This window comes from Mastigoproctus giganteus, chromosome 12 (assembly GCF_048544385.1).
Source record: "Mastigoproctus giganteus isolate SK-2022 chromosome 12, ASM4854438v1, whole genome shotgun sequence".
Classification (NCBI taxonomy): Eukaryota; Metazoa; Arthropoda; class Arachnida; order Uropygi; family Thelyphonidae; genus Mastigoproctus; species Mastigoproctus giganteus.
In genome coordinates this window covers 140,971,650-141,043,738 of record NC_143586.1, presented here as the reverse complement: position 1 = coordinate 141,043,738, position 72,089 = coordinate 140,971,650, and the positions used below count along the sequence as shown (strand labels likewise).

General features: G+C 37.8%; 1 protein-coding gene across 2 annotated transcripts; it reads left to right on the top strand.

Annotated features, from left to right (window-relative positions):
* The first annotated feature begins 42,515 nt into the window (after window positions 1-42,515).
* LOC150077471 (uncharacterized) lies at window positions 42,516-71,755 on the top strand. Of its 2 annotated transcripts, none has more exons than XM_090386360.1 (3): window positions 42,516-42,817; window positions 63,229-63,393; window positions 71,497-71,755. In XM_090386360.1, exons 1-3 carry the CDS (start codon window positions 42,730-42,732, stop codon window positions 71,691-71,693), a joined length of 450 nt encoding a protein of 149 aa, XP_090242486.1. In that variant the 5' UTR covers window positions 42,516-42,729; the 3' UTR covers window positions 71,694-71,755. The 2 variants fall into 2 exon arrangements, with proteins under 2 accessions (XP_090242486.1, XP_090242485.1); XM_090386359.1 differs by having other exon boundaries at window positions 63,226-63,393.
* The last annotated feature ends 334 nt before the right edge of the window (window positions 71,756-72,089 follow it).

Sequence of the window (72,089 nt, the reverse complement as noted above, 5' to 3'; positions counted from 1 at the left end):
AGTATAAGTCCACACCCCGAGAAGGTGGGCCAGTTCCAGTAGGCAGGACGCTTAGGGTTCATGAGACAACAAAAAACACACTTCTGGGAGCCCACTCCAGCCCCGTATTATCAATAATATCAAACAGCAAAAGGAGGACCTACGAAGTATTTAGGTAGGTGGTCATAATTCAGTGATCACTCGGTGTATATAAAACAAATTCTGTTTATACTCTGAGACAAGGGTTTAAACAGAGTATAATTTTCTCTCCATGCCCTTGTATAATTTTAATATTATTTTCTTGTAAAATAATATAATTTTCTGCTTACACTCTGTGGTCAGAGGAGTTCACAAGTTATAGAGAATACGAGTACCACCTTTGTTTGAAGATAATAAAGCACAAGTTCTTGTGACCGAAGTGATGTTTCGTGAAGGTGATATTGCAAAGACATCTGTCATTGAAGAAGAGGTAAGAAAATACCACAAAACTTTGATTCCAATAAGTACGTATTACCAATTCGGAAATAAACATAATAATACTTAGACTTAAGTAGATTTTGGGTGCTTTATTATCGTATCCTAGGATTTCACAATATAAAGGTTGGGTAATAATCACTATATTCTGAATACAGTGAATATCCCCCATGCCCTTATTTAAAAATCGGAAAAGAGATGATAGGACAGTGCAAAAAAAGGAAGCAAATAATTTCCTGATTCATTCACTTCTGGTTTTTAAATAAGGGCGTGGGGGAAAATATATCTCCTCTCCCCAAGGTTGCCTGGAAACATATTCGCCATATTTGGAGGGCCTCGTGTACAGTAATTCAGTCATAACCGAAAACAATTCGCAAATGCGATTATCAAACGGATTTTATATAAGTTGAAAACTTCACACAATGTACTACGTTTGCTTTTTTTCGTACCTTCAACCTTTCTGTTTTCTTTGCGTAAAGAGGATGAATTTCCTCTCTATGATGAAGAAATCCAAGGACGCCCAGCAACTGCTGTAAAAGAGAGTGTTGCAAAAATTGAGGCATTAATCCTGGAAGATCGCGTTCTAGGGTAAAGAAGTAGCTGCAGAGCTCTACATTAGTGTTGGGTCTGTGGAGAACGTCATCCATCAACAGTTACATATGATAAACCGCCTGCTAGATGGGTTCCCTGACTCCTTACCAGAAGAAGGACAGGGCAAATGAAATGCTGTCGACGTAACAGGAAAAACTGAAATATTGCTGCATCCTGCTTATTCCCTCACCTTGAGCCCTCGGATTTCTTCCTCTTTCCTGCCCTGAAGTCCCTTCTTCGTGGAAAACACTTTGCTGATGATGATGATGTGATTTCTGCTAACAAGTCGTCGTTTGAAGTCAGAGGACTTCTACAAATCTGGCCGGAAATGTTTTGAGAGATGGCAAAAATGTGTTATTTGACTGGTGACTATGTTGAAAAAGTGTAATGCATGGTATTTGTTTCTGCCTTCTGTCACAACTACTTTTGAATGAACACAAATCTTTTTTTTTTTAATTCCCCGCCTCGTATACATGCCATTCTTCACTAGAATTATAGTAAGTTGCCGAAACTGTATTAACCTCATGCAAAAAGACTATCATCCCATCCTTGCTGTTGCACACTGGATTGTCATCCTTGTGCCAGAGGACTGCATAGGCTGAAATTTTAGAATTTTACCTGACTGGCCCTAAGACTGTTCCGCCCGACTCTTTCCCAAACCCAAAGGTTACTCTTGTTACTCGATCCGTACCCGGCCCTCGGCAGAAGCAAGAAGACCAGGCCCACGAGCCTATCCTCTTAACTTAGCTATCGAGTGGTGCATCTTTCCACACAAACCGCCAGTTTCGTTAAGATTTTTTCTACATCCGAGCTGCATCATGTGGATTAGCCAATTTATTTTATAACTCCCCTCATTTTTGTTCCAAGAAATCATAACACATGCGAGAGTAAGAGCAGGAAGCATGCTTTAAGGATCTAATGTATAAACGAAACAAATACTGACTCGTTCCACTTTTGTGCTAGATTTTAGCAGACACTAATTGCATGGCAGCACCGTCTTAGATCACAACTGCTATTTCCACTTTTGTATTAAATGTTATCAAACCATAATCGGGCTCGGTCCGACCCGAACCGATTATAATTTGTGCTACCAGGACCGAACTCGGCCCGAGAGCCAAGTCCGGGAACGGGCAGACCTCTACCTTGTACACCGTGCGGAAAAGGCTGAAGTTCGAATCCCATCAAAAAGACAATTTTTATGTGCTTTCTTCACACTGTGGTTGATTTACCCGATTTCGTACGAGATCCATACTTTAACGCACTGTTATTATAAATTACACTGATTATTTTAGAATAGCGAAAAAGGGTTCCGTTCATCACTTTTAGTAAAATAAAACGAACGGTTCACTTTCCAATATTCTGAAATAATACAGTGTAATTTCTATACATTCTCAATTTATAATTAAAGAATCTAGTCTCAGCCACTTCACCGTAGAATTTTGTTTCCCCTCCCCCACAACACAAGCATCTATACCACTTATCGATGCTGTCCTTTTCAAAATGTCTTCCAGATTGCCACCACCCCCAAGTACTTCCATCGTCCAGTCCCTTAACAGTACGTTGAAAACAGTACGTACTCTGACAACTGCTCCTGTACATTTCCTGATCTCTTCAGCGATTATTTCACATTCTTTCGTGGTTCGAGTGGACAACATTGCCGATTTCTCTGATTGCGTCAGGATTCTTTCGATTGTGTATCGGTGTAACCTAAAGCCACGAGGCGTTAGTACACCGCATCGTGTCTACAAAACTTTATTTGTCTATAGTCGGTTCAAGGGTTTTTCAAGAGGCAAAAACAGTTTCCGGAATGAAATAAAACCAAGAAATCCTCTGCCAAAATTAACTAATTGATCCACTGTATTAATAAAAACCACGAAAAGTTCCTCCAGCTTCGATGGGAAACAATTCTCAACTTCGGGCAGCAACGAGGATCGAATCCAGCCTTTTCGGTTCATTTTCCACATTGCATGCCCTCCACTTTCTCTTATGTGCGATATTTTATATAGAAGTCTTCGGCATGCTGAGAACAAAACTGCAAAATCCATCGTGTGCTATCCTGCTTTACGGCATATAGATCATACCTATGTAGGTATGGACCTATATGCATATATAGTAGGAAATTTCTCATGGATTCCACTACATGACAGGGGCTTACATCTGGTAAGTATGTGCCTGGCACACCCAGGGTCCTGAACTGGATATCATCTTTCTTCTCTTTCTTGGTGATTCCTTTCTACTTAGAACTGAGAAGCTTAACTGCAAAGTATCCCAGACATTCTCAACTGGATTCAGATCTGGAGAATAAGAAGGCCAGGGTAGATTTTAGATATCTTGGAAATATGCCGAAAACCATTCGGATACAATTTTCTGCACAGTGGATAGTTGCGTTGCCATTTTCAAAAAATCAATTGCAATCCTTATAAAAATGAAGCATTGCAGGGTGAAGTTAATCGGATACGGCAGAGAAATATTTAATGAAGATAACGCGATATTCTAACGACATGAGTGGACTCAGTTCATAGAAGCAGAACATTCCCCATACCATGGTATACCACCTCCATCCGCTTGAGTGGTGGACACGACAGTCTGGATGCATGAATCAAGAAGTTCACGACACAGTTTCACCCTACCATTCGTGCAAAACGGTGTAAATTGAGACTTTTCATACATGATCTTTTTCCACAGTCCAATCTTAGGATCAGTGGCACTACTTCAGTCGAAATTTTCGATTGTTTACAAAAGAGGTCGCTTTCGTAAGGCAAAAGAATACCAAATCCCAGATTCTTTAACTCACATCCCATAGTTCGGTTAACTCTCACCCCACAGGCCTTTCTTTGCCTAAATTGCATTTTTTAGTCATTTGCTGCACACCTATTCTGGTGCACAATTTCTGCGGTCTCGTTCTTGGAGTACTCTCTTTCTGCCGCATTTCTTCCTTTTGCAGTTGCATATTCCATTCGTCTTCCACTCATTTGTATAATTTTGAGACAGTTGCTTTCGACACAACAGTGATTTCCTTCGTTTCCTTAAATGTGACTTCTACTAAACGTTCTCCAGAAAAAAGAACACCTTTCCGAAAATCGGAAAGACTGATCGACTAAGAAGCTTCAGGAAAGCATACAGTATTTATTAGATTCAAACAAGTTATATCATAACTTGGTATGATCACAAGAAACTTGTGATCATACCACGTGACAATTTACATTGGCATGCCTATCGTTTTTAATTATCTGTTGATGCCAATTGCAAAAAGGTTTCTATTTTTTTATTTCATTTTTTTAGCCGCTGAATGTAATATCTTTCATATTTGGATGTTTCCCAACAAAAACAAAAAACTCAGACGAATTTTATAAAGAAGGAATTAAGAATCAATGACTACGATTGAAGTTGCAAAGCAGCAATTAAACAAGAGAAAACAATTAGTGATATCTTCTTGTTCAAACTCAATTGGGCGAAGTTTTGTCATGCAAAAATTTGAGCAACTTGAAAAAAAGTCTTTGAAGTTTGTAGTCAAATTCATCTGAATTCATGGCAAAGGAAGCAGCTTACTTTTCCTATATCCAGGTCTCAAGACGAGACCTGGGTATATGAAAAGTAAATCGTCTTGTGCTGGCTGCTTCAATGTGGAAAAAGAGATGCCGAAAAAGGTCCAGTGACAAAATCTGCCCAATGAAGTCTGTCATGATAGTCTGAGAGCTGGTAAGTTCTGTGAGTTTCCAGAGACCTAAAACTGAAACGATTGCACAGCTGCTGCAGATTGTGACTGATCGCCAGTATTTCAAAATTGAATTCTTGGGAGGTGGATAATCACCGTCCTCCCCACATCGGGTGGAAAAGACCTGAGTTCAAATTCTGTCAATGAATTTTTATGGGCCTTTTTCACAAACGTAGCTAAGTTAGTCAGTCTCAGGCGAGGGTAGAGTGGTTTTTCATCCAGAAAACAGCAAATTGACCACAGAACACACAATTTACAGACATATTATATACATAGAAATATGGCCTATGTTGCTGATGCGCCTAACACTTTACAACAACCAACCAATTTCAAACAAACTGTGGTGCAACAAACATGACCGGAAATCGATTTTTCCTTAAATATTAAAAATATATATACATATTTGTATCTTAATTTATTTATACATACATAAACACACTTTTCAAATACAGACATTTAAAAAGCACTTATCGCTTCTTTAAAATATAATGAACACGCAATGTAATTAAAAGCAGCGTATAATGAAAACTATTTGATAAAAATGTATTTAAATAATCAAACAGGCGTTTCTTCTGCACCATTATCCTTTTCCGAAAAGTAACAGACACGTACAGCATTACAGAATGACACTCCAAGTGGTACATGAAAATTACCAGTTATCCTTGATGTATTAAAATATGGCGATTCTTTGAATGTTTTGTTTTAATTTCATTTCACAACACGTTAAATTCAGCATGTATTCTCAAGGCACGGAAATGGCATGTCTCTGCAGGTAACAAATAAAGAATGCATGAGATATCAAGGACTCGTTTGGACCATATAATATCTACCAGTCATCGCTGGAAAACCCAGAGTTTCAAGGACCCACTAAGGTGGGTGTGTGTGCGTGTGCGCGCGATCGCGCTTAATATGGCCTTGCACTCATGTAACAGCTCTCTATATACTAAAAACTAGTTTCGTACTTACTATGGTACTCACATCTTGAAAGGGAAGGGTTTTAATAGAGCTGCTGGACCAGTATACATGAGCTAGTGCAGATTAGAAATGATAGACACTTGAGAGAAACAGATTAGATTTAGCCTTCATTGTACAGCAGAATGTCTAAATGAGTGGCTTTAAGGAAAACAATGACTTTGTCTATGTTTAAATTTATTTCTAGAAATCCCTACATAAAAGAGACGAGCATGTAATGATTGCACAGTTACCATGCTTTCGTATTACTAGTAATTTCAAGTAAAATGCAACAAATACCATTTTGAACGAAAATATTTCCAGGTCCCAGACGATTTCCCTTATTATTAGTGCTTTGTATGTCTCACTTGAACGAAATAATTCCCACGAAAATTGAGTACGATAAATTATTTTCGAAGTCCACCCTGAATAAAAAATACACTAGTTTGCAAATAAATAAAAACTATTGTATGTGAAAATTATGAATGGTTACTGCAGGAAGGAATAAACACGGTAGTATAGTTTAATCTCCCAAGTCTATCAATCATGGGACCTGATCCTTGGATTTTGGAATTTTTCAGATTTCGGGTGCTCATGTCATAGCCACAGAAAAAAAAGGCGAAAAATAATTCATTTCTATATTGAAACGCATTGTACAAGCATATGCAGCTCTATTTTTTAAAACTTTTAACTAGAGAACCCTATCTGGTGCATTTGCTTCATCGATTCCGTTCCACAATGTCCCCAACACGATTTACTACTGAGAAATTATTTACTGTTCCAGTTGAAAGACCAATAAATCTACGCAGTACACCTGATGCCTTCCACCGAGTTTCCTGGCATGTAAGCACATTCTTCTTCTACATTATCATCTTCTATTTCACCCTCTTATTATTTTGTATTTATCTGCGGGAGACGATTTCTGCATTTATTAAAACACAATCCACAAATTTCCATATCGTTATCAACATGAAACAACAACATAGAGTTATGAATTTAAATATTTACACCCTCCTCTATAAGAGAACTTACTGAAAATCCAGATAACGTGAAATAATTTGAAATTGTGTTTCCAGTAACAGCGTACCTTCCTTCCCTTGTTATTCTCTGCTTGATTCCAAGAGAATTCCGGACCTCTATGTCCTCGACACAATTCTGTGAGATTTACTTGCAGTTTTCTTAAAATTCTGAATAATTCTTTGGTCTAAGGGCTGAAGCTTTGATGTGATGTTTGGTGGCAGGAATTTATGAAGCAGAAAAAATGTTGGAATAATATTATGATCTCTGTAATTATCAATAAACAAAATGTTTCTTTTTTTATCCCCCATGACGCGATCTAATTTCATCAACCATTTAGAAAAAAATATATTCAGCTGTTTGTTGTTTGGTTTTTAGGAGCATTAGCAACTAAGGCCATATTGCTCCGGGATATGCGGTGGTCATTCCCTGACCTTTCCGCATCCTCCATATTTGGTGGCGACGGGCTCGAACCCCGGTCTAATCAAGAAGCGTGTGCTACGCACTGCTGCTCCTTCCCACCTGGCTACGGAGGCGCCTATATTCAGCTGTCATCGAAGCCTTGCGGTTTGCAACATATTGAGAGCTTTTACCTTGAAAATATCACGGCTTCAAAGATTTTTCAACTGTCAAAGAGAGGAAGTTCTTGGTTCCATTCATGTCGCTACCCAAAAGGAGAGTCACGACGCATACCGCCATGAAAAAGAATCGCCTTTCGAAGTCACTGTTTTATTAGAAAAACACTTCAAAACAAACCAGAAAGTCTCCATTACTAGCATTTGAACTTTTTCCACGTTTCAAAAAATGATAACATGTCTTTCTTGGAAATGTACCTGCATTCTGCAGCAAAAGAAAACTTCTTGTCACCTTTTCTACAGTTTCAAAGACTAATTTTATCAACTCAACAACTCATAGTCTTTCTTTCTCTTCGGTGCCATCCTTCACATTGCTGAAACTTTTACTCAAGTGGTCATATGTCAACTCTGAAAACGAAATGGAAACCAGCACATGATAAACAGAAATTAGGCCAACAGTGTTTATTGTGCCAATTATCATGATAAAATCATGTGACCTCCTATATCCGTGTGAAGTGTTCTAAATTTGTTCTTTACGTAACACTGGGAAACTTCCGAAACAAACAGAATTAAGTATGCATTTCATGTCAGACATGTTGCCAGAAGATCGATCATGTGATTCTGTCAAAGTGATTCAGCAAGAGCGAGCGAACGTCTCATAAAGTTATATAACGAACGTGCCAGTGACAAGCTCTTTGCCCACTTATGCTTGGATTTAGCCTGCTCAGCAACATTTTAATACTGACCTTGTTTTATGGAACAGATCACAAAAATGTCCGGTTATCAAGAACATCATTTCATGTATCGAATTAACAAAAATTTTAAACCACTTAAGGAGACTTTATCCCCTACTAGCTTCGCTCACCCACCCCCAGCTCTGCAAAAAAAAAAAAAAGTCAACGAGATGAATGTATTTTGAACCTTGATGAATGATTTCAGCGAATTTTGCATTCATCAGGGGAAAATCGAATAACAATTCCGAGATAAACTGAAGACGTAATCGTGTAAAGGGTGTCTATAAGTTATTCACGCGATTATGATAATTGATTAAAATTTTATTGTAACAGGCATCTTAAAATGGTTTGCTGCACTTATCAAAGCAACGTAATGAGTTTTTCTTATGCGGTTGGCAGCCTTAATCCCAGCAAGTATTGCAACAGAACAGCATTAAAATTTCGACAGTGCAGGAGAAAGAAATGTGCGCATTGTGCTGTGGGAGACCAAATCTCCAATGGCTGCAAAGAGAAGTTTTCAAAGGGAATTCTAGAAAGATCCACCAATCAATGAGGCGATGGTTTAAACAGTTTCAAGAAACTGGCAGTGTGCTGCACCAGAAAGGAGCAGGTGGGCTTAGTGTATCTGTAGATAAAGTTTCGGAAATTCAAGGTCTTTACCCGTAATTCTACGAAATCTATCCACTGGACAAGCCTGTAATGTTGCAAATACCGCGAGCAACATTGTACAGGGTAGTTCTCAAGAATTGAAACTTTACGCTTATTAAGTGCAAATCTTCCATGAAATTAAGCCTCAACAAAGCACAACGCGAGGAATTCGCTGTTCACATTCTCAATCGTATAAACGAAGATGAGCAATTTCTAGGAAATGCCGTTTTCAGTGATGAAGCGACATTCCATCTGTCTGGTAAAGTTAACAGGTACAATTGTAGCATATGAGGATCTGATAATCTCACCACACGAGCGTAATAGTCCTAAAATAAACGTGTAGTGCGCACTGTCCTTCAGCCAGATGACTGGGCATTTTTCTTCCACAGATTAACTAGATATGCTTGAATTATATGCTACATCTCAGCTGGAAGATATGCAGTCACATGTGTTCTATCTACAAGATGGAGCACCACATCATTGGAGCTTGCATGTGCGCGATTTCCTCAATAAAAAATTTACTAACCGTTGGATCCTCCAGGATCGTTCCATTCCATGGCCTACTCGTTGCCCAGATATCACACCTACAGATTTGTAAAGGGCAAAGTTTACGCAAAAAAAAAAAAGTTAACAACGCCACAGAGTTAAAAGATCGGATTGAACAGCAGTGACTTCCATTTCTCAAGAGATGCTAAAAAACACTTGGAATGAAATCGGCTACCGTCTTGCCATGCTGTGTGCTACCAAAGGTGCCCATGTGGAGGTTTAATGAAGTGCGGTTGTGCGATAAGAAATTCTTTGAGTTGCTTTATTAAGTGTAGCAAAACGTTTTACAATACCTATTACTTAGGAAAAGCATCCCAATGCTGATCAGTTATTTTATGCTCCACACCTCACTCATCCATCAGTGAATCAATTTCGCCAACCACTGGAAGCAAAACTTCTACAGTTATGTGTCAATGGATTATGAGCAATGAAATACAGTATTTCAGAAGTTATGAATCCATTTATTTCTTAGAAATTTTTGAATTTTTTTTAGAAATGGATTAAGTAAACTAAAATTCTGATGGCATCGTCACTCTTTCTTGAATAAAACGCATAAGGGGACATCAAATTAAATTGAAAAGGGATGGCTGCAGGACAGATGTGCGAAAATTTTCTTTTGGTCAGAGAGTAAAAGATTGTTGGAGCAAACTACCATCGGGTGTCATGGAAATGGGTAGTTTTAACTAAATTTAAGGAAGAATTGCGCAGATTTAAAGGGAATGAAGAGATGTGTGGTTTTTCTTGGCTGATTCTGTACAAGTTTACTTGTGTCCTTTCATCAATTGGAAATACTAATACTAAGAGCAGGAAATGTAGAAAGTTCAAGTACCCATAACAACATATTCTGATTTGCTAGTCCATTATTTGTCTCTATAGGTGTTCAGTTATACTCATCATAGTCAATCTACATCCCTCCCCCTTTATTGCTTTTGCTTTCCCAACATGGGAATATGGTTAATATGATATAACCTTTCTGGTATTCGTATTATTACCATTTGATGACCTAATCAATATTCTAAATTAAATGCTCTAAGAGGTATTCTTTTCAAAAGAAACTTCAATTGTGTAAGTACGTGTTTGGAATGCAGGCATCCGAAGGGATGACCTGATCTAGGTGTTTAAAGGATTGAGTAAACTAAACGCAGGGCATCTTTCACTTAGCCACTGAAATACACCAGGGGACATATATTTAAACTTTAGAGGGGATAATTGTACAAGAAATGTTCGTAATTTTCCTTTATTGAAAATTTAAACTTTAGAGGGGATAATTGTACAAGAAATGTTCGTAATTTTTCTTTATTGAAAGAGTGATGGTTGAAATAAACTCCCACTTATCCTTTATATTCCTAGATGGGAGTTTCTCACCTAAATCTACAAAGACGATGATGAGAAACTCACCAAATTTTAACAGATACTTGAAGAACTAAATAAATAACCCTAAAAAAATACTTAGGTGTTATGATTCAATCAGACATGAAACTTTCCTTGCAGAGTAAGGAAAATATCTAATTCCTAGGCCCTGCCTAGGAATTAGATATTATATCTAATTCCTAATTCCTGCTTTACGTTGCAGGTATTCTATCTATGATTTCTCGGCATTTTCTAGCAGGCAAAGGGACATTATAAACAGATATCAGTATTACGCACATGCGTACCCAGATATATTCAATCAACATTTTTATAATGTACTTTACTTATTTCTTCCTGGATTTTAGTAACAACTGAATTACATCATATTTCACGTTTATGATTTGATTAATATAATCAGAAAATAGTAATGATTTATATAATTAGTAAACTGATAACAAAAAAAGTGCTCCTCAAAAATGCAACGAGTTTTGTGCATATGAAACTCGGTGCTTGAAGTCAAAACATTTTTCGGCGCATGTGTCATATTGGACACTCATTCCTCCAATGATCACAACTAACATAAAGAAAGAAAATCCACTATAAAAAAAGAAAATTGTCCGATTTCTACGAAATTTTAAGATTTTTATGATTTTAATGAAATTCGAGACAAATTTTTTTCTAAAAGAGCTTAGACATCAGGCGCGTTACAAAGAAGTGAACGCGCCTAAAAAAGACAAGCGGAATAAAAATAGGTCAATAAACTGCTTAAAGTAAAATTAAAAAAAAAAAAAGACCGATTTCATTACTTCATTTGATTTTTTTATTTTATTTTATTACTTTCCAACCAATCTCATAAGATTTCTCTGTCTAATTTCGCTTGCATTCGGAAGACAGATAAAAATTTCTATAAAAAAATAACTTCTTCTGAAATCTTTAAAAATGCAGCAACTGCTTCCCATTTTTATTTTCTTTTTCCAATAAATACACCCTATATTTCTCCTCTGTGTTCCAGTTTTTAAATGAAAGGAAGATCCTCTCTGCCTTGGGGGATTCATTCTTCTGTCTGTCGATGTTCGTTTAGCGAGTCAGCAATCTTTCATTACTCTTGGAATGTGGACAACTTCTATAATAGCTTTCAGCATCAATAACCAAACGTTATCTTTACCTTCGGGGGCTACCGTATTCAAGGTCAGCTGCGATCCCCTTCATTCCTTGCATGCCACCGCGGCAGACTAATAGAAGGTAGAGTGAAAGAGCAGGGGGAAAGGGAGATGTTAGGTAAGGCGAGACCTTACCAAATATCCACCCTATAAGCTAACGTTCTTTCTCTTTCTGTTTAAACCTCAGCATCCGTGTTTTGACGCTCCCAGAGAAAGAGAAAAGAAATACCTCTCGTACATCATCACCCTTATTAGATAACCAACTGACTTTAAGAGGACTACTTTCTTATCTGGTATGCAGCAGAAAATACAGTCTTGAACACTTTGTAGAAGAGATGGAATTTTTATAAAAAAGAGTATTTTTAAACGTTAGAAAAAAAAAGGATAACAGAGCTAAGGAATAATAAAAAAGAGAGAAAGAGAAGGAGGGAGAAAGAGCAAAACGTTTTGGTGGATAAGAAAAGAACAAAGAGAAAAAATGAAATGTTCAAATTAATGAGCCGTCATTGATTTGAATAACCAATAAGAAAAATCAAAACAGAAATCCAAAGCCTGCTGACATTAAATTCTTCTGTTTCAAACTGTCAGTCCATGAAAGGCCTTCAAATATTTGCTGTGCAGCTCAAGTATTATCACCTTTGACACATTCACCAGTGCAGTTTCATTTTACAGAAGTTTATCATCCAATTTTGCTACATAGTGGCATAGTATTTAGGTTCAGGCGCCAACGGTGGTTTCCCACGTCTGCGCCATATGTACTCTGTGCTGGATTGCAGAATCACTGCAAAAGCCAGAAAAAAGTGTAGTGTCTAGTTTATGCAGTATTGTGTTTTGTTCTGTTGTTGTGTTGTTTCTGGCTCGTTGGCCGCAGAACCCCTAGTGGGACTCTACATTAACCGCCACCACCACTGGGAAGTGAGCCAGGCTGCCCATCATACTCTGGCTGGTCTCTTCCAGGGTCGCCTGAGCTTTCTGGACGGAAACCAAGATAAAAAAAAATGGGGGAAAGGGTGGGGAAGATATTACAAGTGGTAGAGTCAAAAGGGGCCAAGTGGAGTCAAGTGGTGGAGGCAAAAGAAGGAGGATGAGGAAAGAAGACATCCTCTAAAGAAAAGAAAAGGTGGGAAGAGAGAAGTAGGAATCATTGCTGGTCTGGGAGCCCACCGAAGGCCAGGGAAAGGAAGGCAGCATACAGAACAAGGGAGGTCTGCAGGGATGGTGGGAGGTGTCCATGTGGCTCCCCCCTTTCACCATTGAACAGAGTGGACCAACAGGGAAGACATTCCATTCTGACCTCCATTATAGAAACCACTACCTGAGCCGAGGCTCATCCGTGGCTAGTTCTAAAATGGGAAATAAAGTCTATACTGAAATCCTTTTTATTATATTATTAAATTTTGCAACGCAATAAACCATAAAGAAAGAAATTAACAAAACAATAACGCTCGGCAACTTAGCCTCGTGCTAGGAAAATCAATCTCAAGTTTCATCTTTATTGATCTTGATAGCCCGAGTTGACATCCCTGCCACGTGGAGGCGTGCCTCTACTATCCAGCAATCTTACTCTTCTTTTAAATACGCTATTTACATAATTATTAAAATAAGTAAAGAGACGCCGGTCATTAAACATAACATAGAGGAGCTCCTTCTCCAGAATGCCCAAAGATAGTTCTAGAGTATGCCTTAAATCTGCATATTGACTGCAATACATCATGACATGTTCAGATGTCTCTTCTTCACCGCAAGAGCACAATCCAGTATCATGCAGACTTAGTTGATATAGTTTATGAGCCAATCCATGTCCGGTTACCAAAAATGTTGATTGTAATCCAAATTGTAACCAGCTCTTATTTCTAAAATCAACTATATCAACTCTTGGCAGAAACATATATGTTTGCCGCCCTTTTTCCGATGTATCCCAATATTCCTGCCATTTTATCTTAATTTCATTCACAAATCTTTTCTTCTCTAATTTTACATCTGCTTTTGTATATTTTTTATTACCATCTGGACATGTGCTCACACCAAGTACAGTTTTCTTAATATTTCTTTTTGTCAAATATGAGAGTCCTGCAACAAGTACTACATAATAGGCTGGCATCTTTCCAGCTAATACCTGCAAGGCGTCTGAAGACACCGTCCGGCATGCCCTTGTAATACCAAGCAAAGCAAATCTTTGTGCTTGTATCAAGTATTTTTGAATAACAACATTATTTAATTTATTAACCCAAGCTCCAGCACCATAAGATATTATGGGGACAAACAAACATTCGTACAATAAATTTAATGCCCTTCCCTTAATACCCCAATCTTTCCGTATAACTCTTCGAAGCTTGGCATATAATGTACAGATCTTCTCTTTTAAATACTTGACATGCTCGGTGAAAAAGAGCCTTTCTTCTAATTTTAGACCTAAATATTTTACTACTCGGGCATACCGAACAGGCCTCTCCATCAACCTCACAGATGGGACTCTATTCATACTTAGTTTCCCCTTTAACAACATCTGAACAGTCTTCTCTTTTGATATCAGCAGTCTATGCTTCAATGTCCATTCTTGCAAGATCACAAGAGCTTCATTAGCCCTACTCTCAATTACTGATCTTGCATTTCCCTTCACTAAAATAACCAAGTCGTCGGCATACGCTATTTTTACAGCATCAGAATCCATGTTTAAATACTCATCAAACACAATGTTCCAGGCATAGGGACCGATAACCGAACCTTGCGGACATCCTCTTGTTATTTCTTTAACAACCTGATTGTATCCAGTTTTAACAACCACATTCCTATTACAAAAATAATCTTCAAAGACTATATTTAAACTCGTATTATTAATATCTCTAATTCTGGAGAGGACACTACTCCAGCAAAGATGGTCAAAGGCACCTTTAAAATCCACAAAGATAGCAAGCACATATCTTTCATCACTTCTTTCTACCATCTGCATTAATTTACAAATTGCATCCTCAGTTGATAACTCTTTTTATAACCATATTGACAACTAGAAGACATCTCATTATATTTAGGTTTCATTATAAGCCGATTAATACATATTCTTTCAAAAGTTTTTCCTAACACAGAAAGTAAAGCAATAGGTCGATATGAGCTTGCTTCATTTAACATACGATCTGTATCTTTAATTAAAAGAGATATCCGTGCCTTTTTCCACCCAGCCGGAAATACTCCCTCTTCCAGACATTTATTATACATATCTAGATACAATTCTGGTAACATACCATATGTCCTTTTCATAACTGACACTTCTATTTTGTCAAGGCCCGGTGACCGGCCATCCCCTGCCTGGTCCATTGCTTGATCTATGTCTTGAATTTGCAATTTGTCTTCCAAAACTAATTTACTCGGGTCCTGCTTTTGCCATAAATTTCCATGCTCACTATCTTCTGGAAAGAGCTCCTCTAAGATCTTATTTACGGAATCTTCCCACGTCAAGGTCTGTTCATAACTACTTCCTATCGTACACGTTATATTTGATAAATTCTTTTTGTTGTTAATAAGCCTAAAAATTGATTTCCAGGGATCTCTGGAACCCTGTTCACTCACATACTTCTGCCACATCTGCTGTTTGGTTCTGCTGACAGACCTCACATAATCCCTTCTTTTATTTTTATATATTTCTTTATAAGTTTCACACAGCTCGTTATTCCCATTCCTTCTCACCTGCTGAAATTTTCTTCTGCTAACAAATGTCTGTTTCCTTTTGTCAGTTAATTCTGGAGTCCACCAAAATACAGGTCTTATAACACCTTGCCTATTTTTCATACTTTTAATACAAGCTTCATTTAATATTAACGTAAGTTGTTCAACATAATCATTGGCAGAAAGGCAATTCCAATCTATTTCTCTTACTCTACTTAAAAATACATCATCGAATCTTGGCCACCTCGCAACTTTATCTAAATATCTATCCACATCATACCTTACTCTTACAAAATCATTCATATCATAAGTAAAAGAGATGGCATTGTGGTCACTAGTGGTGCACTGCTCACAAACTTTCCAATTCTTAATCTTTCCCACTATACTATTTGTTACTAAGGTAAGATCTATGTGGGACTGCCCATGCACTGTGGAATAAGTTGGTGCATGCCCAGGTGTATTTAACACTTCCATTCCCGTGGCAACTACACATTCCTCTAACAACATTCCTCTATCGTCAGTTACTTCTCCTCCCCAAAGCGGAGAGGTAGCATTTGAGTCTAGAGCAATTACAACCCCACAAGAGCCAATCATACTATAAACCTTTTCCAAATATTCTATATATTGTTTAATATTTGCAGATGGCTGACAATAAACTGAAACTACATACAATTTACCAAATTTCCCTTGTATTTCACAACATACATAATTCTCACTACACAATACCAAAACTTTTGTTACAACTATATCAAAATCTTTAATTATCACAGCCGTCATAGGGTTTTTTCCACAAAACACAACTTTATAAGACTTTGGATATCCAACAACACAACTATTTAATACATATGGCTCCTGCAGGAGTGCCACGGAAATATTCTCTTCTTCCATGTACTTATTAATTTGTAATGAAACAGCTTTTGCCTTTTGAGCATTTAACTGTAATAACTTTAATTTTTTGTCCATAAACAATTTTCCTTTTGTAAATTTCCATAGCTTTATTGTATTCTGGGCACTTCTTATCCACAGCAGCATGAGCAGTATCACTATTTCTACCTATACAATTACAACATATAGGACTCTTCTCACGATCAGGACAGTCCTTATATGAGTGAGCTCCAGCACAGCGACCACACATAGCATCCCTCTTACAATACTTTGCGACGTGGCCAAAAGCTAAGCACTTAAAACATTGAGTAACAGAAAACACTTCCTTAAATTTGTATGCCATCCATCCTATGAATAATCTATTCTTACTTTTAACAACCTGCCATAAATTTGGTGATAATTGAACAATCCAGTTATTTAACTTAGTGTTTTTATTCATGTTAACAGTCATAAACTCAGCACCTTCCTTAAACTTCTGTTCACTAATTCCAGATTCTTTAAAATTCTTGAGCCATAGCTGTTGCACAAAATCATCTTTTACTATATCTTGCTGCACATCAAACACAACTATTTTGGGGAAAATCGGCCTAGGAATAACATATTTCAATCCCAATTTCTGTATTTTTGAACAAGTCTTTAATTTGGTAAGATCATCACTCGTCTCTGCTTCTACTAACACACCTCTATCTCTTATTGGCTTCAAATTACGCACTTTGATACTTGAAAGCATGGGTCTTACTTGCTCCAATATATCCGATTTTACTTCTTCACTCGTTTTATACTTGTCAGTTGCAGCTTTTATTATCATTACCTTTGGCACCGTGTCAATTATGTTACTTTTCACAACCGACGAATATGTCTGCTCACTCTGTCTTACTTCTTTTCGTTTTAGTCTATCCTTCAACAAGATGTTTTCCAATTGCACTTCTTGAGCCTTTTTCTCCAACTTGTCCCACTTTTCCATAATCATTCCTACTGCAGCTGTTGGAACTCTAGTTTGTCTGTCCCAAAGAAACGCATGCAACTCACTTCTTACTTGTCGAATATAATCAAATCCTTCTATATCCAATTTATCACCCACACTATCTTCTTTTCGCTTTCTCTTCTTTCTTTTTTCGCCATCACTTGCATTATCAGTCTTATTACCACTCACCTTCTTCACTTTTTCTTTCTTCTTTGATTCTTTTTGCGTGTTCTGTTGAGAATCTGGCAAAGATGATGATCTTTTCTTTACAGGTGTTCTTACCAAGGTTTTCCCACAAAATAACTCTAATTCTGTCAGTTCTTGTGCTTCTGTCAACACTTTTTCCTTTATTACTTCTACTTCTTCTTCTGTTAATTCACCCGAGGCTGCCAGCAGATCCTTATCATCCATGGAAATAAGATTTTCTTCACTTGAAGAAGACATTATGTTATATATAAATATAAAACAATTTATTTACAATTAAAATCTGATTATCAAAGTGACAACCAGCAAACTATTTACAATATTTACACCAAGCAGTATGAGTAAACAGGGTGCCGTTAATCCAGAGCCAAAATGGAATATTAAAATCACTCAGAAACTATTCAATGAGTGCTCTAAAAACAGCTCCGCCCAAGTTAAACGGGAGGAGGTCCCAGAGGCCTGTTTTGTAATCTAGAGCAACCTTGTTCAAAAGCAAAACCGATTCCAAGTAGGGCGCGGAAATGCTCAAATAATTTAATTTAGGAGCGTAAAAGCTCAACTCAAACTCACAATAAGAGCACAGAAATGCTCAAAAACGCCTCAAAAGGGGAAATTTAAAACCCCCTTTTGAGAAACTCAAAACAAGAACCTCGTCCCCTTGTCTTAGCTCAGCTTCGCCAGGCAGGGGAAAATCACCCCTGCCTGCCCACCCCGGACCACGAGGAGGTGTGAGCTCGGACACTGGTTTTGGCTCAGAACAACACAACACTTGTGACTCGCACGAGCGTTGATAAGCGTTGACACACTCACTAACTAAGCAAGATTTTTCAAAAATTGCCCCAGCGTCGCCTCCGGGGCCAACAGGGAAGACAGTCCACTAAGCAGTAAAGGCGAAGTGGGGGTTGGGAAAGAGGAGAGAAAGTCACAGAAGCAGGTTCCCCTATTCAAGTGCCAATAGCCATGCGCTCAGTATGAAGATCACGCACTCATTTGAGTGTCAGCAGTGATCATGCACACTGTATGAGGTACCAACATCCTACCCTGGGCAAAGATTCGCATTGCGAAGAGTAATTCTGCAGATCCTGCATGTGAAGTATTAGCATGATCCTACTCCTTCAGGGGATTAGAATGTTCCTACCCCACTAGGGGATTTTTTAAGAAAGATGCTTTAAGAACTCTGTGAGTTCTTAAAGCAGCTTTGTGGAAAACCACAGCAACCGCCACTATGACTATGTCCAGATGCAACTCCCTGACTAAGCTATATGACAACGGATACTGTGGATCTTCTGCCTTTTTTGGTGGTCAGGAATTGTCTTTTCTCCACTGGATGCTGGATTCTTGTGTTATCATAAGACGGTAAGTGATTAGGTGGCCAGTTATCATAAGACGGTACGTGTACGGTTGTGATCAGCCTCCTCGTGGTGTGAACGAGTACTAGAGAACTGCCTTTCTGGGAATCGCTGCAACCAGGTAGCTAAGTGGCCCGTAACAACTAAACAATAAAACAAGACACGCTGTCCTAACATAACATACTCATTACTGGGATTCCGGTACTACTGGTCAAGTCACCCGCTCTTTTGTTCCTGCAGTTTCCTTCCCTCTCAACAAGAACGTTCTCCAATGGTTTTCTCCCAGCTCAACAACATCATATTTACTTACCGGGCACGGCTCCATCAACTGCAAACTATTTCAATTTGGCTTGTCTTACACCAATCTCTGCTTGTGTGGTGCTGAGGAAACCTGGACGCACATTCTATATCACTGCAACCTCTACCAAGACAACAGAGCTACACTCCAAACTGCTGACAGCAACTTTTCTGAAGGAAATGAAGTGACACTGACTGAAAATTCTCCGTCGTTCTCAACTCAACAACAATTCTCCTCTACTGTTTTCAGCAAAAGAAAACAACTCTTCTCAAGTCTATCATCATCTCAACAACAAGGAACCAACTGGCCAATGCACAGAGTAATACCATGATGGAGTTTAAAATTCAGGAACTCCCTTCCTAATACAAAACACAAATACACATGTTTACTTAAGCAGCGTGTACTCCAGGTGTATGCGCTATTTATTTGGGTAATCCGAAATTGAAAATGAATGTTCAGATTGTCGTGGTGGTCTGTTTAGCTCTTAGATCTCTCACATGGTCCTAAAATCTCACGTAACACACACGAATGTCAGCATAAGTCGATGATATCGTTAGAACTTGATCCATTAGCGGTAGAATATCTCTTAAAGGAGCACAGTTGAGAAAGAGAGATCCACCCGCTCGGACTCTACTTGAACCACTTTAGAGATTATATTGTTACTAGCCGAAAAGTCACGCGATCTTTGATGAACTCTGGCATATTGTCCAATAACCCAAACAATTTTTCAAGGAACAGTACGATTTGGATTGACGAAAAATCTTCATTGGCGTTTTAGGCACAGGTAACCGTAATAACTCGACTCCAGTGAAGGGATTTTCATAAAATTTTACATTTGGCTCTCTAGAAGGATTTCGTTGGGCATTTACAAATTTCATTAAAATCGGACCAACAGAAATATTGGCAATTGTTATTATTATTATATTGTGTATTTAACTGAAGCACTGGATATTATGTTTGTTGCCATGCGCTGATTGCAATTGAATCACACTTGTGCAATCTCAAGTACCACGTATTGAATGAGCTGCATAATAATACAGCAAATCCCATTACAACGAACTCCTCGAGAGTACAAGAAACAATACAGCAATCAAGTTCCAATGAACATCCCTAAAAATTGTTTCAGAAGAACCATTATTTGTGGGTAAATTCTGGGACACTTTATAAATGTTATTAATAAATAACATGGCGAAACACTGTTACAAAAAATATTTGTTGTTCAGAGATTGTTGTACTCGAGATACACATAGTTAAATTCGATTACTTCTGGGGTGTTTTTTCTTCTAGGACAAAAATGTAACCAGTAATAGCTACATGAATTCATCATCTCATCATACCAAATTGGATTTGAGTATAATCACTCAAAAACGTGGAAAACTTAACAGAATTCTTTTCGTTTTAATTTTCAAGCTCAAAGGAAACCGCCCATATCCGTATTTGCAATATGAGGTCATTCACAGTGTTGCCATTCGTTTTCACAAGGGTAAACCAATATATTTTCGATAGATGGACTTTTAAAATCATTCGTTGTACTGAATTTTTTGGTCAGAACTATTTCGCTCAAGATCTGCAAGCATTATTTTCAAAAGTTCTGTAAATAGATTACAGAACTCTTGAAATGAGCAATGACCGAAGCTATTATTAACCGCCAAAGACCGAGTATTGGTGTGTTGGAAAAGCTTTTGAGATGCCACACTACATGTACTAGCAATATATACTTCCCCGACTGAGTTTGAACAGGGTGGAAAAGTTGAGCTCTGTGAGACTGAATGGTCCGCAAGGCAAAATGCTGTTCCAATTGGACAAGATCCGAGAACAACTAGTAATGTTCACTCCTCACACAACATACCCACGGCTGTTTTTCAAACTCTGAAATCTCACAACAAAGATCACATCGTGAGGACTGAATAATTTGAAAGCAAGAGTAACTGATTAATTTTAAAGCCTTTCTGAGAAGGATTATAAATGACGTTAATTTATCCTTAGGATATCCAGAATAAAGGATTGAATTCACGTTGTACACTGCGTCGACTGACCACTCAACACATCCCATCATGCGCAGCAACAAAATGGAACGGAAATAAAGCCAGCCGTAATGGAGGATTGCAATGATGTGATGAATCAAGGTTCTTTCTGCGTAGCAATGACAGAACGATCCGTATAGAGCAATGCCCTGGTGGAAGAGATGTTCTGCCCGTATTCAACAAGGACATAAAAATAACACCAGAAATCGTGATATGGAAGTGCTACCTCCCTTATGACAGCCTATCACCACTGAATTTTGTTCAAAGTAATCTCACAGGTGGACATTACATTGAATCCGTACTCTAGCTTGCCCTTTTACCATTTCTCGTAGATAACTCTTCCGTCGAAGAGGAGGATGGAGCTTGCTCCCATTATTGATAATATAAAACAATTTCTCTGCGATTTCGATATGCTTCTCTGACCTGCTAGACCAATAGTGATTGGTCCAGCAGGTCACTATCAGGAAGAGTAGTGACCCCTTCCTGGTAACTTTGAGTGCTGCCTAAACCAGCCCACCAGGGCCTTTTTAAGAGTACAGAGGACAACACTAGTGTGATACCCTTCATGTGTGAATCCCTGATTTAGGTCAATTCCAGTTGGCCTACGCAGTGACTATACACAAAAGTTTCAATACCGTCAGCACATAGGTTGTTGGTTTTAAAACCGATAGCATTGTATGTTTTTACAGTAATGGAACACAGCGTGATAAATGCTAGATTTGCATACCAGTTAAACTGGTATGCAAATGCCTATCGAGCAGTTGGCTTCTTTAAAGAGAAACACCGTTCGATTGGCATTACTCTTTTAAAAAAAACAAAAAAGGATGAAGTTTGGGTCCGGTTTTCAAGGCAAAAATTGTCCAGAAGTTCGAAGTATTACGGATATTATTATATATTCGAAGAGGTTAAGTGATAATTTGCACTGAGATCCTATTTCACACGGGCACATTTCAGATGCTGACAACTCGTTGTGCGTGTCAGAATATCAAAAATAACAAAAGTATGGTTTCTTCAAAATCAGCGTTTTTAATAAAGGCTTAATGACACATCAACAAAATAAATGAATTAAAATTCTGTACGTAGAGGTCATTCGAGTAAGTTAACTGTCATATGATGACCTCCAAGCCATTAAAGAAACAGGATGTTGATGTTTTTATATTTAGCGCACACCCACAATTTTCCTTCTTTCTGGGCGTCAACTTAGAATTTCGACTTTCTGCATTCTTGCAAATTACAAATAAACAAACGAGTGAACCTAAAATGAACTCTGAATATTTTAAATTCGGTTACAAGTTTAAAATTTTTGCTAATAGCCGTTTAACGCCACGTTTAAATATAATAAACAACTTATTTTACACAACACGATGTACTTCTCGATAAAGAGAAGGAAAAACAAGTTTAATCAAGTTTAAACTTGTTAAGTTTAAACAAGAAAACAGATGTTATAATCTTAAAAGATCATTTGTTCGAGACTTCCCAGCAGTGCAGAAAATTTCTATTTAGGCCTGACAAAAGGTCATAGACCTGGAGTCCCCCAAATGGTTACACAAGAATTTACTGCGTACTGATGCAGTGGGGTAGCCAGGAAAAAAATTTGGAAGCATTAATTTTTTTTGAACCTCACAAATTATTACTATTGAGCGTGTGCAAAAGAAATAGTTTGTGGCATATTGATGAACTAGCGCAGATATTCAAATTATTCATCACTTGCTTCGAGGGCTGTTGATGACGGCAAATAACTGAATGACACGTGTTCTCCAATGTAACTGGAAGCGCTTCAATATAGTTTAATTTTATCCTTTAATTTTTGAAGCACAGCTGGTTTTCAACCAGCCCACTTCAATGTATACCTTCAGTTCAATCCTTCAGTAGTATCGCAGTAGTAAAAGTCAAGTGGCGCTAAGGTTGAACGTCAAATCAGGCGAATTGTGGATACTTCGTCCACCTAAAATGATTATCAAATCCTTGGCATGATAACCAGACCAGGCCTTAACTCCCAGTAAATTCACTACCTTGTCTACACTAATGTTTGTATTACACTATCTATGTATATTTGTTTCTTATATGTATTTTGCGTGCAGATCCAATCGCATCATTGGTTTTTCTCAAGTATCAATATTTTGACTGCAGTTTAAGGTTTTATGTTTTTAACGTCATTTATATGTATTACATACATTGAGTTGGCACTTTATTAGGTACATCTGTCTAATAGCAAGTAGATTCCCCCCTCAAAACCTGGATTCGTCGTAGCATGGACCCAATGAAGTGTCTAAAGTGTGCTACAGAGATGCTGCTCCATATTGCTTTCCACTGATCCTGCAAACTGGATAGCTGAAAATCTCTACTTCGAAGAGCTCGTTCCACCTCATTCTGGCAGTGCTGAACTGGAATGAGATCTAGTGACTGGGGAGTCCACTGCAGCAGGATGAAATTACTCTCATATTTCTGGAACAAGTTCTGTACAATTACGGCCTTGTAACGCGGCACATCATCCTTTTGGAATAACCCATTCGCAGATGAATACACTGCGGCAGTGAAGGAATGCATCTGGCTGGAAACAGTTTCCAGATAACCTGAGTCATCAAAATATTGCTCCATCGGTATCATAAGGCCCAATGTGCCCCACGAAATAACTCCACCCATCATTATCTCGCTGCCACCAGCCTATATTGTCATATGGCAGAGTGGGTCCGTGGATTCGTGCTGTTTTCGTCATATTCTAGTTTGTTTTTTTTCTTTATTTGCAGCACTGAATAAATAGACGTGTCACAATGGATACAGTGGACTACAGATCAATGATTCGGTTCCTCTTTCTGCAAGAGAAAACAACCAAAACACGTCACGAAGAAATGGTCGCTGTTCATGGACAGGACTGCCTATCCAGGTTACAGTGTTGTTTCACATTGGTATAAACAATTCAAATATGGAAGAACCTCAATGCATGATGAAGAAATCCAGGACGTCCAGAAATTGCTGTAACAGAAGAGAGTGTTGCAAAAATTGAGGCATTAATCCTGGAAGATCGCCGTATTGAGGCACGAATCCCATAAGATCGTCGTATTAGCGTCAAAGAACTGGCTGCAGAGCTCCAAACTAGTGTATGGTCTGTGGAGAACATCATCCATCAACAGTTGCATATGAGTAAAAGGTCTGCTAGATGGGTTCTGAGACTTCTGACTCCTTACCAGAAGAACGAAAGGGCACAATGTGCGCATGAAATGTTTTCAATGTGCCAGAAAAAACTGAAATATTGCCGCATGCTATTTATTCCCCCCCTCCCCCGACCTTGCAACTTCGGATTTCTTCCTCTTTCCAGCGCTGAAGTCTTTTCTTCGCGGAAAGCAATCAGACCCACAACCATTTCCTTCTCTATTCTTAACTTGCTACAAAAGCAGAATCTGTTTTTTCACTGCTGACAAAACATAATCTGCCCTGCCATTTTCAACATATACATTACGTGAAAAAAGGGATCTCCATAGTCGCGAATCTCTTGAAGACATCCGTTCTTGTTTCAGGCGCATTTAATCGAAATGAACAATTAGATTTAGTCTTTGATCTTGCCTGTGAATTTGATTCAGTGAATCCCTACGTGTTCTGCTGTCTACTTTAGTCCTTCTTCGGTATTCAGGAAATTCTCTTCAACTTTATTCTCTCGTCGCTACTAACTAAAAACTTAGGGTTGTCTATAGCGGGAGGAAAGGTGCTCACTAGGTCTGTTTCTACAGGTTTACCACAGGGCAGTAATCTGCTGACTACGCATTTTTCATGCGATTATTCCCCTGCTCTTGATGTAAATAATAAATCTTACGGCATAGGCGGGTGACCTTAAGATCTGGTCAGTTTCTCGAAACCTTGTGGAAGCCATTAACAATAGCCACTTAATTAACTCAGCAGTGTCTCTTGCCAAAAGTTATTTCTCCAAATTTGGCCTCCAACTAAATGCTGAAAAATTTGCACATTGTGTTCCACACTGAATTTATATTCCTCGGAGATCTGAGCCTCAGAGCAATATTAAAAGAATACTGTCTGTTTAACACAGCATGTTAAAATGGGCGAATGAGAAAATTGGCTTTTCTTATTCGATATCGCGTACTCAAATGCTTAACAATCTTAAATTTCCAACGATAAATTTTCTGGTCAGGTCCTTTGTTAAATTGTACAACATTTGGCTAGCTCCATTTCTCTGTGAGATCATTGGGTGGCACATCAAAAAATACTAGGCTTTGTCTTTAGCACGTCCTTTATGAAATGCGAAGACGCTAGCGCTCCTCCAGACTCCAGGTGGATCGTACCGGAGTCTAATGATGATCTCATTAACCCACTAACGAGATGATGTGTCACAGCTTTTTTTAGTATAACTGGATTATACTGTCCACTCTTGAAGCCTTTACTTTTAGTAGTTTTACTCATCTCCAGAAGAAGGTAAGGACTACAAAGTGTGGCATTAACACATCTTTGAGTGGGAGGCGACCTGATAGAGGAATAAAAAGCCATAAAGGGAATCAGTAAAATAAACGAATGGGGGTATATTTTCACTGATAGAAAAGGAAAGGAGCAGGGGCGTATAAAATTTTTGGAAGTAACACAAGGCTGCATCTCACAATGTTTACTTTTGGACAATGCTGTAGATCATTGGAATGGATTTTCGGTTGAGGAGGATAGTTTGATAAAATTCAAAGCGGATTTGGATAACCACTTTTTTGGGGAAGCTATGAATGATAGAATATTTTTCCTTTGATATCCCTTTCCTTTCATCATTTAGCAATCATAATACTAAAACTATTCGCTAATATTTTAATACATTTGTAGTCAAATGTGTTTTTGAAAACGAACACTTGTGGTCAAAGATGCTTTCCTTTTTAAGTAATGTCGTTATTCCACCATCCAACACAGTGTGGATGTCGTAACACAATATACAAGACTGTTCTTTGCACACGACGATCAGTGTTCTTGGCATTTGGAATATCAACCTTGTGGTCTTCTCGTTATCCATGATATCGGTCTGATCACTCGCGTTGTGATATCTTGCAGAAAATTCTGCAATGCACTGTCAGAAGTGCTGTGTTTCATTATGGGACTACACGCATAACATGTATTCTGAAATTAAGCTATCGAAACACAGTGCCCCTTTGGTCAGTTTTGGAATTTTCCATTCTCTTCCGCATCCTTTGAAACAAACAAATATTTAGAGAGGAGGTTCTGCAGGTCAAACAAATAATCTCATTGAATTCACATTTAAATTTGATATTAGTCCTCCTCGTAAATTACCAACGCCCTCAGTAAATGAATACTCAGATAACTCAATACATTTCCTCCAGCACCGATCCTTCAACGTCGGTGAATCCCAGATAAATAAATAACCGCCAGGAGTTATTTCAAAAAAGCCTGACTAAATTCGCCTTTCACCGAGAGGTGTGACGTAAAGCGCCATTTTGAACCTCGCCTCTCTTTCTCTTCCGTAAACGTGCAGTTTGAATTAAAAGGCCACACAAAGAAAAGTGGGACACTTGCCAGAAATCACGGGAAATCCCCCTTTCTCGCAGGATTGGTTTTTACCTTCGCCAGGTAGAGAGACTCTGAGTGCCATCAACTTCCTCTTGTAGAGAACACTGGGGGAGAGGGGGAAGGAGGGAGACAGAAAGAGATTACCATTCTGAGGGTTACAAATGTTGATAGATACTTAACAGCCGCACAGGTCAAGATACCCCGTTTTCGTTAGTACACCTCCTGACTGTCAGGTCAATAACCCATCCAACTCTGTCATTCTGGAACTACTTGCTTATTTGTCAAATATTTCGTAAGATATACACTCACTCAGTATTCAATTCAATGGACACGTAACGTGCTGCCATCTGTTAGTAATAAACGGCATGTTTCAAAGTATCTCATAGCTCGTTGGAAAAAATTTCTATATACGTTTTATTTATTATATCAAATTAAAAGTCTAATTTAATTATTAATAAAATTAATACACAGATTAAAAGAAAATTACCACGTAATTTGTGAGAGATAAAATTAAAACCTAATAAAGCAGTTCAAGCCAATGAGGGCATATCTCAATAATGTACATATTTATCTCGATGTAATTATCGCCTGGATATATTGGCGCGGTGAGCAAACAGTTCCAAGTACAGTGTACTACTTGTACCTTACTTTGCAACAATAAAAATTATTTATTTATGAAGTCAATAAAGTAGTTATAACTAAATTATTATAATTTATTAAATACACTTACGTATACTAAACAAGAAAATTGAAATTTATTTGCTTGAAATGTGATCAGTTGTTAAGAATGAGTGTCCAGGCAGCTAAGGCAAATAAGCGCCAACAGATTGTCTCTGTAAATGGCATGTAACTTATATTATATTCAGTCTTTTCCAAGATGTATAAGTTTTGGTACTGTACATATGACCGCTTGACAAAGGTCTCCAGGTTGATGCCACTTTACAGTCAAGCCTTCGACTCGGTCTCGCTTCAACGTTTAGCAGTTAAACTCTCTCTATGACACGTGAACGGCTGCCTATCTGGCTTCAGAGCTATATTACGATAGGCTACATCCAATTTCTGCCAACGAAGCTGTTTCCAATATCTTTTCTTTAACTAAGGGTGTCCCACAAAGCTCAGCCTTGGGCCCATTATCATTCAATATATATCAATGATATATCTACACATTTTAAGACATATCCTATTAAATTATCGTCTTACGCAGATGACAAGCTCTACGTGACTGTTTCCTCTGTGCTACAGTGCGCTCCACTCAACAAATTTTCACAATGGGCTTGCGACAATAACTTGACTCTCAACGTACAAAAATGAATTGTGGTAATCTATGCGGACCCTGGAAATAAAAAGATTTTTCATCCTAATGAAATTAATAATCATTGACTCATATGTAAGTCCCATCACAAGGACTTGGGGGTATTCTTTTCCTCCAACGCCCCTTTCGTTCCTCATATTGTGCCAATTTTTAATAGAGCGTATAAGGTTCTTGGATTCATCAAGAAGTTCACTTACACGTTCAATAACGCAGTGTTTACTAGACATTTATACGTCGCTACTATCTTGCCAGATTCTTGAATATGCCGTCCCTATATGGGCCCAGAACAGCAAAAGTCAAGACTTGGAAAATATTACTACTAAAATTAGATGGCGCTAAATGTTTTCAGGGTAAATATCATTGTATGTGTGTCCAAAGATATTCCTTATCTTATTTATTAGACAGGCGAACTCTGCTCAAACTTAAATTTATTTGTAAGCTTTTACATCATAAAATCTTAGAAACAGGCTGCGTAGAAAATATAAATTATTCTGTTCGTGTCACTTCATTTCGGTCTCACTCTCTCCTTCTCTTCAATCAAATACGGAACTGACATGCCTTCATTTTGCTGAGGAACTTGTAATTAAACCCCTTCATAAATTACAAATATTTCATCACACTATAGAACTTCAACGTAGCAGTTTATCTGTAATTCATGTATAAATAAAATAATCGCCTTTTATTGTCTGTATTTATATGCAGATGTTCTTGTTGGGTTTTGGAGCATGGCGACTAAGGCCATATTGCTCCGTGTATACGGTCTGTAAATTGCGTGTGTTCTGAGGTCGATTTTCTTTTTGCTGGACAAAAAACTATGCTACCCTCGCCTAAGACCGACTAACTCAGCTACGTTGCGAAAAAGACCCATAAAAATTCCTCCAGTCAACGATGGGATTCGAACCCAGGTCTTTTCCACCTGGTGTAGGGAGGACAGCGATCCTACCAACTGTGCTACCCACTGCTAGGAGTGCGTAATGTGGCTATTGCCACAGGCGCCACCTAAAATAGCGCTGCTAGATGCGATATGAATTAAGAGCTGTTACAAGGTTTTGCCTCAACGAGACATCGCGGGTAGCAGGGGCTACCCGCGATGGCTTATGTGGATGTACAGTATATATGTGTATTTTGTATACATGTATAGATGCATATCTTCTATATTAATAGCGGAAAATGATGCAAGAAAGCAAGCTTGTACAGGATCAGCAAAAAAAAAAACTTCCCGTTTCACCTCTCCATCCCCTCCAACAGTTTGTTAGTTCAATTTATTCAAGCTATCCACTTCCACATTCAGATGGAAGTTTGTTCCAGCAGATCAATTACATGGTAGCTAAAGGCAATATTCCGCACATCTACTCTGCAACTATCTTTCCTCAATTACAATTTGTGTTCCCTGATGTGCGTATGTTGAGCAGGAGGACGAATCCCATCAGCATTGAAATCGCTCAATCTATTCAAAGTCTTCAAAACCTCAATCAGACCAACTCGCAGGTATCTAGTCTCCAGACTCCCCTCTCCAAACTCGTTGTCCTTCTCTGTACCCGCTCCATCAGCTCTACAACCTTTCTAAATGAGGCTACCGACCTATATACAGTACTCAAGATGTAACCTGACCATTGCCATGCACAATGGAACAATCACTTCCTTACCCCTGCTTGCAAAATTCCTATATATATCACTAACAAAACCCCATGTGCTGCCTTGGCAACATATCTGTACTGCTCAGAGAATTTTAGGTCTGACGGCACAAATACCCCAGGTCTTTTTCATTTTCTATTACCTTGAGTGTAGTACCACACACACCTGGTACGTTAATCTGGGATTACTGCTACGCATGTGCACTACTTTGCATTTGTCAATGTTAAACCTCAATTGCCACTTCTTAGCTGAACTGCCTAATATTTCTAGATCTTGTTGCAGTAGCATACTGTCATTAACTTCCTGCCAACCTTGACATTAATCCTGATATACCTTCATCAATATCATTAATAAATAAAGAAAACAACAACAATGGGCCCAGCACCGAACGCTGTTTAATGCTACTGCTCTAATTTGTGCAGCAGGATTTTATATGCAACAGTATCAAAAGCTTTCGGGAAATCCAAGTATATGATATCGATCAAATCCATGCTGTGACTGAAGTATAACTGCAGTCCTGTCTAGATGGTCCTACATTACTTCTTTAACCAGTGATTCCATTAGGTCTGTAATTACTCGTGTCACCATTTAATCCCTCTTTGTGAATTGGGAATACGTTCGCAGGTCTCCAGTCCGTGGGGACCGCCCTTGAGTCCAAGGATGCTCTCATAATTATGGCTAAGGGGTTGCTTACCTCCTTTCCAGCCTCCCTTAATATAACTGGATAGATCCATCCACCCAGGAGCATTTCTTATGTTTAGCTTCAACAATTTCTCTTCCACTTTCCTCTCAGTTATTACATCATCATTTAGCTCCCTGCTAGAGTTTGATAAATCTGTGGCATCTGCTTCCCTAGAGAATTCCTGTGTGAATGTAGATGCAAAATACTTATTCAACTTGTCAGCAATCTGAGCACAATCATCAACAATTGAACGTTCGTTATCACGTGGACTTATGCGATTCATCCCCTTCCTTCTAGTGTTTACCTCTCTAAAGTAAATCTTAATTGCGCTATTATTTAATTTGGAATGGATAGAACAACAGAATGACGACGGGAAATAGAAAATTAATGTGCGACAAAAATTCGGTTGAAAAGTTTTAGGAGAAAGTATGGGCTCTCTCGTTTAAATTCTTTTACTTTAGATAATATATGACCAAGTGCACTACTGGCTGATTTCTTTAAAGATTTTTAGTGGTTCATTATAAGATAGCGTTGACTTCGTTCCAAATTTTATTTTATATTTTTCAGCTACTGATTTATCTTTTAGGAAAAATGTCTCATGTGCAGTTGACGCAGAATGGTGAGCAAAAGATTCCGCGAGGACGTTTGCTATATCCTCAAAAAGAGCTATCTCCTGTCCATTATAGTTGATGACTGGGGACGGAATTGATGGAAACTTCCCAGTAAGGCATCTTATTTTCCGCCAGATTAATCCTGAATTTGTGTCTAGTGACAAATGGGACAAGCCGAATCCAGGATTCTTTCTTAGCTTTTCGCCTGATGTAACGGGCATGTGCTTTAAGTTTCTTGTAGTTTATGAGATTGACAATGGTTGGATTCTCTCGAAACTGATTCCACGCCTTGTTCTTTTCTCTCTTAGCACATTGCATGCAGGATTCCACCAGCAGTCGATGTGTCTGCGAATTTTATTTGAAGTTTGCAGCATGGCAGTAGCAGCAGCTGCCACCATCTATTCTGTAATGTATTTAATGGCGTCATCTATGGATTAATGCTGGATGATATGATCATCTAGTGTAATGCTGGATGCATATTTATTCTAGTAAAAAAAAAAAAAAAATTATGATATTAGGGTCTCCCATAAATGATTACATCTACCCATATATTTTTGTCTGTAATTTGAGTGTGTTCTCTGGTCGATTTTCCTGTTTTGCTGGACGAAAAACCCCCACTTTCTGGGGGGGGGACCTTGCTATCTAATCCTGAGACCGACTAACTCAGCCACGGAGTGAAAAAAGCCCATTACAGTTCTTCGCGTCATCGATGGGACTCGAACCCGGGACTTTTCCACTCGGACTATTATGCGTGGGGAGTTCGGTGACGATAACACTGTGCTACAGCGCAGACTATTAATTTTTTTTTTCCATAACATATTCGTGACAGAATCAGCATCAAATACTGTTTTTTACAGGGCGAGTACATTTCAAATGAAATAAATATTTGGTGTGCAATATACGCCCGCATTGGCTTTACTTGTGGTGCCATCTATCGTGTCATTAAAATATTACAAATTGATCTTTATTATATACAGTATTACCTTAACGATTCTCATAAATAATTGAGAGTTTTGTTGGGTTTTTTTTAAATTAAAATCTCAAACACGAAAGGTATCAGAATCTATAGTACTTAGTACCGTGCGTGGTTTGAAAGTTGAGAAGATAAAAGAAGATATTTGTACATTATATCTAGCTAAACTGTTGTTTTTAAATTTCATATTAAATGAATACAGTGTGACGAGTTTGCCACATTTAGCAAAGGTGCATTAGTTTTTAAATTCATTAACAAATTAATGAGAACTTCGTTAATGAAAAGCTACAACAAATAGAAAGCTTTTCTTAGAATCTCCTTTGATTGGCACTACGTATTTCACAAGATATGGGTTGAAGATTATCTATATATTGGCTAGACTTAGGACTGTTACAACTGGGTTGCGTTTCGTGTAAAATATCCATTTTACTGGCCTTATTGAGAGCAGAGTTTGTCCAAATAAATGGGGGAAAGATTTAGAACATCTATTGTATTTCAAAGAAACATCCCATTTAGGATTTCCAAGATGGTCGGGTTGGAACGTAGTCTTTCTGTCCTTAGTCCGATGGGATGTCTCTGACTTCGTGTTTTTTGGTCTTTGTAGCAGTGATGCTGTTATAATTTTGTCAGCATTAGCTGAACGTTCTTTAAATTCTCATTTTTATTTTATAAATAATCATTTATTGCCTATTACAGCAAGCCCATCACACAACATGGTTAGGGGCAGATAATATAGTATAGAGGAAAATATACAATATATAAATAATAAAAAAACAATGGAAAATAGACAATAAATAGCGAATAAACAATGCACATAGTATCCGTTTATCATGTAAAACAGTGAATATGATTTATATTAATGAGTTTACAAATTATGATAATTATTGTCTAGTATATAGAGCTAACAAATCTTTGGCAATCAACGTTATGAAAGAACACATCCGTCCATATGCTTGAATCTGCAGAGGTTACTGTTGAAATGTCTCTGTTAGGAGCTGAATGTTATTTATTATGTGACTATACTTGGTGAATCGCTTGAAGAAGTTATCAACTTTGTAAGAAGCACGACTCCAGACTCGTTGGTGATCTGTTGAAGACAGTGCCGAATTATGGTACTGGCTAGTAGACCCCTTGCCCGGGGCGCCAAAAACAGAAAAACAATGAGGCAAAAATATCTATATCCATAGTGAAGGGTGCCGAAAAAGTTATTCTGCCCGGCGCGGGGAAATACCTTGGTCTGGCATTGAAGAGGCTTGGTGCTAAATTGTTATAAAGCTTACAACTTATGAAGTTGTTGCTTGGGTACTGTATGTAAGAAAACAAGATTGCTATTCAGCCATCTTGGTAAGAGCACCCCTTTGTTCCCCTCACCAATCTCGTTGCCCTTCTCTGTACTCGTTCCAGGAGCACTACATCCTCCCTAAAATGGGGCCTTCAGATCTGTGGGCAATACTCAAAATGTAGCCTGACCATTGCCTTATACAAAGGGATAATCACCTCCTTATCCCTGCTAGCAAAATTCCTGTTTATCATTGACAAAACCGCATGAGCTGTCCTAGCAGCCTGTTTGTACTGTCAGAGAACTTCATGTGTGACTGCACAATTATCCCCAGGTCTTTTTCATTCTCTACTACCTTGAGTGTAATACCACACAGTTGGATGGTTACCCTGGGGTTACTGCTGCCCATATGCAGTATTTTGCATTTGTCAATGTTAAAGTTCAGTTTCCACTTCCCAGCCCAACTGCCTAACTTTTCTAGATCCTGTTGAAGTAGCATACTGTCATTACTATCATTAACCACCTCGCCAACCTTTGTATCATCTACAGACTTGGACATTAAGTCTGATGTACGTTCATCAATATAATTATAAATATAGAAAACAATAACCAGACACCGAACGCTGGAGAACTCCACTAATAACGTTAGTCCATGAAGAGCAGTGTCCATTGATTAACACTCTCTATCTTCTTCCACTCAACTGTCCCCCCTCTTTTTCCCCCGGGCAGAAATTATCCCTTAATGCCAAACCTGCTCCATTTTGTACAGCAGTCTTTTATGTTCAACAGTATCAAACGCTTTCCTGAAATCCAAGTATTTAATATCAAAGTTATTTTTTGCATCCAGTTCCTTTTTTACTGTCATGATATCCAATCAGATTGGTCAGACAAGATCAATCCAGGACTTTAACAAATCCACGCTCTGACTGTATTATCACGTACACTTTCTGGCATCTCTCATATTGTAAGGTTATCTTCACAACTGGATTGTCATGTCTGCAATACCAAGGTACCTGCCCACCCACCGATAAAAAGTCAACAAGCCTTGAACCGGTGCCGTCTGGGTGGTGCCCACCGAGAATAAGTAACGATAGTCTTCTCTTTTAGTGAAGCGTTACTTATTCTAGGTAATGCAATACATGGCAACTTGTTGTGAAGGAAGAGCACAATATAATATACAGATAAAATGATGCCCTTCACACTACTAACGTAGTTTTTTGTTAAGAGTTGTCTATGGCGTGTTTACACCAATATTATATAAGTTTACACCAATATTATATAGTGTTTACACCAATACTACACGCGCATTCATACAACAAATGAATGTCACATATAACACATGAAAAATATTACACTGAAAGCGTGAAACAAATAACCAAAACTATATATTAGTAAAATTTCAAGGGAAACTCATTTACAATTTTACTAATAGCACAGAAATATAAGAAATCATTAATTGTTATTAGGTAAAGTCTGCCACCGATCTCAAACAGAGGTACATTGAATTATACCAAGAGAAACTACGAAACACTGCAATGTGTGAAATTCAAAATGTCTGCAGATGCAGTGTCTCTTTCTGCCAGCTCAGAGTTCATCAAAATCAGCAATAACAAATTTGAAAGTTTTCACCCCTGTAATTTCTTTAATTCATCGCACCGTTATTTGACTGTATTTACAAGTGAACTTTGCTTTATGTTCTGTTTATACTCAGGCACAGCCACTAGGTCAGAGAAATTTAGGATTAATTATTTCGACAATTAATACAATCATTTACCATATTTAGCAGTCACGTGCACTTGAACCACGGTCCACTCACCGTGTGCTAGTGCATTCTCGCTCTTGACTGCTCGGCTACGTCTTCACTTCAAATTTGTCATTGCTGTTTTAGATGCACTCTCAGCAAACAGAGCGACCAACTGTCTCTGCAGACATTGAGTTTTTCACACTTACAGTGTTTCTTCTAGCACCTTCAAGGGCAGATCAGGGGTACCGTTTATTTTTTTTGGGGGGGGGTGGGGGAGGTTGGCTGTTGTAGGAAACCTACGAAATAGGTTACAAGCTTTTTTTTTTCTCGTTTTGCACTGTTACAGGCCTTATTCCACCAATATTTTGCATGTCTTTTTTGGTTTGCAGAGGACTGAGGAATTGCTTCAGAAGCTACCGCAACATTTGTGTGGTAATGTGCTCTGTGACTTCATCTATTGGTTGTTTTAATAAATTGATCATCAAAATAAACACAGATGGAATATTTTGTCCGATATGCTTTTGTGAATTTTCATTTTACTCCGTAATCTGGACAGTGGGATTGTTTTATTTGAATTTTACACATAATTGGAAAATGTCGTTCGGATCACATGATTGACCACTCCATACTGGAGAACAGTATGGGAGAACAGATTGACAGATCAATTGCTGAAGTAGATCCTGTGGGTAAATGAACATAAGTGCGATGGCCAAACTGCTATTGATTCAGTAATGTCTCAATCAGATGTCCTCTTTTATCCATTTGAAGATCTCCACAATGGGCGATAGCCATTAAAATCTCCAAAGAGAGAGAAAAGTGTTGCCAATTGTACTATAATATCTTCTAGTTCTTTTAGCATGAAAGGTCTATTTGGTAGGAGGTATATTGAAACAAGAGTTGGTGTTTTTCCAAGTGCAACACGCACAGCAACAGCTTCTAAGTCAGTCTGTAGAGAGATATGTCGAGCGGGGATTTTAGAGTTAAGTACCCTCCATGTGCAGATTTTGCAGTATTCCTGTCTTTTCTGTACATTGTGAAGTTTTTAATTGAGAGAGTTACCTGTGTCGTGTTAAATTACTTTCTTGCTGAAAAACACTCACTGGATTGCACTTATTGGTCATCATATAGATTATCAGTTGGCTCGTATGCCTCTGCAGTTCCTTTGAAAGTATGTGCTCCACTGCTTGGGTTTAGGAGTTATGTTTTGATCTACCTATTTTGTTTCGTTTTTTGTTTGTTTTTAACGATCTGCTTTGTTTCTATCTTTTTTTAGGGAAAAATGGTCGCTCTGTATCCATGTATTCTTCTGCATAAAGTTCTAATATAGTTTCTTCTGGGTTAGTTTTGTTGTCAACCCATATGTATAGGTAATTGTTTCTTGGTCTGAGCATGATCTGTTGGTGCTGTTTTGTCTGCTTTTTTAGCAGTTTCAGGATTATTGGGTGGAACTGAAATTGGGGTGTTAAATTGCTTGTTCTATTTGGGTTTGTTTGGCAGGTTGCGGCTTAGCATTAAGCACGGACCTGGCCCAGTCGGCAAAAGAAGTGTTCGGAGAGACTGTAATGTCAGTCTGAATAGCAATAGAATGTTTCTGTTGGGTTGCTTGTGTATACGTGCGTTTCGGCATAAACTGCATGATGTGCTTTTTGGCTTCCTGGCATGTTACTTTGTTATTTCTTTTCCAACTTCCAACATTTCACAATTTTTTGAATATGATGGATGATTTCCTTTGCAATTGGGACAGGCCAACGAGGTACCAGTACAGTCCGCCTGAGTGTGTTCTTTTGAACCACAATTTGGGCATATCATAGCGCCGCGGCATGCTACCTGGGAGTGTCCATATTTCTGGCACTTATAACACCTGATGGGATTCGGTATATATGGTATAACTCTGCTATAACTCCTTTGGAGGTATTCAGAATGGCGTGTGGTGTTATATTCACAGGTATTCACCAAAGATGGTCAGTTTCATAATGTTTCTGAATGTTTTGGTTTAATCGTTTTCTACCAGTAGATCTCCAGACTGTAGACATTTTACCATCTTTGATGGTCCTCAGCATTTTTCAAACATTTCTGAATTAGAAATGGGGATAATTTGCTCACAGGATAGTCCGACAGTGAATGAATAAGGAGAAAGGCTGGGTGATCTTGTTTGACACAGATCTTTTTTTTTTTTTTTGCCTTTTATTTTGATAATGGTCACGACCAGGTTGGTCCGTATAGGTAGGTGAACTCAATGGATAAAGTGGAGGAAAGTTTTCTTTCTCCATTTTATACTCCTTATGGCCCTGAGGGTTGATTTTACCACTCAGGTTACCGTCCCTGCCAAGGGGAGGCAGGAGTAATGCCACGAGTGGCCAAGCGGTTGTTAGATTAGTAACTCTAATAAGAAATAAAAGGAAAGGTGTCTTTTCTTTCCTGACTTAACTTACTTCTTATAAGATGAAGTTAACTGTGCTTTTTGAAGAACTTAAGAGAAACTAACTTTAAACTTAAAGAGAAGAGTGATTCCTTTTAAGGAAAACGCTTTAGATCACTTTATAGAGCTCAGAAATCGCTTGGCACTCGGGCCCCCAACAGTGAGAGGCCTATTACCGTATCGACACCTGCAAACTTTTAAAATGTGGAAGCCATTCATGACCTGATCATGCAAGACCGCAGAATAACATTGAACACATTGAGACAACATTCGACATCTGCCATGAGCGAACTCACGATACTGTGGCAGTAGATGTTTCAGGTAGTACCGTACTTTTGAACAGGTCATACATGTATGAGGCGCTATCCTCGGGCCTCACCATAATGGGGGGGGGGGTCTCGCATGGCCTCTGTAATCTCAAATTTTTAAAGCGATTTTTTTTTTAACGCCCTGATCTAAGCTAGGGCACACTTGTACCTACCATGTAAACAGACAGGTGAAATTTAGAGAAAATGTGGATGACTCATTTCTGCGAAAGAACAGATTAATTTTCAGAATAAAGGAAAATCATTTCCTAATTCTCTAATAGGGTGTAACAGAAGAGCAACAGGTTGACCACGGCATATTATCCGCGTCGGGAATATGCCTTGATCTTTTCCAGTGGCTATGAACAGAAGAAAGCAGTTGATCAGCGCGACTTCTCGGTATAGTATGTAAGAGTTGGTTCTAAATGTGCTAGGGACACCACTAAATTGTGGAATGTCCCTTTAGTTCTTAATTCGTGTATTCTTCAGTAGCAGCTCTATTACCAATAGGCCAAAAGTGCGAACAATGCGCGACATAGTTTATTTCAGCACTGTTCTTTATATTTCGCAGTACTACGACATTTGTGTTTAAACTGATCGGTAAAAATGATTGTTTTTTTTTTTTTTAAATCATATTTATATATAAATTTCATAAATTTATATACTTCATTCATAAACTTCATTCCTTGGTTTCAGGAATGAAGAAAATTTCTTCTAGGTGAGTCCCTAACACATTAAATGCAGATCAGAAGCGGGAAAGAGTGAGGTCATCATGAGATTGTGCAGCATTTTGAAACTAATGAAGCTCAGTTTTGGGGACGATACGTCACTATGAACGAAACATGGGTGCATCACTGAAAAATAACAATCGAAACAGTGGAAGCATCCCCTCCCCCTAAAAAGCCTCGAGTGCAGAAATCGGCTGGGAACGTCATGGATTCCATCTTCTGGGATGCAAAAAGGAATGACCATAATTGATTTCCTGGAACAAGGTGCCACTATCAATGCCGAATATAATTCTAACCTACTGAGACATTTCCTCGAGGAACTGAAGCTCAGGGAAATTGGCCAAAAAAGTCTTGCATCAAGACAATGCACCGGCGCATACAGCGTTTGTGACTCGGGCAACACTGCCTGACTGTGGGTTCGAGTTATTACAGCAACAGCCCTACTCATCGGATTTCACTCAATCGGATTATTTTCTATTTCCAAATTTCAAAAAGAACTTGAAAGGACAGAAATGAGAAATGACAATGCTGCGATGGATGCAGTCAACAATTGGTTTGAATAAAAAAATCTTTTGAATTTTATTTGAGCAGGTTGCTAAACCTAATAAGATCGTGCCAGAAACTGTGTTCACTTAAAGGGAAGACTATGTTTTAAAAAATGGATGGGTTTCCACAACTTTCCAGCATTACTTCTATGAGAGGCTGAAAACATTTCAACCGAGTAGATACATATCGAAACTAGAAGTGCCAAGAATTTAATTAAAAAAAAAAAAAAAAAACCTAAAATTTAAACAAACAGTAATCACAGACAAAAACAACCACGTCGAAAATAAAATAGAATTATAAAAACTAGGTAAGTTAAAAAACTATGATTTTATCAAAACGGTATCATATTTTAATAAACCGAAATTATACGTTTTTTATACGTTTTAGTACTGTGCATGGGTTGGAGGTTGAGAAACGAAAGAAGATATTTGTTGACATTAGACTTGAACTTCTGTAGACTGTAATTTTCAGGAAATACGTATGAAGGAAGGTTGTTCCAGAAAACGACAGTTGAATGAATAAATGAGGAAGATGAAAAGTTGGTTCTGTGAGTTTGAAGTTGGACAGTAAATGGATGTTGTCTGGTGGCGGCACGTGTTCGAACTATTTTGAAAGAGAGAGCGGGAATTATGGAAGCCAATTCAGAAGAACAGTGCCCATGGAAGTATCTGTAGAAGAGGCATGCAGCAGAAACAGTACGTCTATGAGACAGCGAGTGGAGAGACTCTGTTAGAGATGAATCATTAATCAACCTAACTGCCCTCTTCTGAATGGAATTAAGAAGCCTGAGAAATGTTTTGGGGGCACCACCCCAGATGTGGGAACAATATTCCATGGTAGGGCGGATTTGCGATTTGTAAAGAGTGAACAGCTGTTTGGAAGAAAAGTATCGCCGAGAGCGAAAGAGAAAACCAAATTTTTTAGATGCGGAGGAAGCAATATTTGTAATGCGCTTGGTAATATGGTAATTTCTGCTTAAATAGCACTTTAAACCTGAGGCTTTATGAAGCACTTCAGTGAATAACAATGATACAACTGCTGCGCTGGAAGACAGTTAACCTATGAAACTAGTGAACTTTTTTAACGGTCACTTTTAATATAGTTGATCTACACCACCAAGATTTACCATCAGTTCTGAGCACAAACATCTGGTCTCAAAAAAATCAATGTTCCAGAGTTTCGAAGAGAGGAAAAGTACAGAGCCCTACAAATAATTAAACAAGCATCGTGAACGCTAATCCAAGACTAAATTTCTTTTTTAATATATTCGAAAAGTGACGTATCTTTGAAACAAATTCTACAAACATTCTGCTCTACAAACCCTGCTCTTTCAGATTTTGTAGAGATCAATTCAGTTTCATATGCCTAAACGAGCCCGTGCTCTACAAACACAAACAGCCCACCCAATGATCAGCTCCTCTAACTACAGCTATATATGAATAATGACAGAGTTGGAGGTATTATTTCATTCTACTCAAAGTGAAGCCAGCAATAAGAGTGGCAATAAGTCCGTCTAATAACTTAAAAGTTCTGTGCAGCACTATCCATGTTAACTACCATACCCAAATCTGCCTAGTTTGCCCCCCCCCCCTCCCCAATCATCATCGGAATGCGAGATCCAGCTTTTCGCCTGGATGACTTTAGGCGACTTCAACATGCACCCCATCCAAAACACTCAGATGAGAAAAAGTCTGGACGAGAATGTGATGTCCTTTTGGGCTCAAGTAGGAAGTAACCCTACCAATCTGTAGGGTTAGGAGATTGCAAACTCTGCGCCTTGTATAACACAACCTTCCCAATCTTTCTGCTATACCACCAAGCGCTCGCTTTGACTCATCGGCTAATGAATCGGCGAAGTCCAACATTTAAAAACGCAAAATATTCTTTTCCAACAAATTCGTAAAAGTTTCTGCCACAAGCTATATATCCCGCTGGCTTGGCCTCCAAAACAGTTAACATATCCCCAGAATTAGATCCTTGTTTACTATGAAACTAAAAATAGCTTTTTTTCCGGAAGCAATTAGTAAAAAAATAGTAGAAAATTATCTTATCTGATTACATCAACATTCAGTAGAGAGCACCTATCCTTAAACTTGAAAGGCAACCACGTACAAACTAAAATGATCTACCTGATGCTTTCCAAGGACATCGACCTTGATAAACCAAACTTTTTCCACAACCATTCAGTACTGTATGTTAGACCAAACATCCTAAATTATTAGTTTCACGAAATCCGTTAATTATAGTCAATACCAGGTTGCCCAGAAAAAGTTTGTAACGAATGGAGTATAACAGCCGACGACCAAACAGACTTCTACTCTTATCAGCAAAAAAAAAAAAAAGAAGAAGGTACAGTGGACTCAGGCAGCGTTTTTCCATGACTTGAAAAACGCTGCCCAATCTGAAGAACCTCGGTTCCTGATGTTTCATGCCGATAGAGGGACCAAATTTTGAGTAGGCGCCCAATACAGAATGGTAATGGCGGTGTAATAATGTGGGAATTTGTTCTCCTAATGCACATTGGGTCCAATGTGCATTGAGAGAATGGAGCAACATTTCGATGTCACAGGTTACTGCAAATTGTTTCCAAAAAGGCGCATCACTTCATGGCTTGAGTGTATCCATCTGCGAATGAGCTCTTCCAATAAGATAATGCGTAATGTCACAAAGCTAAAATTGTACAGAATGATTATAGGAACATGAAACTGAATTCAGCCTACTGCACTGCTTCGCCTGTCATTAGCTCTTAGTACAATTATGCACCTGTGAAATGATCCGCAACCATCCAATTTGCAACAATTATGAAAAGATTTGCGTCGACGTGAGCCTGCATCATCAAGCTCAACAGAGACCTCGAAAATAGTTTTTCAAATAGATTTTTCCTCAATTAGCGCATTTGCCCAGAATATCATTTGATTTTATCTCATTTTTTATTCTCATTATTTTGTTTTCATGTATCTTCATTTTATTTTATTTATTATTATTTTTTTATGGCTAAGGAAAGTTCTCGGCCTATCTGTACTTCTGAACAATATTACGCTTGATGATTAATCAGAATTTGTCTCAATTTATCCTTATAGTCTGTTGTAATATTACCTTAATTTACGGAAATAAAATATCACAGACCAAATCCCAAAGAGTGCTCTTTGGGATTTGGTCTGTAATAGAAAAGATTTGTCAGGATCTTTAATGGGAGGGGCAGTCAATGAGTAGGTGCTTAATAGTGAGTAAGATGTAAGAGTTTAGGCACTGTATTGGACCTGCTGCGAGAAAGGGTCCTCAAAGTGTTGATTGATTTCGAAGGGTTGTTATTCATGTAATTCTGATAAACTGACTGCCATAGTTCTAGAAGTTGAGTTTTTATAACATACACAATGTACGTGAAAAGTGCAGCGATTAAATATGACTATACGCGAACTCATAATTGGCAATGACCATCACCACATTTTAGCCAACTTTTTCTGGGAAGTTAGCAACCGGAACGCCGTTCCTACCCAATTTAAGCATCGCATTGTCTAATGCACAGGAGAGTAAAAGTTGACTAGTCAAGTTTCCCTCAAATTATTTTTCTGGACAGGAAGCTAAAACAAACCGGTCTACTTTTCATAAGTTGCATTGTGAAGGGAAAACAGAGCGTAGCTGTTGAGAATGTTCTCTAAGGTCGTCGAGACAGGTTTCTGGTTGCTGTGTTGGCAGGGTGTTCTGACGGCATTTTCCTAACAGCTGTTTCATTTTAGATGTTAAAAGACAAAAAGACTGAGTGAAAAGTGTGCACAGTTATCGCGTCATCATTGTTAAGTGTTCTATATTTGCTAAAAGTAAAAAAAAGTTCCTTTATAGAGGTTAGTTGAAGATCATTGACATTTATGTCCAGTCATGTGATGGCTGCCAGTCGAGGTCACTGCCACTTCGGCCTACTTTTGTGTATTGTCTGCACAATTCTCAGTAGGACGGGTAAGTAATATTTAGGTATGCAGTGCTCAAAACTATGGGCTTCGTGCGTGGGAGAGATTGGGTACGAATTGTAAGAATAAAGTAATAAGTCAGAAGATGTTTGGACAGCGATAAAAATTAAATCGTATTCACATACTTTTAAATGTTACCATTGTATAATTACTGCGAAGCCTGTGATGATTCCTTCCTTTCACTTCTGGTCATCCCACCCTTTGAGATTCTCTGCAATAATTGCTTCAGTAAAGTAAAACATCGTCTCCATGTATCCGCAATTGTTAAATACTCCAACAAAGATTGAATGCAATCTGCCTTTTACAGAGAATGAACTAAGCTCTACAGTATAACTATCAGAAGTGATTGATTGTTGCAGACTGTTATTGATTGTTGCAACAAACTTCTATCTGGTATTGTAGAAACGGATAGTTTGAATAACTGAATAATTCATGTTTTAAAACATGAATTAAGAATTTCTTGCGCGCGCCAAGTTGAGTTTGGCTAATCGGGAGTCAGTTTTAAAAGAAGTAAAATAAATAAAAAGCCATACCTTCCATTTGATATGATTTTTTTTATGGAGCATTGGTATACACGTTACATAATCGACTGCTGACGTCTGAGGCCTGACGTTTCAGAGTGGTCAGGATCGAGAGTGCAGTACTATACCCTCTTTGAGTGCACCATGATTCAAGCTAGCGTGACTGCTAAATACGATTAACGATTGCATTCATAATTTAAAATAAACTCCTCTGATTTGGGGGTCGAGCCGGAGGATAAAGAAAAACATTATTTTTTTTAAATATTAAAGTATAAATCGAAAGTACAGATGTCACAGCACTGCAGCCCAATAGGATAATGTCGAATATTAAATGTCATCTGAGCAAACTTTAAAATGTCTGCTTATATTCGGTATGAACACATAAATCAGATGATTTTAGCAACAAGTTATTTTGACAAGAGTATTGTATTAGTATCAGTAATAGCCATATGGTGCAAGGAAACCTAAGGGTTATGCTGCACCAGCCAAAAAAATAAACAGACAAATAAATAAAAATAAATAATAATAATTAAATTAAATAAAATACATAATTAATAATAAGAGAAAAGGAAATAGACAACCTATGCATTTCCCAACTCTCGTAGGTAACTCTCCAGCTGCCCTTTGAATTTCCCCAAACTGTCAGCCTCTACCACCCATGTAGGTAACTTATTCCAATAATTTTCACTGGCTAAAATAATAAAACTTCCTGCAATCTAGTCTAAACATCTCTCTCTCTCTCTATAACTCGAATTTATGGCCCCTAATTCTAAAATCATTTATAAACGCGAAAATTTCATCCTCATTCATTTTACTATTACCTTTCAGAGCCTTAAACACCTCAATCAAGTCGCCTCTAAGGTGCCTAGTTTCCAAGCTGTGCAACCCACGTATACGAAGTCTTTCCTCATATTTTTTGCCGATCTCACCAGGCGAGTTACCCGTCTTTGGACCCTTTCAAGAAGCTCGATGTCTTTTTTTTGGTGCGGTCTCCACACTTGAACACAGTATTCCAAGTGTGGTCTAACAATAGTCTCGTATTTGTATTATGACGTCCTTATCTCTACTAGCAAATGTTCGATAAATCATCGATAGAACACAATGAGCCTTCCTTGCAACATGTCTACAAGGAGAACTTCATGTCTGACCGTATCGTAACTTCTAGGTCTCTTTCTTCCACTACTGACTTTAGTTCAACTCCACCAAGTGCATAAGTTATTTTGGGGTTCTGTTCCCCAGGTGTAAGACCTTGCACTTTGCTACATTAAAGCCAAGCTCCACTTTTCTGACCTGATCATCTCTGAAGTCTATCTAGTTCACTCTAAAGAAGCTCCGATCACTAATTAGTCTATCAATCTTTACATCATCTTCAAATTTAGACATCACGCCTTCTATCCCTTCATCGATGTCATTTAGGAAAATCAAAAACAACAGTGGTCCCAATATTGATCCTTGGGGAACTCCACTTCTTACATTAACCTAATCAGAGGAATAACCATTTATCACAACCTTCTGCCTCTTGCCCTGAAGTTATCCTTCTATCCATTTAAGGATTTTCCCTGTGATTCCAACCTGTTCCAGCTTATAAAGTAACCGCTCATGTGGGACTGAGTCAAATGCTTTGCTGAAATCCAAATAAACAATGTCAAAATTATTCCCTAAATCCAGCTCACGAGTGACCCTCTCAAAATAGATAATCAGATTTATTAAACATCTGGCATCCCCCTCCCTAAAGAATTCAATTAAAAAAACAAAAAATAAAGAAAACAAAAAATGCTGCGTATCCTTCAGAATTCTATTTCTATCCAAACGATCCTGAATTCCACCCTTGATTTACCCTACTATTGACCGGTCGGTAATTTCCCACTACTCTCTCAGAACCTCCTTTATGTATTGGAGATACATTGGCACTTTTCCAATCCAACAGAATCTTTCTTGAGTCAGTGATGCTCTCATAATTAGCCTGAATGGTTCAATGCACTCACTTGCCGCCTCCCTTAAAATTATAGGGTATATGCCATGAACACCAGGGGTCTTACTCGACTGTAGGCTGGAAAGTCTTTTCATTAAATAATCACGTGATATTTCAATATTATTAATTACATATTTTTCAACTTTACTCCCAGAATTTCTCATTGACAGAGTTTTTCTTTAACTTCATTAACTGTACTTACCGGTCACGTGAGCTAGAACCACAGTCAACGCAAATGTATGTACTGCTGCACTTTAAATTTGACCACTCTGCTAGCTACATCGGGCCTAAATGTTTTTTATATACGGCCATGATTAACATTTTACAAGTAAGCATCGACCATTTTCGCAGTCATGAGAGCCCGAAACAGTTAATTTTAGATTAAAGGATTCAGAATTTCAATTTGGGGAGTATAATTTATATAGAAAGGAGAGAGAGAGAGAGAATAGGAGGAGGAGAAAGTGGGGTTGTGCTCTTAGTTAAGAAGCTCGTAAAATCTGAGTAAGCGCAATGTTGAGTCAGTTTGATGTGACATAAGCATTGGAAAAGAAAAATGACGGTGGTAGTGTGTTATAGGCATAATGACTGTGATGAGTACACGAAAAACTACTGTAAGGAGAAACAGATTGGGCCAGTAAATCAGAATGCCTTAAAATGGGTGGGGGGGAGGTTAACTTTCCATATACAGACAGGAACTTGTGAGTTGGTCACTCACAGAATAGCAAGGACTTTGTTGATTTATTGGATGATTGTTTTCTACAACAGTATATTCGAGAGCCAACAAGAGGGAGTAATACTCTTGATCTGATTATCAGAAGTGATTATTCATCGTTCAGCATCTGCAGAAAAAAGAACCACTAGATGGCACTGATCACAGTGTACAGATTTCGAATTTGACTGTTGATGATCCTGCTCAGATAGCAAACAAACTGAATAAGTATTTTGGATCTACATTCACACATGAGGAATTCTGTAAGGAAGGGGAGGACATAAGTTTACTAAACTTTAAAGATGAGGTAAATGATTTTGCATAACGGAGGAGAAATTGTTGAAGTTAAACATAAAAAGTGCACCTGGGATGGATGGAATCTATCAAGTTATATTGAAGTAGGCAAACCTTAGCCATAATTATGAGAGCATCCTTAGAGTCATAGGAGGTCCCCATGGCCATTAAGATGTGCAAATGTATCCTCAATTCACAAAGGGGGGGGGGAGTTCAAAGGGTGACACAAATAATTATAGACCTGTTAGTTTAACTTCTGTTCAGGGGGAAAATAATGGAGTCACTGGTTAAAGAAGCGTTACAGGATTATCCAGACAAGACTGCAGTAATAGTTCAGACACAGCAGTTAAGGGGAGGTCTTGTCTGACCAATTTTATTGGATACTACGATGTGGTCACAAAGGAACTGGATGCAAAAAATAATTTTGATATCATATACTTGGATTTCAGGAAAACTTTTAATACCGTTGCACATGGAAGGTTGCTGTACAATATATATATACTGGATATATATATATTGTACAGCAACTTAATGGTATATCGCTCCAGATATATATACTGGAGCGATATAGCATTAAGGGCAAGTTGCTACAATGGATAAAGTAATGGTTGAGTGGGACACGACGGAGAGTAGTAATAAATGAACACTGCTCTTCGTGAACTAATGTTATTAGTGGAGTCTCCCAGGGTTCGGTGCTGGGCCAATTGTTGTTTTGTGTATTTATCAATGATATCGATGAAGATATATTAATGTCCAAGTTTACAGACGATCCAAAGGTTGGCAGGATTGTTAATGACATTAAAGACAGTATGCTACTGCAACAGGATCAAGAGAAGTAAAGTGTAAATTGTAAAGTGTGTTTAGGGTCAAACGGCACCAGGGGTTTCCCCCATCTCCGCGTTGCTTTCATTGTGAGTGAACCAGTTCGCTGGGAAATGCCAGAGATTTAAAAGTGTATGGATATTGTATATGTGTAATGTCATGTACCGTTGTTCATCTGGTCGTTTAGCCGCTGGACCCCTACTGAGGCCCAACGTTGCCCCACTTTCGCCCCGTGGAGGCAGACCAGGAAACACCAGTAGACTAAGATTTACTCTGGCAGGTCCTGCCGCTTAATTTCCTGAGATTTCGGCGGCTAGGACCTAAAAAAAAAAAATATATATATATATAAAAATAAAAAATAAAAAAATAATAAAATAAAAAGAGGAAATGAAAGTTAAAAAATAAACTAAGATATATATATATATATATTTTTTTTTTTTTTATTATTTTGGTAAATTCTATGGGGAATAACGCTAAATTTTTGAAACGCCGAGTGTATGGGCGAAAAACGTAATTTGGAGATGATTAAATCAATTCCGATGTGTAGGGCATTCGCTTGAGTATGTGCAGGTAGAGTGGGTGGGGAGACTGAAGTCTGGGGGCGGAAAAGACAGAAGTATGGAGTCGAGAGAGGAGGCAACTCCAAGTCACAGTGGGGCATGCCCATGCCCCACCAGAAGGGAAAGTGGGAATGGTGAGAGGGGGATGAGACAGTAAGACCGTCTCCCCCCCCCACCGGGGATATGGGCTATTAAAGATGAAGGAGGCTAGGGTGCCCTCTTCAATTCGCCAAATGGCGTTTGGCAGCTGTGCTGCGTTAAGTCTCTTTTCTTCAATATTGAGCCGGTTTCAGTCCAGTCGCTCATGGGGTAAGCGCCGTCCTTGTGTTTTTCACTCACTTGTCTCAAGGTTTTTCTCTGTAGTAACTCTGTTGGATAGTATTTTATGGTCTTGTACAGTTTAACTTGTGGTGATATTTCTTCAGACACGATTTATGGTAATTAGCAGTTTTCTCCTCTCGAAGAGGTCCTGCGCATATTGAGAAAGTGCTCTGTATTCCTCTTCTGTGTCAATGAAGTGGGATTCCAGTCCTTTCGGAAGGTAGTGTATCTTTGTGATCAGGATGCCTCTGAGATCTTCGTATTCTGGGCAGTCGTAGACCAAGTGGTTCCAGTTCTCGATCTCCCCACATGTGCAGTTGGGGTCCTCAACAAGGCAGAACCCGAGCAGCTTCTCCTTAAAGGGACCATGACCAGTAAGGAGCGAAGTCAAATGCTTCCCCGGAAAGTACCAGGCTGGTTGCTTGGGATATATTTTGCTGAGGTTGGGAAGGAATTTTCTTGTGATTTCTCCTTTTGTTGTATCGGTCCATCTTTGTTGCCACTCCCGAAGTAGGTAAGCCTGTAATCGGACTTTTTCTGTTTTTGTACTACTCGCTGGGTCAATTATGAAATCCTGGAAGGTGGCAGCAACCCCCCTGGCATGCAGGAAGAGCAAGCCAGCTTTTACAGTCTCCAAATCGAGGGGGAGCGCTCCAGCAAGCACCTGCAACGCTGGTGTGCTTACTGTTCTGCATGCTCGTGTGGTTGTTAGTAAAATGGTCCTTTGTATCGTATCCAGAGTTCTCCTATTGACTGCAAGCGTCGTTTTGCTGTACCACACTGCAGCAGCATAAGTTATCGCAGGGATGAAGGTTGCCTTATAATACAACATTAGTGCTGTTTTTTTTTAATCCCCAGTCTTTTCTCGTAACCCTCGCCACCAGTGCCGAGTAACGTCTTATCTTCGTCCTTATATATTGTAGGTGAGGTTGAAAGGATAAGTTTTTGTCTAGGATAACTCCTAGATATTTCATTTGGTTGGCAAGTTTAATGGTCACACCTTCTATTTTAATTTGGGGTGGGCGCCGTATTTGCAGGGTTCCTCTTAGTAGAATAGATGTGGTTTTCGTCGGTGAAATTTTTAACTGGTTTCTTGTAGCCCAATTTTGTATTTTCTGCAGAGCTTGGTTTGCGGTAGTTTCCAGTTGGGCTCTTGAGTCAGCCTCAATGGTAAGAATAAGGTCGTCTGCAAAGGCCTGGGCTCCGATCAGCCCCAGGTCCAGGTTCAGGAGCTCATCGAGAACCATATTCCAAAGGAGTGGCCCCAAGACAGACCCCTGCGGGCAGCCCCTGTATACAGATCTTGTGACTTTTTGGTAGTTGGCATTTATTTCTACTTTCCTGCAAGATAGGTAGTCCTCCATTACCTTGTATAGGTTGATAGGGACTGCAGCCACCCTTAGTCTGGCTAGGACGCTCGGCCACCAAAGTGAGTCGAACGCCCCAGCAAAATCAATTGAAATGACTAGCAGGTATTTTTTTCTGCATTCCTGTGCCTTCCGAATCAGGTTTCCAAGTGCATCCACTGTGGAGGAACCCGGCTTAAATCCGAACTGATTCCTAGCCGCCAGGTTTGTCCTCTCATAGTGGTTTTTGATTCGCTTGTGCAGCAGTCTTTCATATAGTTTGCTGACCACTGAGAGCAGTGCAATAGGTCTATATGACTCTGGGCAGTCCGGTTTTTTGTTAGGATTTTTAAGTAACAACTTGGTGTTTGCTGTTTTCCATACTGTGGGGAATTTGCCTGTTTCCAGGCACCTGTTGTAGAGAGTAAGTAATCAAGAGAAGTTAGGTAGATGGGCTGAGAGGTGGCAACTTAAGTTTAACATTGACAAATGTAAAGTACTACATATGGAGCCTTAGTTTCTAATGCGCCAATAAAACCCAACCAACACATGGGTAGCAGTAACCACGGTTGGTTGGTTGGTTGGTTGGTTTAGTGTTTAATGGCGCATTGGCAACAAGGCCATAATGCGCCAAGTCAATCAAACAGTAACCACAGAGTAATGTATCAACTGTGTGGTACAGAATAAAAAAGACCTAGGGGTAATTGTGCAGTCAGATATGAATTTCTCTGAGCAGTGCAGACGGGCTGCCAGAGCACGTCATGGAGCCTTGTCAATGATATATAGGAATTTTTCTAGCAGGGACAAGGAGGTAATTATCCCCTTGTATAAGGCAATGGTCAGACCACACCTTGAGTACAGCGTATAGGTCTAAAGGCCCAATTTTAGGAAAGATGTAGAGTTGCTAGAACGAGTACAAAGAAGGGCAACAAGATAGGTGAGAGGAACAAAGGAGTACTCTTACCAAGAAAGGCTTTTAAGTTCTGAAAATTGCAGCATCTGGAGACTAGGCAACTGCGAGGTGATCTGATTGAGGTGCATAAGGCCTTAGCATTAGTAGAGGCATATGATGCAAGAAAACAAGCTTATACAGCATCAGCCAAAAAAAAAAACACTCCCATTTCACCCCTCCGTTCGTTCGAAATATCTGTCCAGCTGAGCCTTAAATTTATTTAGGCTATCAACTTCCACCACAAGGGATGGGAGTCTGTTCCACCAACCAACCACCCACTGGCTAAAGGCAAATTTCCGCACGTCTATCCTACATCTGTCTTTCCTCAATTTGAATTTATGCCCTCTCAGGTGATTTTTCTGAGCAAGAGGAAGAATCCCATCAGCATTGAGCATGCTCAAACCATTCAAGGCTTTATACACCTCTATCAGATCACCTAGCCGGTGCCTAGTCTCCAGACACTGCAATTTGCAAAACTTAAGCCTTTCTTCGTAAGAGCAACCCTTTGTTCCATTCACTAATCTTGTTGCCCTTCTCTGTACTCGTTCCAACAGCTCTACATCCTTCTTGAAATGAAGCCTTCAGACCTGTATACAGTACTCAAGGTGTGGCCTGACCATTGCCTTATATAAGGGAATAATCACCTCCTTATCCCTGCTAGAAAAATTTCTGTATATCATTAACAAGACACCATGAGCTACTCTTGCAGACCGTCTGCACTGCTCAGAAAACTTTATATCTGCCTGCACAATTACCCCCAGGTCCTTTTCATTCTCTACCACTGTCAGTGTAGTACCACAGAGTTGATACGTTACTATGGGGTTACTGCTTCCCGTATGTAGTACTTTACATTTGTCAATGTTAAACTTCATTTGCCACCTCTCAGCCCATCTGCTCAACCTTTCCAGATCCTGTTGCAGCAGCATACTGCCAGTAGTGTCCTTAACAACCCTGCCAACCTTTGTATCGTCTGCAAACTTGGACATTAAGTGCCTTGAATGGTTTGAGCAAGGCTCAATACTGATGGGATTCTTCCGCTTGCTCAGATTACGAACCTGAGGGGGAATAGATTCAAATTGAGGAAAGGCAATTGCGAAATAGATGTGCGGAAGTTTGCCTTTAGCCAGCGGGTAATTGATTGCTGGAACAGATTTCCATCTGTTGTTGTGGAGGTTAATAGCTTAAATAAATTTAAGGCTAAACTAGACAAACATTTGGAGTGACCAGTTGCGTGAAGTGGGAAGGTTTTTTTTTTTTTTTTTTGGCTGATTCTCTATAAGCTTGCCTTCTTGCAACATATACTTCAACTAATGCTAATTTACTTAAAGATGTAACTATCATCAAGAGTAAAGGGAAGGGTTTTTGCATTCATAAAGGTGACTACAGTGGTTCCAGTTTTTAAATTCTATGCAGTGGAACCAAATGATAATGTTGCCAACAGAAAATTCTAAATGGGAAGCATTCCAGGAATTAACCATGGAATATACTTTTCCTTTTCATATCAATTTAAAAATACTCTTCAAGGTATAAGCCAAAATGGATGTCAGATGAACTGATGAGACTCGTGGCAGAAAAGAAAAATGCATGGCATGCATATAAATCATGTCTATACGGAATCCTATGACAGATGTAAACTAGTTTATAATAAGGTTACAAAGGAGGTTAGGCAAGCGAAGGCAGATTACAAGAAATCTTTAGCGAAGGATTCAAAGACTTGTTTACTTACTAAAAGGAAGGAGATTAATCTAATCTGTCCACTTGATATCCATGGTTCGATTGTTCATGATCCTGCTAAGGTAGCTCACAAACTGAATGAATATTTTGCATCTACATTCACACATGAGGAATTCTTTAGGAAAGGGAATGCCAGAAGTTTATCAAACTCTAACAGAGAGCTAAAGGATTTTATAATAACTGATAAGAAAATGGAAGAGAAATTGTTGAAGTTAAACATAATAAAGGCATCTGGATTGGATCTGTACAATTATATTAAGGGAGGCGGCGAAAGAAGTAAGCAAACCGCTTTCCATAATTACGAAAACATTCCTGAATTCAGGGAAGGTTCCCGCGGACTGGAGATGTGAAAATGTATCCCCAATTCACAAAGGTGATCAAAGGATGACACGAGTAATTACAGACCTTTTAGTTTGATTTCCTTTCCAGGAAAATTATGGAGTCACTGTTAAAAGAAGTAATGCAGGATTACGTAGACAAAGCTGCAATTATACTTCAGACACAGCATGGGTTTGTTAAGGGGAAATTTGATTGGATACTATGATGTGGTTACAAGGGAACTGGGTGCATGAAATAATTTTGATATTAAATATTTGGAGTTCTGGAAAGCTTTTGATACTGTTGCAAATAAAAGACTGCTGTACAAATTGGGGCAATGCGGCATTCAGGACAAGTTGCTAAGGATAAAGGAATGGTTGAGTGAAAGAAAATAGAGAGTGGTAATCAATGGACATTGCTCTTTGTAAACTAATGTTAATAGTGGAGTCCCCCAGGGTTCGGCGTTGGGCTCATTATTGCTTTCTATATTTATCAATGAAATTGATAAAGGCATATCAGGCTTAATGCCCAAGTTTGCAGCTGATACAAAGTTTGGCAAGGTGGTTAATGACAGGAATGACGGTATGCTACTGCAACAGAATCTAGAAAAGTTATACAGTTGGGCTGAGAAATGACAAATGAAGTTCAACATTGACAAATTCAAAGCACTGCATATGAGAAGCCTACCAACTGTGTGGTATTACACTCAGGGTATTAGAAAATTAAAAAAGACCTGGGAGTAATTGTGCAATTGGATATGAAGTTCTCTCAGCAATGCAGACAGACTGTCAGGACAGCACATGGGGTTTTGTAAATGATATACAGGAATTTTGCTAGCAGGAATAAGGAGATGATTATTCCATTGTATATTGATCAGACCACATCTTGAGTACTGAATATTGGTCTGGAGACCTCATTTTAGGAATGATATACAGCTGCTGGAGGCGCCTCCGTAGCCAGGTGGGAAGGAGCAGCAGTGCATAGCACACGCTTTCCTGTCATCACCAAATACGGAGGATGCGGAAATGTCAGGGAATGACCACCGCATATCCCGGAGCAATATGGCCTTAGTTGCTAATGCTCCTAAAAAAAAAAAAAAAAAAAGAGCTGCTGGAACAAATACAGAGAATGGCCATGAGATTGGCGAGGGAACAACGCGGTGCTCTTAATAATAAAGGCCAATATTGTAAATAGCAGTGGCTGGAGACTAGGCACCTGCGAGGCGATCTGATTGAGGTGTTTAAGGCTTTGAATGGATTGAGCAAGCTGAATGCCGATGGGATATTTCCTCTTGCTCAGACTACACTCTGAGTCTGAGCAAGAGGGCATAAATTCAAATTGGGGAATGAGGGTTGCAGACTCGATATGCAGAAGTTTTCCTTTAGCCAGCGGATGGTTGATTGCTGGAACAGATTTCAATCTTTGAAGGTGATACCTTAAATAAATTCAAGGAAGAACTAAACAAACTATTGAAGGAAATGAATATGTGAAATGCAGGTGTCTTTTTTCTTCTCTCTTTTTTTTTTTTTTTTTTTTTGTTGTGGCTGATGATATATAAGCCTACTTTCTTACATCATTTGCCACTACTAATGCTAATGAGCACCATCTGGGCTCGAACCACAATCAACTGAAACGCGTGCTCACCACTCAGCTAGGTCGGGCCAAATTTAATTAGAGCAGACATACAAGTGGAACAGTTAAGTTAGGTAAATCTTTGTGTTAAATTTCAGGCGAGTGCGATTTATATTTCTTATTGATTTTTTTCTTTTATTAATAAATGTGAAAAGTAAATAACTAATTATCTTGTTACCAAATTACCACGGCTTTTCAATGGTCTGTCTGGATAACCAAGACAGACCGTCGAAAAGCCTCTGTCAGCTTTAGAAAGAGAATTTATTCAAAATTGAGTTGAATTATTTTAGCTAGATTTTAACTTTTATACGGCGCGATTTTAATTGAATTTATTATTAGACAAGATTGCTTCTGGCAGAGTTGTGTGTTGGTGGTCGGGTTGGGAAATCTTGACTATCGATCGCGGATACGTCGGATCATTCATAAGTCTGTGGGGGAAGGAAGCCATTGAGAATCATTTTACGTCTGCTTGAATTTAGGAGGGTGTTGTAGTGAAGCAATCTACAAAAAAGCATTGGGGTAAATTCCTCTATATAAATTAATACAATAAATGAATTTATAAATCAATATATATTTCAATATATTTAATCTCAAAGACTGAAATGAAATTGGTTAAATGAATGGAATAAAACGAGGAAATAAAACTGAACTGTAAGGGATAGTAGGAAATCTTCCTGTGACATTTTTATGGCATTATGTCTTGTGTGTATTCACAGGCTGATTTACATATTGTGGGAGCTGAAAGTTTCTAAATTGTTATATTACCTTATAAAGAGATAAAGAAATTAAAAAGGAAGATAAGAAGCTCTCACTAACCCGATTCTTGAAACACACTTCATAAAGCTGAATTATATCTAAATCCTTTATCAAAATATTACGCGTAACGTCTTCTGTATGTAAAGCCTTTTAAAAATTTGTGTAGGTGTGTGGATTTTACACGTAATTATATAAGTATAAAATTGAATGCTTGAATTTTATACGTGTAATTTATGCTATTAATTTTTCTTATTTCTATTGTTCTAAAAATTGCATTCCTGTAATAAGATAAGATCTTTATTGTACAGTTCACCGGTACACGCAGGTACCACGACCATACAATACCCTTCACGGCACCATGCCAGGGGTTAATTTCCAACTTTCCTGTAATGTAACCTCCCCCTTTACCATTACTTATATTTGGTGTTCGCGATCGCTGAGGGATACCAGTGGTTTAAAAAAATATAAATAATAATAAATAAAAAGTTGATGGCCCCTCAATAACTTTTCTTATCTCTGTCTTGTAGCTAATTCTCCCCTATTAATGGGACGCATATGTTGTGTATGTTAACACACGCGCAATGGTGATGAAACACTGATTGCCCATAGTGGTGCTTGCATTACTCAAAGCCGTGTTTGTTGTCAGAGAAATTTATAACCTAGAAAAGTTAATCTTCCAGATGGAAGAAAACCAGCGCTGTGTGTGTATACACATACATGAATTTGGGCCCCCACAAATAGCAAAAAATTATAAAAGCTGCCAATACTCATTCAGAAATTATTTCCTCGATAGTTTCTTAAAACTTCGTGTAATTTTTTAAACTGCCCATTCAATAGTCTTCCACTAACAATTGGGTGCTTCGAATATTGTTTTTTTTTTTCTTTCTTTTTTTTTTTTTTTTTTGAAATACAAAAAAAAAAAAAGAAAATAATAATAATACAAATATCAGCAATTGTTCCGTTCCACTGCGTGGTTGTCTATTGTATTACCATCAGCAACTCGTCACCGCACCAATACAACTGCCAGTGCGAGCCTTGGTTCTTACGTCCTCGGTTGCATATACTTGAGGCCACATGTTGTAATATAATTTATAAAAAATTTTATCAAAATAATCTTATTTTAATCAGATACTTTAACATGAACAAGGCCAAACTTACCTTACGTTAAATAGCTTTGGACTACTTATGACCCGTTTCTTTTGGCCAATAATGCACAGAGAATATAGTGTCCAGTCTGCATCCACATTCACTCAACTAATATTTTTAAATTGGGCTGCTTTCTACATTTAGTTTAAATAACTTCGTCTTAACAAAAGTACTATGCGGAAATGCCATTACAACATACCAGAAAATTCAAACCGCCATTAAATAACACAAAAACATAAAATCACAACACATAGGACATGCGGACCACACAACCTATTGACACGTAATAGTTAAAAACAAAATATGCCGTTTGGCGGCACTCATACTGATTTTGTTTATCCAGAAGATTTTGGCACAAGGGCTACTGCGGCCATATTTTGCTTTTCAAGTTAAGTCTAAGTTTGTAATTTTTGATACTTCTCATAGGTGAGAGAACGTCCTTCTCTTAATTAGGAAGGTGAAGAATTCATGTAGGTTTATTTCATTTCCCAAGATGTATTTCATTTTTATATGTTCCTGTAAATATATGAGTGATAGAAATGTCTCTAGCATTTCTTGCTGGTAATAGGAGCCGTCAAGTGAAACATTTCACTGTAAGAACAGCATGGCAGTGAGTATACCATGGAGCGTTTTCACTTCCGAGAAGGTAAAGATGAGTTATATGAGTGTGTCCACTTCATACTCTTGCAAGAACCACTTTTTGTCTTACTTTCCTGGTGCTGGAAGTCCAGAAGGATGGATGGTCTTAATTTGCATAAATTTGTTGTTGTTTATATTCTTGCCATTGTAGGGAATTAGGTTTTCCTATAATGATTTTGTAATCTCCAACAGGGATCTTCCTATCAGCCACATTTGAATTTATTGATCTGCATTTTCCAGTGTTCCAGAATAGCTGGGATCCAGTAGAACACCACTGTATGTTGTTTTAATTGTGTCGGAATCGTTTTGATTTTATTATTATTTCTTTTTCAGAAGAGGATGGTAATTGTGCATTTCATTCTGAGTTGATACAGCCTAAAGAACAGATAAGGTCGATGTGCTGTGTGCTCGTTTGAGAATATAAGTGGTTTTATTTATTTATTATTTTTTTCTTTTTTTCTTTATGAAAACTCCAGACACGAGAGATATTAGAACCTATAGTACTTAGTACCGTTCTTGGGTTGAAGGTTGAGAAGACGAAAGATATTTGTTGATATTAGATTCGAACTTCTGTAGACTGCAATTTTCAGGAAATACGTATGAAGGCAGATTGTTCCAATGAATAAACCAAGAAAATGAAAAGTTGGTTTCGTGAGTTTGAATTTGGACATTAAATGGATGTTGGCTGGTGACGGCACGTGTTCGGACTGTTTTGAAAGAGAGAGCGGGAATTATAGAAACCAATTCAGAAGAACAGTGCCCATGGAAGTGTCTGTAGAAAAGGCACGCAGCAGAAACAGTACGTCTATGAAACGTACTGTTTCTGCTGCGTGGAGAGACTCTCTCCACTCTGCTTAGATTAATTAATTATAAATCTCTAACAGAGTCTCTCCACTCTGCTGCATGGAGTGGAGAGACTCTTAGAGATTTGTAATTAATTAACCTAACTGCCCTCTTCTGAATGGAATCTAGAAGCCTGAGAGAGGTTTTGGGAGCACCGCCCCAGATGTGGGAACAATATTCCACGGTAGGGCGGATTTGCGATTTGTACAGAGTGAACAGCTGTTTGGAAGAAAAGTAACGCCGAGAGCGAAAGAGAAAACCAAGTTTTTTAGAAGCAGAGGAAGAAATATTTGTAATGTGCTTGTGCCAAGAGAGATTAGAAGTCAGTGTAATTCTAAAAAGAGATATATCCTCTTGCCTAGAAATCGGAGTGTCACCAAAGATAAATGTCACCACTGAAGCAGAAGAATCCTTTTTGCGAGATATAAGACAGGACTGAGTTTTAGAAGGATTAAAATCAACTGAATTGTCTTTGAGCCACTGGAGAATTTCATGGAGATCGGCATTTAAGGAACTGGTAGCAGATTTTCGAGAAATTGAAGCTGATTGAGCAGGACAAGGTTTCTCAAACTGGAAAATGAAATGCAATGTGCTATCGTCGGCAAAACTATAGATAGGATTTCCAGTCAATGGAAGAAGGTCATTAATATACAAGAGGAAAACAGTGGGAGAAAGAACTGAACCTTGGGGGACACCAGCATTAGTGAAGAATTTAGAAGACAGAGAGCCATCTACCATCACGCTTAGTGACCGGTCAGAGAGAAAACTGGATAATCAATTACAAAAAAACAGTTGGCAAACCATAAGATGGAAGCTTGTTTAGAAGACCTTTATGCCAAACACGATCGAAAGCCTTTGAGATATCAAGAGCAACTGCTTGTGTTTCACTGAACTTTTCCATTGAATTTGTCCATAAATGGGTAACAAAAGCCAGAATCGCTTTTGGATCGACAGTGGATCGACACTGAAGGAATCCATACTGGCGATCGTTGATCAGACGGAAGGTTTCTAGGTAGTTTTCGAGTTGGCGGTTAATTGATTTCTCCATTACTTTATAAAAAGTAGAGGTAATTGCAATGGGACGATAATTGGCTGGGAGTGATTTGTTACCCTTTATAGGAACTGGCTGGATATGAGCAAATTTCCAAGCAGAACAAGAAAAACACCTTTGGAATAAGAAAGTGAAAAAAGGCGGCAAAGAACAGGAGTAAATTCAGGAGCACATGTTTTGAGAACAAGTGGAGAAATACCATCAGGACCTGGAGCTTTCTTAAGATCAAGATTCATCGAATTCCTTCTGATATCCTTTTTACTGTAGACCACAGGAGGCAATGAATGGAGCGTGCTAAGAATGGTGGGAGGTGATTTACCAAGAACATTAATACGCGAGTTGGAAGAAAAATGGGATGCTAGCAGGTCAGCTTTATCCTTGGCCGAAGTGGCAATAGAACCATCTGGTTTTGATAGAGTTGGGAGCAGAGATGGGCAAAAGTTGCGACCAATAGCTTTGGCAAGAGACCAGAATGCTCGGCTACTATTAGGGCAAGAAGCAAGTTTACTACTCTTATCCTGTTCAAAATCTAGTTTGGACTGATAAATATGTACACCGAAATTGAGAGTCTTCTATTTCGAAGTGAGCAGAAAACCCACTTCACTATCATTATGGGGAACTTCAATGCTAAGGTTGGAAAGAGACAAAACAGCACAGAAAGGGAAACTATAGGAAATTTTGGAATTGGGGAAAGAAATGAAAGAGGTGAAAGACTTGTGGAATTTGCAGAATCTCAAGGACTGTCAGTAATGAACACTTTTTTCAAGAAAAGCGTGAACAGAAAGTAGACATGAAAGAGCCCAAATGGATTAACAACTAATGAAATCGACTTCATCCTCATTAACAGAAGATATATCGTGAATTATGTTACCGTCCTGAACAAGGTGAATGTTGGAAGTGATCACAGGATGGTAAGATGCACACTTGATATAGATGTAAGAAAAGAAAGGAAAAAACTGACTCAAGTAAAATAATACGAAGGTCTTTGAGATAACAGAAGAGGAGAAAAAACAGCATATACTGGAACTTAAGAACAAGTTTGAGCTTCTGCAGACTGCTCAGGACCAAGATATCGACGAGGAATATTACAACTTTCTGAAAGTGATAATGCCCAAGAAACCTATAGATAAAAAGTAATCCAAAGAAGAAAAAAATTAGTCAAGAAACACTTATCATGATGAACCGAAGACGGCAAATGAAGAGCAAGATAAACACTGACAAGGAGAAAACTGAGTATACTAAGTTATGCAAAGCCATTAAAAAGTGACTCAGAGAGGACATAAGAAGATTTAACACAAGAAAAGTAGAACAAGCATTAAGGGAAAACAAAGGACTGAAATCAGTAGCCATGAGCAGTAATACAGAAAGACAAATGACACTGAAACTGAATAATAGCCATGGTGTACTTATAAATAGCAGAGAAGGCATAATTCAAATAGCAGAAGACTACTATAGAGAATTATACAAGGAGCGAGGAAATGATGCCAGCAGTGGGGAAGATGGATCACAAATTAGTAACACATACGACATACCCGATGTCCTTCCTGATGAGGTAGAACCTGCGTTGAAAAAATGAAGAATCAGAAAGCCCCGGGGGAAGATGAAGTTACTGTAGAGTTGTAAAAATTCGGAGGAAGAGACATGGCACAAAAACTGGCAAGACTTCACAAAATGCATTAGAAAAGGTGTGATGCCTAAGGAGTGGAATAATGCAATTATAGTTTTGCTGCATAAGAAAGGAGATAAATTAGAAATTACAGACCAATTAGCTTGTAATCCCACATCTACAAATTGTTCACAAGGGTTATTACTGATTAGAAAGAATATTTGATGAGAATCAACCGAAAGAGCAAGCTGGCTTTAGGACAGGATTCTCAACTATGGATCACCGTCACGTAATGTCACAGCTAATGGAGAAAGCAAATGAATATAAAACGCCATTATGCCTGGCATTTGTGGATTATGAAAAGGCATTTGACTCCATACAGCATAAGGCAATGTTTCGGGCACTGGAAAGATAAGGCATAGATACCCCATATATTATGATTTTGAAGAAAATATATGAGAACGTTACCTCCTTTATTAGACTAGACAAATACAATAGTAAATTTAAAATTGGGAAAGGAGTTCGACAAGGAGACACAATATCTCCAAAGTTGTTTACTGCCGCCTTTGAGGAAGCTTTCAGATTAGACTGGTCGCAGAAAGGAGTAAATGTGAATGAAGAGTACCTAAATCATTTACGATTTTCAGTTGACATTGTGGTCATAAGCCACTATCCTATACAATAAGAGGAAAATCTTAATCAGTTATACAGAGTTAGTAAGGATTTTGGACTAAAGATGAATACGGCTAAAACAAAAGTAATGATGAACAAGTATGCCATAGAAAGGGATATAATGATTGAAGGAGCAGTAATTGAAAAGGTGGTCATATACCGTACTTATCTGGGACAAGTCATCAGCTGTAATAATGATAAATGGCTGGAAGTCAAGAGAAGAATAAATTTTGGATGGATACCATTCAGGAAATATAGTCACATACTGAAGAGCAATATCCCAGTTTGTCTGAAACGTAAAATAATGAATCAATGTATACTCCCCACCATGACTTATGGAAGTGAAACTTGGGCACTCACCAAAAGAATGGAAGAGAAGCTGAGAACTACACAGCGAAGAATGGAACGAATTATATTGGGAATCAGACTGTTAGATAAGAAGAGAAACACATGGATTAGGCAGCAAACTCAAGTAAAGGACATTCTTATCAAAACTAAAGAACTAAAATGGTCTTGGGCAAGACACATAGCTCGAAGACATGATGACAGATGGACTAAGAAAATAACAGAATGGTACCCAAGAGGAGCTAGAAGAAAACCTGGAAGACAAAGGCGGAGATGGATAGATGAAATTCGTGAGTTTTTGGGTAGTAAATGGATGGCCAGTGCTCAGAACAGAAGGAACTGGACAGTTGATGGAGAGGCCTTCATCCTGCAGTGGATTGAAAATGGCTGATGATGATGACAGTTTTAGTCACATTAGCTACTTAGACCATATTTAGCCGTGTAATAATGTCTGTAAATTGTGTGTGTATTCTGTGGTCGATTTGGTGTTTTTTCTGGAAAAAACACCAAATCGACCACAGAATACACACACAATTTTTTTCTGGAAAAAAACACCCCAAGTTTCCAGGAGAAGGAACCATGCTAACCTCGTCTGAGACCGAATATGAAAACGCCACGTTATGAAAAAGGCCCATAAAACTTCCTCACGTCATCGACTGGACTCGAAAGCAGGTCTTTTCCACTCAGTGTGGGGAGGACGGATTCGAACAATCGTGCTACCCACGAAGACAAGGCAGTTGTAGCAGTAGTAGTAGCAGTGGCATGTGATGCAAGAGCATATATTTAAAAATATAAATATATGTATTAACTACATTACGGTATGATATTTTAAATGATTTTCGTTTATGTGAATATTATACTTATTTTGTCTGTGTTATATACAGGGCTGGATTTTGGTGTTAGTAGGCCCTAGGACTTTTATTCCGAAATGTGCTTAAAAAGGAAGTAAAATGATTTTACCCCTTGACTGCGAATCATATTAATTAACGTGACTCAAGTTTCGACTATAATATATGATAAACCACCTCAATTGATGGAGCGACCATCACTTCGATTCTTCTAGTTCCGAGAACAGTCGCTAGTTAGCGTATGCATATTGAATTGAAGCTCATAGACTGATTGCGCACGTTTTCTCAGCTCGTTTTTCGTTAGTCATGAAAAGAGTGAACTGTTGTTCTGTTTTTTTTTTTTTAATTTTTCCCTTCCTTCGTAGGCCCTAGGCACTGTGCCTATGGTGCCTAATTGGAAATACCGCCCTGGTTATATATATATATATATATATATATATATATATATATATATATGTTATATATATATATATATATACAGTATATACTTTTATAGTATTTGGTGAAATATAATAAAATAAAAGAAATCGAAAGCTGCTGTCATAAGTAACAACATGGGTGGAAATTCTCTTAATGACATTAGTGCGAATCGACATTAAGTCTAGGATACCTGTATTCGAAAATACCAGAAGCTGGCCTTAGACACAGCAACAGTCACATGCGGAAGGTAACTAGAAATTTTGATGCCTTGGTCAAATATCAGAAATTCGTCCTTCTGATATTTATAGTATTTAAACTATAATTAAAATTAAAATTAAATTTAAAGCCATAATTTAATTAAAATTTATAAATAAAAAAATATTATTCACTTTGTTATCCATGTTGCGTAACAGGCTTTGAGAAATGAATGACATTAAAAGGCGCCAGTTTTAAAGTTTTATATGAAAAACAATAAAAATTAGCGGTGCACCAAATGCAACAAGCACCTACTCTTATGAAATTAGAGTAAGTCCATTGGTGGATTTAGGAATTGTACTGTAACTTTAATTAATAAAAATTAAATTTTAAATTTATAAATAAAAACAGTACTGTACTATAATTCATGTTGTTATCTAGTTTGCTAGATAACAATATGAATAATGGAAAGAAATGAAATATCTTTCTAGATAAAGAAATTAAATATATTTATCTAATAATTCTGAAATATGGTTCATAAACAAAATAAAAACAAAAATCAATAAAAAAATAATATAAAATCCCAGCAGTGAACAGACACTGCTGAATTAATATTAACCAATATCTACTCTATTTGAGCTACAAGTTGAGGATGTCATTTACCTTATTGTTTTTGTTTTTATTTTTTCACCTAGTAGTTCGTAGTTATGGTATTTATGAGTCCCACCTGGAATGCTACAACTGTACATATTCGCGATCTGCTGAGGGAGGCGAGAATCTTTTGCCAGTGCCTGTGTTGTGTGAGAACAAAATATGCCAAGTGAAAGACGGAATCTGTGCAAAGGACGTAATAGAAGAAGGAGGTAAATTGCGCAAGTATTTGCTTCTTTCTTTTTATCGCCATTTCTTCCCCCTCCCCCAAATCTTCTAACCGCATTCTCGTGATGTTTCGTTGCCTAGTGCATGAATCAATTTTAAAAAATCTATATTTAGAATTATTGATATTTTTTTCTTTAAGAGTATTCAAAAGGAAATGTCACTTTAACGACGTCCGTCCGCTGGGAATGCTTCTTTGTATGAATATTTGAATTAGAGTTGAAGCTTACAAGCTTTCAGCGTTACTCAGCTATCTTTTCATTTGACAGTTTATTTTGTTACACAACTTAATACACGCAAGGAAAGTTCTTACAATCTGAATTCGATAAGGGAAAAAAAAAAAAAAAATCGAAATCATAAACTGCAATTATACGAAATAGTGTTTAATAATAGTAATATTTTACCAACAGTGAAAAGATGAAAACACAGGGCGGCATTTATAACTTTGAAAACACTAAACAAATTACACTAGTCTGCATAAATTCCGATCTTTCAAAATTTATGGTGTTTCTACGAGTATTTTTCGCCCTAATTTAATAATCCAAAATACATTTATTACACTTTCGGCAACAGTTACTGAAAATGTAGCAAACTTTATGAACATCTGTGAAATCGGTAAACTAATCAGTGAAATTTTTTTTCATAAATTAGACAACCAACATAAAAGTTGCCTCCTCCCTCCATAACGTGCAGCATGTATATGTAGATGGGGTTATGGAAATGTGGTAAAAAAGAAATTCATGACATTTGCATTCCCATGGTGTGAAAGGAAACCTCAGATCATAATAATGATTTACTACCAGGGCAGCCGGAACACGGTAAGCAGGAAATAGGGTTGCCAACATCTGGGGGTGCTGAAATTCAAAATTTTTATTATAATAATATTCAATAAAAGTATCTCAAGGGTGGCAAATACATTTCTACCTAGGGGCGCAAAAAACCCTAGCGCTGTGCCTGATGACTGCCACGTTTGTTCCGCAAATGTAGCAGGTTATAACCCAAAAAACAGCATTTTATACCCTGACAAAATTACTTCAACTGTAAGGCCAGTGCCCTATGGATCTGAACTACTGGTACCACCTGGACCTACAATCTGACATATGTGATCTAGAGCAGGGGTGGCCAACTTAATTTGTGATGTGATCTACTTTTTTCGTTCAAAATGTGCCGCGATCTACCATCTCAAAAATTTCATTGCACTAGGTTAAAAAAGTTAATCAACACATATTGAAAAATGTTGTTTATAAATTTTAAAATTCAATACAATTCACAATTCTTATTTTAAATTCATACGTATTTAAAATTTTAATTTATGCAAAGTTTGTGTCTTCATGTCATCTGCCAAGCTTTCAAAATCGGGGATATACTGTGATAAGTTCAACCGTAAAGAATCTTCTGTATGCAAGTCCGTAAGAGCACAGCGATTTTTCGTCTTTGTTTGTTTCAAATACGAAAAGCCGATTCACATAGATATATGGAACCAAAACAGGAATTTAAAAGTTGACAGCAGTTTTTTACATTTGGGTACTTTTCTCGGCAAACATATTTCCAAAAGTCTTTTTCTGATGGTCTGGCTTTTAGGAAGATATCGTTTCGCAATGTAATAATTTCATTCTCAAGTAATATTTTCTCCATGTGAAAAATCGCAGCGATTTTTTCTGCAATTTGTTTCATATCTAAGTCGACATTAAATGGATAAGAAATATTTGAACAATGTCTTCAATTGTTTTAAAATCGCTAAATCTAGTTTCAAAATCGTCCACAACATTCTCAATTTCAGAAACATATTTCTCGCTATTAAATTCAAAAACAGGATATTTTTGCAAATTATCTTGCATATTTACAAAATGGGTGAATTTTTTTTCTTTGAGATCCTTAGGCATTGCCAAAAATTGAGATTTATATGAAGAAATACTACTAATCATGTCATCCACATTTTTATTTTTTACTTGTAATTCCAAATTCAGATCACTTAATTTACTGGTAAAATCTGCCAAAAAAGGCCAGATCACACAACCACTCCATATCTTGTAGCTGCTGATAATCAATCTCCCCTTTGATTAACAAATTTTTTAATTTCATTCAGCGAATTTCGAAATCTCTGTAGAAACGTACTCCGACTCAGCCACCTCACATAAGTGTGTAATATCAGATCTCGTTCTTTTTCACAGAGTTGCATTTTGAAAAGTCTCCTTTGAAGAGATTGTCCTCTGATGTAATTCACGATGTTGAAAACTGTCCATAACACTTTTAGTATTTAATCTCTTGCTGGCTAACACTTTTTGGTGGATGATACAGTGGTAACTCAAAAAATCTGGGAATTCGTCATCCTTTTGGCACAATGCGATAAATCCGTTAAGATGCCCTGTCATTGCTTTAGCTCCATCTGTTGTTATTGGTACGAGCTTAAATAGTGGTAATTTATTTTTTTCAATAAAATTTTTTAATGCAATAAATATATCAAGACCTCTAGTTCTTTCTTTTAACGAAATGATACCCAGCAATTCTTTATTGGCAGAATCATCGAAAACCATACGAATAAAAGCGAGCAATAGAGCTGTATCACTGACGTCTGTAGATTGTTCTCTCACATTTTTGCTCATTTTTTCGATGCGTCACATCACAGTATTTCGAGATAATTGCAGATCTGAAGAGCACTTTTAATTTCATTTTTGTTCTTAAAATTTTCAAAAAGGGAATCTGTTATTTCTAAAACTGCGTCTTTGATGAATTGACCATCAGAAAATGGTTTGCATTTTTTTGCAAGAAGATGACTCACTTTAAATGATGCTACAGTTACTGCTATAGATTGTAAGTTACTGCTGTAGATTGTCACGAAGAAATTTTGTTGTGCGAATAATCTGGATTTAAGTTCTTTTAATTTATTTTTTTTCTAAGGTCACTATTTTTTTGCGGAAAATCCGATTGGTATTTACCATGGTGCGTTGAAGTGCCTTTCTAAATTTCCTTTTTTGGGTATAGCCACGAAAGCATTGCAAATCAAACATTTTTCCTTTATCATTACAAAAAAGTATTTTATTTCCCACTCTTGATGAAAATGATACGTTTTGTTTTTTCGTATTATTTATTTTAAATCAAAGGGTATTAAATTAATGTATAAGTACTGTCCAGTTATTAATATGAAGTAAGCTAAATAAGAATTCGACACATACACATGCTCTCCACAACGTAACTCAGTGAATTTTCACTAGACAAGCCTAGCGGCTGCGCGGCGACAAGAGTGGTCATGTGGTTCAACGGATTTGTAATAAGCGTCTGCAGTGGGGCACATAATAATAATAACATTTAGATTCTGACTAATCTATTTTTAATATATATTTAAAATTCGTCGTGATCGACCGAAATTAAAGCCATGATCGACTTGTTGGCCACCCCTGATCTAGAGGATGAAATGAACTATTGTGATGAAGAAATTCACATATGTTGACCACAGCTGTTTACACAAAGTGAGCCAGCGTGGATAACAGAGTTGGTAAAATCATTGTCCTTTCTACACCAGGTGAAAAACACCTGAGTTCGAATCCCAACGAAGACGCCAGGAATTTCTTTGGGCATTTTTCACAACGTGGCTAAGTTAGTCAGTCTCAGACGAGGGCTGCATGGATTTTCTCCCGGAAATTCGATTTTTCAGAAAACAGGCAAATCGACCACAGAACGCACACAATTTAGATACATAATATATATGATGCAATAGGGCCTAAGTTGCTTATCTGCCTAAAAACACTATAACATCATGTGAACTTGATGATCTCGTGAGAAACTTAAATCTATCCAAAGAGTTTGCTGAACCTTTAGGGTTAAGGCTGAAATTCAAGAATCTGCTGACTCCAGAAACATGCTTTTAATCATATAGACATTGTGCATAAAGAATTGATTCCCCACTCTTCCGAAGAAGGCTTAATAATATATTGCAACAACGTTCCTGCAGTTGTGAACTTTTTTTTGGAATTTTCTACTAACATAGAGGAGGCTATTTATCGACTCATCGAAGCAAAACGTCCAAGGAATTCTCCTTCATAATGGAAACAAGTATGCATCCATTCCTGTAGCCCATCCAGCACACTTCACAAAACACAAAATATGAAAATGTTAAGTTAAAATGTTAATGTTAAAATAATGAAAATGAAAATGTTTTGGAAAAAAATTCAACACAGGGATCATGGAATGGTAGTTTTAAAAGTATTTGTCGGCTATTCGGCCGACAATTTCTTTAACCAAAAATACCTTACTTTCTGCACGAATGGGCCTGTCGAAGTAAGGATTGGGAAAGGAGTGTAGCCACCAAAATAGACTGTGACATCAGGTCAAAAAACTTTAGTAGATTTAAACAAAGTATTGTTACCACCTGTGCATAAAAAGCTAGGTTTAATGAAACAGTTCATCCAAGCTTGAATAAAGAAGAAAATTGCTTCAAGTACGTTTGCATTAAATTACCATCGCTTACATACGAAACAAAAAAAATCAAAGTAGGAATCCTTGTTGAACCTCAAATCTGTAAGCTGCTGTTATAATTTGTATTTGAAGAATCCATGAACCAAACTGAAAAATACTTTGACTGTCTTTAAAAATACAATGCGCTATTTTTGGTGATAAAAAAAAAATATGCCCAAAAAAAGTCAAAAAATGCGCAAATTTAACCTAGTCTAGTGTATAAGAAATCCAGTTTGTGGCCATCTGTGCTGCGCAGGGGGCCATAGCCTTTGATATTCCTTGTTTTTTTTACATATTTTAATCGGTATTTTTTATATCAAAATACCTATTTGTAAACCAGAAGCACCTCCACCAATATTTCCTTTTTTATTTGTAAAAAATTCTGACAATGTAGAGTAAGGTTATTATTATATTAATACCACTCTTATAACACGTGAAATTGATAATGTAGTTTTTTAGGCTGTTCGCCTACGTTACTATACATTAAAGTGACGTTTCGGGTAGCTTACCAGTACCCATCATCAGACCATACTGTTGGAGAAACAGAAAATAGAAAAGGTTACAAATATTGAATACAGGAACTCCCAGACTTACGTAATACTCGACTTACATAAATTCGACTTTACGTAAGTTTTTTGCCGGCCGGTGCAAACTTAAAAAAATCGTGGTAAAGTATTTTGCATCCCGTAGGAATCGTGAAAATATCGTAATGTGAACCCAATAACACATTGTTTTTTTTTGTAATTCGCTATATTACTAAGCTATTTATCTCTCTAAAAGGTCATATTTATAATGGAAATTGCACTACCCTTCCATCGTTATCATATGTTCCCGTTATAAGAATCAATTTTGAATGCCTTTGTGATATTTTTCTAAAGCACGTTTCTGAAGGTTACGACCAAAAAACAATAAAAACAATTTGCACTTTCCGGTTTTTGGGCTTTCTGTTAGCGCAATCTATTATAAACGGGTAGTAAACTCGATCTTATTGCATTTGAGATAATACGATAATTGCAGTTGTGTGGGTTTTTACGTTAGTATGGTGAAATGTGTTCCCCTTCACTGAAATCTCAAATCACATAAAAAACAAATTTTCAGAAACTTCTCTCTATTTACGTATTACAATGATGATGGGAAAGCGACTAACGAAAAGTGCAAGTGGTGGTAGTGCCAGGAAACGAAACAAAATTGATTTAGAAATGAAGATGAAAATGATTAAGAGTGTACGGAGCAGGACAAAGTTTGTCATCTATTGCAAGGGAATCAGGTCTCGCTGCTTCAACAGTGAATACTATTTCAAAGGACAGTGCGCATATAAAAGAACATGTCAAAGGATCAATGCACTTAAGATCAACAGTGATCACAAAACAGCATTCAGGTTCTATATCAAAGATGGAACAGCCATTAAAATATGGATGGAAAATCAGATTCAGAAGCAAGTACCCCTGAGTCCAATGGACATTCACGCAAAAGCAAGAAGTATTTATGAAGATATTAAAGATAAGAACGGCGAACCCCAAGCCAAGTTCGTGGAAAGCAATGGGTGGTTTATTTAATCAAGCATCGTGCTGGTTTCCAAAACATTAAAGTATGCAGAGAAGTCGCCAGTGTCAATTCTGCGGCTGCAGAGAAATTTTGTGATGTGTTGGAAAAAATTATTGATGAAGGCGGCTTTTTTAACGTTGACAAGACGACTGCTCTGTATTGGAAAATAATGCCGGATCGAACATACATTGCCAAAGAGGAAAAGAGAATGCCAGGTTTCAAGGCTTTAAAAGATAGGTCCACACCCTTGCTTGGGGCTAATGAAGCGGGAGATTACAGATTAATACCACTGCTTGTGTACCATTCTGGAAATCTTTGTGCATCAATAAAGCTACCCTACCCTTGTATTTCCGATCGAACCAGAGAGCATGGACAACAGTATCTCGCTTTGAGATCTGGTTTAAATGCTGCTTCATTCCCGAGGTTGAAAAATATTGTTAAGACAAGAACATTCCTTTCAAGATTTTGCTTCTATCAGATAAGGCTCCTGGGCATCCTACGCATCCAGATGATTTCAATTCAAACATGAGTCATATTTCTACCACTAAACATGACTTCACTCATCCAACGTATGGATCAGGGTATTATTTCGAATTTAAAAGCATACTATTTACGCACAACATTTACTCAGGCACTGTCTGCAGTAGACGATGAGAAAAGTTTTACGTTAAGAGACTTTTGGAAATCTCACAATATTTACCACCCCATCTTAAACAGTAATAAGGCCTGGGCGGAAATTACTAAATTACTTGCTGTTCAGTTCTTTTTAAACTTTTTTTAATCTAGATAGATATCACTCTCTTTCCTTTTTCACATTGAATAGTCATTATTATTTATGCAGAGTTCTCCATATTTTTTTGAACACAAGGAAAGAACTGTGCAATCTCCGTCTCTCTCTCTCTTTCTCCCCTTCAAAATTTGAAGCCTAAATGATATATCTCTAACCCCAACTTATAAAAACAATATCAATTTTCTCCAAGTGAGTTTTTTTAAAATGTGATAAAAAAAAATATTACTGTTACTATGGCTAACAAAACTGTAAGCCATAGTAACAGTAATAGCCATATAGTGCAAATAAGCCCCATGCTTTTGCTGCACTGGCAAAAAAAAAAAAACAATCAAGTAGATAAGAAAACACAAATTAGATACTTCCCTCCTCATACAGGCAAGTATCCAGTAAACCCTTGAACTTATTCAAACTATCAGCCTCAACTACCTGCAAGGGCAAATTATTTCAGCTTATCAATGACTCGCTGGCTAAAAGAAAACTTCCTACAATCCAATCTAAACCTCAACCCCTGTAATTTGAATTTATGACCCCTAGTTCTGGAATTGTTTAAAACAGTGAGAATTCCACCTTCATTCATTTTACTAATCCCTCTCGTAAACCTCAATCAAGCCACATCTGAGGTGCCTGGTTGCCAAACTCTGTAGCCCACAAAATCAGAGTCTTTTCTTATACGGTCATCCTTCTGCCCATCTCACTATTTGAGCAATCTTTGGACCATTTCCAGAAGCTTGATGTCATTTTTCAGATAAAAAAAGGACTTTTGTGCATACTTGAAATGCATACTTTTGCAAATGGCCATTTGGCCATTCACAAACGTATGCATTTCAAGTTGTAGTGTTATTTGTTACAAGTTTTCCATAGCGTTGCTCAACAAATAACAGCACTTCTCAAAAGAGAAATGCTTTTATTTGCAACAAGTGAAAAGAAAAATAGTATCTTAAACTGATGCAAATAAACAATAATACATTTCTCTTCTGAGAAATCCTGTTTATTTATAGTACAATACCAGAGTAGGAACTTTGGTAGATAAAATTGCAACCTAAAAGGTCAATGTCTATTATGAGGATTTTTTCCTTGTAATTTTTTTTATTTTTTTACTAAGCAGCCCCTCCAATTCATGCAAATGGGTGAAAACCGTGTAATTTAATTACATATTTGGCTTTAGTAAACAGGAGCTTATTTTATGTATTTTTTTTTTATTTTAAATAGCTCTTTTTTCAATATTTTTATATATATTATCCATACCTGATGTTTACAGACATGTATATTCATATGAAGACTAATTATCATGATTCTGTTACAGGTGTTATCCAGTCAATGTCTCTCTTCTGTGGAACCTCCAATGAACTAAATGGTTGCTTCACTAATGAGATGCCAGATGGAGAAATACGAACTATGTGTACATGTAATGACTGGCACTACTGCAATTCTGTATCAAAACACTGCCCTCAGACTGGTTTGATCATTCTTACTGTCTTACAACTGAAAAACATGATGTAAAATAAATATTGAATTACAGATCTAAAATAAACTAAACTAATGATGATTCCATTTTTACCAAATGATGATTGCATCTTTAACCTTTCTCTGATAATGCACTCACAAAGAGACAGATTTAAACTGAAAAAAAGGATGGTTGTGCAGAAATTTGGTTTCAGCCAGAGCATAACCAATAGATGGAATAAATTTTTAACTAGTACATGTATTATGGAAATGGACAGTTCAAATAAATTTAAGGACTGGACAAATTATATTAGGGGAGATGGGCAAATCAAGTGGGTAATAGTTTATATTTTCTGTATGATAATGAATGAGCATGCTTCCTTGAATAATAACACAACAAAACAGTAGAACATGTACTGATTACTTGTCCAGCTTTTGCAGATGAGTGCCGAA

Excerpts from the sequence above, each read along its gene's own strand:
- LOC150077471 (XM_090386359.1), top strand. The coding sequence starts at position 42,730 with ATGTCCAGTCATGTGATGGCTGCCAGTCGAGGTCACTGCCACTTCGGC. Across the intron at positions 42,818-63,225 it reads CACAATTCTCAGTAGGACGG|TAGTTCGTAGTTATGGTATT; the intron begins GTAAGTAATATT and ends TTTTTCACCTAG. Across the intron at positions 63,394-71,496 it reads GGACGTAATAGAAGAAGGAG|GTGTTATCCAGTCAATGTCT; the intron begins GTAAATTGCGCA and ends ATTCTGTTACAG.